General features: G+C 33.0%; 5 protein-coding genes and 1 non-coding gene across 11 annotated transcripts in view; 3 read left to right on the top strand and 3 right to left on the bottom strand.

Annotated features, from left to right (window-relative positions):
* Positions 1-16,435: 16,435 nt before the first annotated feature.
* On the top strand, positions 16,436-18,313 carry LOC107918060 (CBS domain-containing protein CBSX5). The gene is made up of 2 exons (XM_016847563.2): positions 16,436-16,986; positions 17,183-18,313. Exons 1-2 carry the CDS (start codon positions 16,613-16,615, stop codon positions 18,018-18,020), a joined length of 1,212 nt encoding a protein of 403 aa, XP_016703052.2. The 5' UTR covers positions 16,436-16,612; the 3' UTR covers positions 18,021-18,313.
* A 4,519-nt stretch (positions 18,314-22,832) lies between these two features.
* On the top strand, positions 22,833-27,398 carry LOC107917774 (MLO-like protein 14). Its single transcript, XM_016847083.2, has 16 exons — positions 22,833-23,422; positions 23,546-23,667; positions 23,773-23,830; positions 23,913-24,148; positions 24,223-24,339; positions 24,435-24,495; positions 24,632-24,726; positions 24,925-24,999; positions 25,107-25,192; positions 25,299-25,348; positions 25,601-25,641; positions 25,807-25,977; positions 26,092-26,127; positions 26,344-26,411; positions 26,497-26,557; positions 26,669-27,398. The coding sequence occupies exons 1-16, from the start codon at positions 23,413-23,415 to the stop codon at positions 26,963-26,965; spliced, it is 1,584 nt and encodes a 527-aa protein (XP_016702572.2). The 5' UTR covers positions 22,833-23,412; the 3' UTR covers positions 26,966-27,398.
* A 313-nt stretch (positions 27,399-27,711) lies between these two features.
* Positions 27,712-29,106, bottom strand: LOC107917773 (uncharacterized). Its single transcript, XR_005909247.1, has 4 exons — positions 28,930-29,106; positions 28,442-28,604; positions 28,223-28,300; positions 27,712-28,081 (listed from the first exon to the last, which is right to left on the bottom strand). It is a non-coding gene; the product is annotated as an uncharacterized protein (transcript).
* A 71-nt stretch (positions 29,107-29,177) lies between these two features.
* On the top strand, positions 29,178-35,402 carry LOC107917772 (putative nuclear RNA export factor SDE5). 4 transcript variants are annotated; one of them, XM_016847079.2, is made up of 14 exons: positions 29,178-29,271; positions 30,486-30,585; positions 30,767-30,943; positions 31,250-31,836; positions 32,424-32,449; positions 32,668-32,745; positions 32,991-33,061; positions 33,202-33,455; positions 33,726-33,820; positions 34,043-34,099; positions 34,344-34,411; positions 34,499-34,602; positions 34,684-34,754; positions 35,028-35,402. In XM_016847079.2, exons 3-14 carry the CDS (start codon positions 30,918-30,920, stop codon positions 35,166-35,168), a joined length of 1,578 nt encoding a protein of 525 aa, XP_016702568.2. In that variant the 5' UTR covers positions 29,178-29,271; positions 30,486-30,585; positions 30,767-30,917; the 3' UTR covers positions 35,169-35,402. The 4 variants fall into 4 exon arrangements, with proteins under 4 accessions (XP_016702568.2, XP_016702567.2, XP_016702564.2 ...); XM_016847078.2 differs by having other exon boundaries at positions 33,190-33,455; positions 34,505-34,602; XM_016847075.2 differs by having other exon boundaries at positions 33,190-33,455.
* A 109-nt stretch (positions 35,403-35,511) lies between these two features.
* LOC107917771 (choline transporter protein 1) lies at positions 35,512-40,231 on the bottom strand. The gene is made up of 10 exons (XM_016847073.2): positions 39,887-40,231; positions 38,603-38,961; positions 38,352-38,497; positions 38,010-38,193; positions 37,805-37,878; positions 37,602-37,715; positions 37,090-37,446; positions 36,580-36,840; positions 36,012-36,239; positions 35,512-35,861 (listed from the first exon to the last, which is right to left on the bottom strand). Exons 1-10 carry the CDS (start codon positions 40,069-40,071, stop codon positions 35,676-35,678), a joined length of 2,094 nt encoding a protein of 697 aa, XP_016702562.1. The 5' UTR covers positions 40,072-40,231; the 3' UTR covers positions 35,512-35,675.
* Positions 40,232-71,966: 31,735 nt separating this feature from the next.
* LOC107916768 (kinesin-like protein KIN-12E) overlaps positions 71,967-72,089 on the bottom strand; it is a 2,186-nt gene continuing 2,063 nt past the window's right edge. For all 3 annotated transcript variants that reach the window (XR_001689594.2, XM_016846137.2, XM_016846136.2), the window contains one exon: positions 71,967-72,089. This exon is cut by the window's right edge. The gene's annotated coding sequence lies outside the window, so the exon portion shown is untranslated.

Genomic DNA, 72,089 nt, shown 5'->3' with positions numbered 1-72,089 from the left:
GTATGATGTTGAATACTTAATTTTATAATCAACAAGTCGTTTACGTTTCTTATTTTATAAACTTCGTTCATTCATTTCAATTTCAAAATTTCTAACCAAATGGGTAGAAAAGTTATTTTTGTTTTTAACAAGAAAATGGATTATTAAATTAACAGGATGTAGCGGTGGTAGAAAATACAGACATATTATCTATCCTTAACTAGTGACGGATTAAAGAGGGAGCCCTATGGAATATTTGGGCGCCAACCGGGAAATCCTTCGTCATTCCAGCCAATAAGTGAGCAACAAAATTCATCTAGCTTGAGATCTGCTCAAAGATAACACTCCAATCTTGACTACATAACTTCTGAATTCTTAGAACCAAATCTCTATGTAAATACCTCTTGAATCGCCATTGATCCCTTTAATAGCAAGTACATAATCTATTTCAACAACGACATCTCTCCATTTAGCATCTTATGCCATAATAAAACCGTCATAAATTGCTCAAAGCTCTGTTTACTCCACACTACACTTGCCGATATTAATGGGTAGAAAAACTTTAATTGTTTATGTGACTCCTTGAATAATATTAAAGGTAAATAAAAGAATTAGTCACTCAATTACTAACGTATTTTTGTTTTAATCATTCAAGTTAAAAAAATTCTATTAGTCACTAATGTTACGGACATTTGATATTTTGGCCATTCCTCTGTTATATCATTAATGGAATGTTGACATAATCTTTTTTATTGACATATTAACAGATTTAACCTTCTAATATATTGTTAACAGTTTCTATCAATTTAGTGTTAATTTTGAAAAAAAAAATTTAACCCTCAACTTTAATCTTAATTCTTAAAAGTTCCAAATTAACAACTTAATTCTGTCAATTTAGAATTAGGACTAAATTGATAGAATGCATCAAATTGAAAGGATAATTTTTTATTGGGACATAAAACATTTATAATATTTTATACTTTGAATTTAAACAGTTTATATATATATATATATATATATATGCATAAAATAAAAAATTGATTGAGCTTGAAGATGAGTCATAATGAAGGTGGTGGAAGTAGTTGCCAAAAGTTCCAAAATAGTTTGTTTTTGATTAATTATTAATTAAGAACTGCCTTTTGGTTGTTTCAATTATGATAGTAATAATAATGTTTAGTTCGTCTATGCCTTTCATTATATATGAGAATAAAAAAAGTGTTCCATGATGAACACCCCCTCCTCCTCAAAATTTGTATTAATCATGTGGCTACATCATCAATTTCTTGGGTCAGATCTAAATCAACTTTTAAAATGGATTTGGATCTGTTGAGATTAAAAGAATTATAAACTGAATATCTAATTCATTGAAAGCATGTGAGATTTTGACTTACTTAGAAGTGATATGCTATCATCAACCACGCAACTTATCAATCCTCAACAAGATTTTAATGTGAAGCTGCTACTGAATTATTGCTATGTCGAATTAAATGTTTTGTCTTCGAAAAGGCTACATTATTTTACAGCTTTATAGTACATTGGGTAAATGATTCTGTCCTTTTTATATTATTAGTTTTTTAATAATTTTTTTAAAAGTATTTCATTGATTTAGGAATATTAATAATATTATTAATTTGATAAATAATATAAAAAACGAAAAATTAGTAATTCTTTCTTTTATAAAATTGGAGGTGCCTATAATTATGTAATTAAAGAATTAACTTTTTCTAAACAATATATTAAGCCAACTTGTTTATTAATTCAAATAAATTTGGTCAAAGAGTGGCAAATGTAGAACCGCGTGGATGCGTAAATGGGGTAAGAGAGCATGGACAAGGACGTCATTTTCCCAACCTCCACGTGGGGGACCCCACCACATCTTTATAGTCTTGTTGCATAGGGTCTTCCACATGGGGTATTCTTTATCTTTTAGGCTTCCGTTCCTTGTGGTAAAGCCAAATTTCAACAACTCTTTTCTGTTTCGGAGTTTTCAAATTTTGGATGTATATTTTTCTAAAAAATACTTATTACCCATAGTTTCCCTTTAATTTATATTTATGAGGATAAAGCATTACTCTTAATTAATGTTATTATTTAAATTTTAAAATAATATATATTATTATTTAAAATTTTTAATGAGAGGACATGTTAGGTTAATTTTGGAACCTTGAAGGTCTCATTCATTCACTACCGCTTTGTTGAAGTCCTATATTTGAGATAACTATTCATTTTCCTTCACCATTCAACAAATCCCATTTCCTCGAGCAATTTCTTCATAAAGGTCCAATCAACCTTGTCATATGTTTTTGCACTTCATTGCAGTACTTCCCTTATAACCCCAATTTCCTTTCTGGAGGGCATGAAAAGCTTCATGAGGAATGAAAATGTTGATTAAATTTGGTGGCCTATAACAAAAGCAAAATGGGTTAGGGAGATAATAAATGTTTGGATCGGTTTGCCTTATAAAAATGTTTTCAACAGCTTCCGGGTTAGGATTGCGAAATAAATTATGTTTTTTTATTAGAGTTCTTGAGAAAATTTACCGTAAAAAATATAATAAAGGCAAAAATAAAGTAGAAATAATTTTTGTTGATGGAAAGTGTCCATTTTATTGGACGAAAAATCAATGCTTATATAGGAAAAAATTTAAAAACCAATAACTAAAAATAAGCAAATAATTCTCTAAAAATCATCAATATATTGAAAATGATTAAAAATAGCTAAATTATTTTGACTGCAATAGTTGAGACAAATCTTCAATACTCTTCCTTACTTCAGTTGCTACAAATTCCAAGCATTTCTATGAGAGATTCAAATATGCTCCTAGGCAAAGCTTTGGTAAATATATCTTCTAATTGAATATCAGTCTTGCAATACTTTAATTCAACTAAACCTTCCTTTTGCGCATCTTTGAGAAAAAATAATTTGATATTGAAATGCTTGGTTTTCCCTTGAAAAGTAAGATTATTTGATATAGCAATAACTGTTTGATTATCTACAAATACTTCTTGGACTCATTTTTCTTTAAATTCAGACCAAGTAACAATTTTCTAAGCCATAAGGCTTGATTTGTAGCAGCTGTTGCTACAATACACTAACTTCAGCTGTAAATTGTGTTGCAATTTCTTGCTTTTTGGAACACTAAGAAAATACCCCTAAACCAAGATTATAGCAATAACGAGAAGTGTTATTCATATCATTTGGCGAACCAACCCAATCACTATCAGAATATCCTTGCAGCACGTACTTCTGATTTGCATATATAGAACTTGATTATGAAATTTAGTGTTCCTTTAACATATCCCAAACACCTTTTTAGCTGCTCTATAATGGGTGTTTGTTGCAAAATCAGTGAATCTAGATAGAAGACTTACAACATGTAAAATGTCAAATCTAGTAGTTTTAAGATACATGATAGAGCCAACCATCCTTATAAGAGTCTTATCAACTCTTTTAGCTTAATCACTCTTGCTCAACTTTTCCTTTTTACACATTGGAGTAGTTATTTCTTTGTAATTTTCCATTCTGAACTTTTTCAAAATCTCACTTGCATATTTCTTTTGACAAATGAACACTTCATTTTTTTTTCTTTTGCTTGATTTTCATTCCTAGAAAATGAACCATTTCTCCTAGGTCTATCATCTCGAAAGTATGTTGCATATCTCTTTTATAATTCTTAACAAATTCATCATTGCTTCCAGTAATTAAATAATAAATGATCTATGAAAAGCTATTTATATAGCAAGTGATGTGAATTGAAATATATGGTAAAAACCAACTATGTATGAATACTTGTAAAAGTTGAGCATAACATGAAATAATGTGGTAACATGCATAAAATAGAAATGGTGATATCTTGTAATTGCATATTTAGATAGTAGCATGATCGTATAATTTAATTTGAGCATTTCATGTATCATATGTTGTCTTTAAATGTTCGGATTATAGAAATTCCCTTGAGTTTTACTCAGCGTGCAGTTTGATTTTTCGTGTGCAGGATCGGTACCTTATTTAATCTCCGACTTAACATCCAACAATGATCTTGAGCTCAAGTGTGGTGATGTTTATTTTTGTAATGACATGTACCTAGGAAGTCTTTGGTTGATATTTGGTTCATGAATGTGATGTAAATTTGGGTTTTAAGTATAATGATGGTCATTGTATATAAGTATATGTTTATGGTTGAAGCCATATGTTTGATATGTTAGTTTGACACAAAGCTTTGAAATGTGTGTGTAGCTTAAAGCTTGATATCTTAGGTAGCTATATGTTAGGTTAATATGGGTGAATTTGGTATGCATGAAATCTTAATTTGGATGATGCTTTGTTAATGTGTTTTAAAGATATAAATGTGGTACCAATGAGGGTACATTGGTTAGGCACCTAAGATGGTTGTTTTAGCATGTTTTGAATGTGTTTAATCGTGTTTTGGATAGGTTAAATGATTGATATTTGAATTGCTTAATGCCCAAGCAAGTAAGAAATCGTAAACTTGAGTTTTAAGGTACATTTAGATGCGCACGGCTTGAGACACGGTCTGTCACACATAGGCATATGCCCTGAACGTGTGGAATAATTGCATAAGTATAATGTCACACACGGGTTGACACATGACGTAGGACATGGCCGTGTGACCCAAGTCAGAGAATTACACGGGTTGGGACACGGTCGTGTGTTTCAAGTCAGTGAGTTACACGGGCAAGGACACGACCGTGTGTTCCTTGTTTCTATCCTTTTAGATATTTCACCCTAGACTTCTAGAATTGTTTCAAATTAGCCCCTGCTAGTTCCAAAATTATTTTTAGGGATCTATAAACTCGTATTTAGGATTGTATGCTTAGTTTAACTGCGGTTTGAATGAAATAGTTTGCATTTTAATTATGATTGATTTAGTAGTAATGCTTATGACCCTAATTCGTTGACAGAGAGGGATTAGGGGTGTTACATTTTTGGTAAATAAAGACAAAAGAAAGGATTACATCAAAATCATACTAACCTATCCAATTTATGAACAAGATTCAATACCTGACCAATGGTTGCAAGAAATTGTAGGAACCCATCTCCTAACCAAGAGCCTATTTAGTCAAGGCATCTGCAACTTTATTATCTTCCCTGTAGACGTGTTGTAGCTTAATTTTCCAATGGTTTTGAATCAAACACTTAACATCGCGAGCCGCTGTAAATTAAGGAATATCTGACATATTCTACAACATTTGAATTGCCTCTGAGTTGTCCATTTCAAGAATCACCATCGTTGCTCCCATATGCCAAGCTTACAGGCATATCCCATCTTCCATCTTCCATTATCATCCCTGATGACGCATGGCCCAAATCCAATTACATCCTTGTACCAATCCACCTCCGGTAACATCTATCGAGTTTTCTTGCATTGTTGGACGAATCCACTATCAATACCCCTCGTATGATGTTGCACCTTCATCGCCCTCCTAGATAAACGACGACCTTGGTATATGATACCATTAACGTTCAGGTAGGTTCTATTAAAAAGAAAATTATTGCGATACTTCCACAAGCACTAGCAAACGGCTTCGAATGTGCTACTCCAATTACTTAAATAGTTCCCCCAACTCATAAATAGGAGGATAATGCACTTTAGTGCACTCGAACCTATGTTTTCCTGCATTGATAACAGTGCTCATACCAATTGAGCTAAGACTTGATCGGCACATCTATTTCTAATAAAAAAATAATAGCTTAATAGTTTTGATTAACTTTAGAGACAAATTAATTGCTTTCCTTGATATCAAATGTACCATTTCAATTTTTTTGAAAATTTATAGGAAGTGTACTGTTTATTTGAGTTGAGTTAATTTTATAAATTTAAAAAATATTAAATATATGAATATTTTTAGTTTTAATTATTTTAATATTATATCTGATAGTGGAAATAAAACATTTTAACTGCATCTTTTAAAAATTTAATTGAAAATTATCTAGCATATATCAAATATATCATATCATCAAGACACAATAATACATTATTAAATAAGTACATCAATTAATAAATTAAAATATAAATATAAATATTTTTATTGTAATTATTAAAATCAAACCCCACATCAAGGGGCATTAGTCCTAATAAAAAATAATAATAAAATGTTTTGATATTAGACCTAATGAATTTTAATCCTTTTGGAAGAGTTCTATTTTCAATACAACCTACCTTAGAAAAAGTGAAGAAAAAAATGCAAATATATAAAAATTTAATTATCTTGAAGAGATTTGTGTATGTCCCAATATTAGAGTACCTATTCATCCTAAGGTTACATCAATATCTTTGTCAATTAATACCAAACAAACAAAGGAAATTTGTAAAGAAACAAAAATATTTTCAAACGTTTCTCATGGGTTTTTTACTAAAATAATACAAAAAATAAAAAAAATACTAAAATAGTATAACTTTTTTTATTTACGAAAATGATACAAAAAAATAAAACAGTTAAAAAAAAGCTGAAATCTGGATGATGGGCCTGCCACAGGTGGCACCAAAGGTGCCTGTGGCAGAGGCGGCACCACTTCAATTATAATAAGCCAAATTCAGTCCAGCTGAAGGAGAAGAAGAAGAAGAAGAAGAAGAAGAAGAAGGTGGTGCCAAAAATAAAAAAGAAAAAGAGAGAAGAGAATATAGAAAGGAGAAAGAAAGAGAAGAAAAAAAAAGTATTTTTCTAAAAAGTAATGGATTATCTTATTATTATGTTTTTTTGTATAATTTTTATTGTTTTTTGTTGTTAGTTTAGTTATTATTGTTAGTTATGAAGATTAATAAAAACCCAAATTATTATTTTAGTTAGTATTATTATTGTTAGTTTTTAGGGTTTAGTTATTAATAATTATTGTTACTTAGTATTATTGTTAGTAAAAAACTAATATTATTATTATGGTTAGTTATTAGGATTAGTAAAAACCCTAATTATTATTTTAGTTAGTATGATTGTTAGTTTTTACATTATATTATTGTTAGTTATTATTTTTAGTAAAACCCTAATTATTATTGTTAGTTATTATTATTTTGAGTAAAAAACTATTATTATTATTGTGTTAGTTATTAGGATTAGTGGTTAAACGTTATTCATGTACAAAATGATAATTGAAATAGTATGAGTTTAGTATGAGTTTAAGAATGAAAAAATTGCATATTGAAACATTAAATTTTTTATTTAAGTATTTTATTTACTGTTCGAGATTGTTTTTTGAAATTTTGTTTATTTTTTGACAGATTGAATATTGAAGATGGATGATAAGTTTTTGTATGCGTTTATTTCAATAGAATCATCTTGACAACAATTGTTGGATGTATATTTGAATGTCGGCAACAAATAGCAATGAGATTTAATAAAATGTCTCGTTGGATGATATGAAGGGAAGGATTAATACAAAAATTGTTAGACGTTGTGGGAGAAGGATATAAAAAATTTTCTACAAGTTTTCAGTTTCGACAAATCCGATCAAATTCACCGAAATAAAATTTGTAGATGACAAAAACGTGGAGACAATGGTCGCTCTTTACTGTGGGAATGAGAGTGATAAAAATGCACCGATTCACTTATTTGCTGAGTTAGCCGGTATGGAGCAAAATGAAGATGTCAATGCATATGGTGAAGAACACAGAGCTCAAGAACCGTACATGGTGGCTCCAATATTGTACGTTGATAGTGAATCAACTATAGGTGGTATCGGTATCGATCTAAATATGACACCCGATATTGATGTGGTCGGTGATGATGGATACGATGGTAGCGATCATTGTGATGAAGAGGTCGATACTGACAGTGATCCCGATGTGGATAATGTACCTGATGATATTGACGATAAAGATGTGAATAACGATGGAAACATTAACGCTTCTTCGGTCGGGAACTAGATGCGATGTATTTTGATACACAATAATCCTGGGCCACACATGTCACTCATAGACCCTGACGCAGCGCATGTAACTGAGTTTCCGGAGTACCCTGAAATAGTTCCTGCTCACCGGCTGGCCGTAAATTTTGATAATGAGGAGTTATTCATAGGCCAGAGATTCGAAAGTAAAGAAGAGTGCATACATGCTATTAAACGGTATAGCATGAACTTATCAGTGGATTATAAAGTCGCAGTGTCTAAACCGACAATATATATTGGGAGTGCTGGAAGGCAGTGGAAGGCTGTAATTGGCGGGTACGAGCTGCATTCATTCAAAATTTGCAGATGTGGGAGATACGAAAATTTGTTGAGCCTCATACATGCACATCAACATGTATGAAAGAAGATCATCGAAAACTTGATTCGAAAATTATCTGTACGTGTATCATGCCAATGGTGAAGGACATGTCGACCATTAAAGTTTAGGTACTGATTGCCGAAATTCAAGAACGATTCCAGTATCGAGTATCATATTGAAAGGCGTGAATAGCTAAATAGATGGCAATAGAGCAATTGTATAGGGCTTATGATTCGTCGTATAACGAGCTACAAGGATGGATAGCTGCTATGCGGGAGTACGTACCAGGGACTGTGATTAAGTTACAGACAAGACCTTATTACGGCCTGGACGACCAATTACAACTGGAAAAAGGAATTTTCCATCAGATGTTCTAGACGTTTGATCCATGTGTGCGGGTATTTCCCTACTACAAGCCATTTGTGCAGGTGGATGGGACCTGGCTATATGGAAAATATACACAGATCCTACTTCTTGCGGTTGCTCAAGACAGCAATAGAAACGTGCTCCCGATAGCATTTGCCATCGTAGATAAGGAGAAATTAGAATATTGGGAATTCTTCCTTACTAACCGACGAAGGCATGTTATTAACAACGATAATATTTGTATCATCTCCGATAGAGGGAAAGGTTTAATTACAGCAATTAGGCGTTCCAGTGTGCCATGGAGATCCGTTTATTGCATCTGTCACATTGCGGCTAACTTCCATAAAGATTATAAGAATGCAGACTGGAAGAGACAATTAGTGGCAATGGGTAAATGATAACCTTATCTTTTCAATATAAGTTGTAATGTTTTATGTTATCGAGTTACTGAAACTTATCTTTTCTTAATACGTATACAGCGTACGAGTTAGAGCCACATATTTTCTGCCAAAGAATGATTCGACTTGAGAATGACATGGAGGGTCAAACAAACACATCTTTTTGACAATGGTTGGGTACAATGGAGCCGTGGCAATGAGCTCAAAGTTTTGACGAGGGTTTTTGTTGGTCAAATGACCACAAACTTAGTGGAGGGGGTTAACACTGTGTTGTTGAAAACACGACATCTTCCAATTGCATCTGTCTTCTCCACTACATTCTACAGGTTGGCTACCTTGATGCCAAGAATGTGTTAGCAACAAGTCGACCAGATAGAGGCGGGACACGTGTTTGTCAAAGATGTCAGGGATGTAATGGTTACAAACTGTTGGTTGGCGAGGTAGATGAATGTCAAAATATATTCATGACGTCTGGAAACGTTTCGAGTTATTGAGACCATCGGTCGTCGACCTAATATACCACCTAGGTCCTATGGAGTTGATATCCGGAATAGACGGTGAGATTATAGGAGGTTCGAAACACTTCATTATCCATGTGCGTATGTCGTGGCAGCATGTGCTAAAGTGAACCTTAATGTTAAACAATTTGTCGATGATGTGTACACGCTCGAGCGCACATTACATGTCTGGGAAAATGAGTTCCCCTTCTTGCCTAACCTGTCTACGTGGGAGGTGCCTTTGATGACTTTCGAGCTTGTCTCAGATAGTGGGCTACGCAGGAATCCAAGAGGTCATCCGCAATCATCCAGAATCCATAATAAAATAGACATTAGGGAGAAATTCGATGGTAAGCGTTGTGGATTATGCAGGTTAAGTAGTCATAATCGGAATAAATGCCCTCAGCGGAACTATCATGTTGGACAATCGTCAGGATCGGGTCGGAATTGAGCTTATGCTGTAAAATTGTTATGTGTAATATTGTAATGTTGCAATGTTGTTGTAACACCCCTTAACTTAAATTCAGCTTATGCTTATGCTTAAATTCAGCTTTAATATTATTTTAAAAAGTATAATTATTTATAGGTTTCCAAATTAAGTTATAAAAAGTATAATTCATTTGGAATAATTAAAATTATATCCAAAATGGAGCCAATTAATCTTAAATTCAGCTTTAATATAATGCAAAAATGGAAGAAAAGTTCCGTAGTAAGCATACATAAAATTAGAATAATTAAACATATAATAAAAGTACAAACTTTGTAATGTACAAAAAAGTGCAAGAAACCTTTAAAATTGATGGTTCGATGGTGTGGTCCTAGGGGTATACCTATGTGAAGGTCGATAGTCATGTTGTGGGTGATCGCGACGACCAACATCCTCATTAGGCGCAGGTGGGGGTGTGGTAAACATAGAGGAAAAATCATGTTGCTCGATTGCCATTGACGAACTTGAACCGGAAGGAGTCCCATAATACTGTGGATACGGGCCGGAAGTGCTGTACTGCGGTCGGTATAATCCAAAGATATCAAACTCGTAATGGTATTCGCTCCTTGACTAGCTCGGAAAATAGTCATTGCTTGCCAAATCTGGATTATAGCAATGTGAATCCCCATGTGAATGTGATTGATCGAGATTTGGCTCAGGCTCCAGCTCGGGCTCTGGTTCGGGACCATGATCTACTGCAGGCTCCGCTGGCTCGTATGCCCCAGGTCGTTGCATGTGCGGGGGACTACAGTCGATTGCCTTCCAAGTAGATATAGCTTTCTGCAACTAGAGTATCATTGTATGTACTCAAATGATGGTTGCAAATCGGAAGCCATAACCATCTAAGGTATTCGACCCATCCGATCGTTCCACAGCGTAACAAATTTCTGGTGCTTAACCCCCAATTCAATTGCGGTTTTCCTCTCTTGTTGATGCCGTGAACCACCCCCACATCGTATGGCGGATCCGGGATATATTGGACACAACCAAACTGTCGTAGCACTCGATCCCTATGGTACCACTCTACTACATTGAAATTTATAATTGGTGCGTTAGTGCACCACATTTGAGAATGAACGTAGGCAGATGAGGGTATCATAGCTGCAATTTTCGGTCTACGATATGACATCCATATAAACTGCATGATTAATAACATGGTTATAATTTAACTCGGTGTGAGTAAGATATAGAAAGTAACATGTCACGAATATTAGAATAGCTTATCCCTTCCTCGGCATGTTGTTCGATCATCAGTCGGTATATCGGGACAGTGTACGACCTCTTGATACCCGGATAAATACTCTATCTACAAAAAAAATATAGTATGACTGGTAACATCAGTCAATATAGTATCCTGACAATTAATGACAAGTTATATTTTATCACCTGTTAACTAGTGGATAAACATATGGTTGGTGAGTAACCGATGCCAAAAATGGCATCCGATAAAGCGCCCAGGACTGCAACAATGTAAGGCATCTGCCCATGTCTGCAACAGCAGGCTTTGTCGTCCTACAAAGCTCCCGATACAACACTGCCAGAATTGCGGAGCCCCAACTATACGAGCTAACATTGGTCAAATAAGCTAATAGAGGTAAGTACATGATATGAACCTTGTTGTTGTTTGAATCGGGCATCAGTACTCCCTCTATAATATGCATGATGTACGCTCGAGCAGCGCATATCAACTCTCCTTCAGTGGCATTAGCTGATTATTGTCCAAATTTGGCTTTCAGCCATGTAAATTTCAAACCCGTAAAATTTGACTCATCATCGTTAGGCGAGTCTCCTAGTAGCTGATAACATAGTGCAGCTGGCTCAGCAAATGTACTTACTCCCGTTACGGGACTTCCGTCGATTGGGAGCCCAAGTTGCAGTGCAACATCCTCTAAGGTCACTGTGCACTCCCCACACGAAAAATGAAAATTGTGGGTCTCCGGGCCCCACCGCTCCACTAGTGCAGATATTAAATCGTACCGCAAGTCCAACGTCCGGATCAATGCTACTAACCTGAATCCAGCTTGCTCTAAGTAGGGCCTCAATCGTTCATCCAGGGGATATCCTATACCATTCACCCAGCCCCTTAATACACGGTACGAGCCCTGATAGTGTTAAATTACAGAAAATAAATATTTGGATAACATGATTTATTTCTATATATTACATATATCATTTTTTAATAGAACCCGTGATTAACAAATAATAATATATTACCATATTATTAGCCGCATCAGATATGTGAGGATCATCGTTAATCAATCGAGCCATTGCGATGCCTGCAACTTCAAAACAAATTTAGTAAAAAACCCTTATTTCGACCATTTATTCATATTTTTTTCCCAGATTTTATTACTTTAAAAAATATATTATTTTCGTATTTTATTATTTTATATTATTTTAGTACATTATGTTTAAAATGTATTAATTTACTATGTTTTTTAAATAAATTTTAAAAAAACCCTTATTTTGGCCCTTTGTTCGTATTTTTTTCTTGGATTTTATTTCTTTCAATAAAAATATATTATTTTCGTATTTTATTATTTTACATTATTTTAGTACATTATGCTTGAAATGTATTAATTTACTGTAATTTTTTAATTAAATTTAGTAAAAAACCCTTATTTCAGCCATTTGTTCGTATTTTTTCCCCGGATTTTATTTCTTTCAAAAAATATATTATTTTCATATTTTATTATTTTACATTATTTTAGTATATTATGTTTGAAATGTATTAATTTAGTAAAAACTCTTATTTCAGCCATTTGTTCGTATTTTTTTCGGATTTTATTACTTTCAAATATATATATTATTTTCGTATTTTATTATTTTACATTATTTTAGTACATTATGTTTAAAATGTATTAATTTAGTGTATTTTTTATATAAATTTAGTAAAAAAACCTTTATTTTAAATAAATTGTTCGTATTTTTCTTATTTTTGGATTTTATTACTTTCAGTGAATATACTATTTCCATTTTTTATTTCTTTTCGTATTTTATGTTTTCTTAAACATGTTTTTTATTATTTTATTTTTAATGCTATTTTTGTAAAAAAATTCATTACAACATGCTAAATAAATTTCATTACTTATATATCTAATCAACATAGAATGTACATAACATGGGTTTTTTCATGCTAAATAAATTTTATAAAAAAATATATGCTAAATAAAATAATAAAACACATACAATGTACATAACATAGATTTTTTATACAAATAATACAAAAAAATTAAAATAAAACAAAAAAAAATACGTTTGCTTATTTTTTTTTCTTTCTTTCTTTTTCCTTCCCTCCCTCTTCTCCTTTCCTTTTCTTTCTTCTCCTTTCCTTTCCTTTCTTCTTCTTTCTTTTTCTTTCTTCTCCTTTCCTTTTCTTTCCTCTCCTTCAGCCAAATGGTCCCCCCCTAATATAAGAGGCTGGTGCCGCCTGTGGTAGGCCCTCCACCAGGGCCCCAACTTTTTTTTTTAACTTTTATGTTTTTTTAAAATTTTATACCATTTTCGTAAATAAAAAAAATACTATTTTGGTTATTTTTTATTTTTTTAGATTATTTTTGTAAAAAACCTTTTCTCATATAAAGAAATTGTACAATTCATTATTATTTTTTCCATCGCAAAAAAAATTAAAAAAAATTTCCGGCTACTACTAATTAATATGGTAACAAAAAACAATCAATTAATACACACAAATAAATAGGGATTTATGTGTTTCTGCCAAATAAATTTGAAGGGTCAATTTCACAATATTAATTTGCTAAGAAACAAATCAGACCATTGAAATTGCCATTTATCTAATTATAATAATAAAACATAGCAATAGTGTTGATTGAGTATTAGCTTGACTGGTATGAATATTATTGTTAATATAGGAGGACGTGGTTTTGAGTATGCTGAAGCGCATTATCCTCTTATTTATGAGTTGAGAATGAGTTATGAACATATTTATTGTATCAAAACCTATAATGAAATTGTTCAATTTCAAAACTCTTACGCTTTATTTTTTATTATTATTTATTTTTAAATTGAATCCATCTCACCTTTTATTTTTAGCCTGGAAAATGTATTTAGTTTGGCATAAAACAAAATTATAAAAAGAAAGATGAAACAAATTATTTAGAATTATTTATTGATAATTGGTTGCTGAATGAGTGATTTATTATGAAGAAAAGTTGAGGTTTCCACATGTTAAGTTTAGATACAAATTAGAGTAGGTATTATGTCAATTTATTAAGAAATAAAATCTGGAGAGTTCAATGATGAAATCCAACTAACCAAGATTACAAGTCATTAGTTTCTTTGCTACAAAAGATTGATATGATTGTATACAAAATTAATTTTTTTTTTTAAATCCCCAAAAGTCAACTTTTAATTATCTAGAAATATAATATGGTTTTTTTAAAATAATTAGATTTTTTAAATGTTTATTTAGTAATGAATTTGAAAATTTTAGAATAGTTTTGGATTTAGCATATCTATATTTTTATATTTTTTCAATTATATTTATCTATGATATACACATTTTTTTCTTACCATACACATAAAAATAAAATCTAAATCCAAAATTTCAAATCCATTTCCCCAAATGGAGCATTATACAAATCGTGAAGTACTAAAATTAAGCCCTTAACTTATATAGAAAGGTATTATGCACTTAAGTTCATTACTCGAACATGAAATCTTTAGAAGTTTGCCATAGTATCGAAATGAATTAGACTAATACTTTAGTCGAATATTGTCATTTTTTCAAATAAATTTTATATGTATAGTTACAAATAATACATGTTTGAATAGTTATAACTAAAGTCAACATAGTATAAAACACAATCGAATTGAAAATTAAACTCAAACATGATAGTACTTAAACTCAAGCTAAATTTTAAAGAAAACCCAACGTGGTACTGAACTTAAGACATCAAAATTCTCTAACTTCAATCTTTTCATTTCAACCAAACCAAAGTTATTTGAAAAAGAAGATTAGGATAGGCAAAATCTAAAAGGTACCCCTACCCTCACAATCTATCATTTACCTCAATACTCAACTCAATCCTAAAGATGTGTTTAAAATTTTCAGAATTTTTGAGGTTTTTAAAATTCTAAAAAAAGAATGGTTATTTGAATTTTCTTATAATCTTATTGCATTTAATACACAATGTAAAAAGTTAACTTTCAAAACCAGCAAGTGATTGGAAGAAGTGAAAGTGGATTTCTTTCCTACGTATTTGAACTAAGTTCAAGTCTTAGATTATACAGATCATAAAACAGATAAAAGATACCTATGCTTGTACAAGAAGAAGTTAAATTTCAAACTATCATTTCTATTTAATTCTAATATATATATTTTAATTTTTTTACAAATTTAAAATATTCATATTGTATTTTTATATTATTTATTTTTAGTTCTTCTTTTATAATTATTTTTTTAGCTCAAGATATTCCAATAATTTACCCTTTTCTAAAACAAATATTTATTGAAACAATGTAATTATAATTGATAGTATTTTAAAATATTAATATTTTAAAAATCTCTAAATTTCCCATCTAAATACATCCTAAATATTAAACTTTAAATCCTGAAATCTAAAATTTAAACATTAAATTGTAAACCTTAAATATTAAATCCTCGACTCAAACGCTAAAACTTAATACTAAACTTTATATTCTAAAATCTTAGCTTTAAATCTTTAAAAAAGAAAAAGAAACCCACTAACATAGTGTAATTGAATTATTAAAAATATTATATAGAGTAAATTTGAACAACTCAGTGTAATTGAATAGAAGTGTAATTATAGAGTAATAATTACATTCTCTTATAATTACAAGAAATTATATTCTCTAGGCATATTTAACTAACAAAATGTAATACAATTACACGTGTCATATTTGATAGCAGAAAATTACAATTATACAGTTGTATAATTTAAATTAAAAAAATAATAATTACTATAATATAACTTCTTACGAATATTTTTTTTTATAATTTGTTGATGCAAGCTTGTACATATTCATATGTGACTATGCTTCTAATATAAATTTTATAAAAAAAATTAACTGTTTGAAAATTATACGAGTGTTTGGAAAGTTATATTGTAATTACTTTAATTTTCAGCTTCTTAAAAATTGAAAATTAAAATTTAATGTTTCAATTACATTTAATGAGATCTATCAATTACAATGATTAATCAAACACGTCACAGCTATATAATTATGAGTAATTACATTTAAATCTAGTTATTTAATTATTTTGAAAAGAAAAAAAAATAATTTACATAAAAATACGAGAGAAAACATGGTGTTAGATTATAAAGTAAACCCAACTCTTTACTGTAAATATAAAACTATAAACTCAAGGCACCGATGGCTTGACCGAATTACAACTTGACAACTGATCTGTAATCTCAATTATTCACATTATAAGACAAGCTTAATGGACCCTACATTGTTTTTGCCCTTAATTTTGTACTTTATACCGTACCTCCCCTCTTGCCCTTCATTTTCCAAACAAATTCCAACCCCCCTCTCTTATATATACCCCCAACCTTCGCCGGTATCAGCATCCATCCTCAAGAAATCAAGAAACAAAATTCAGAAAAAAGAAAAAGAAAAAAAGAAAGAAGCCCTTTCTTTCTCTCTTTTGGTTACTCAATTTTCCGTAGTATTCTTTTGCATGGCAGTGAGGTTATTGTCACATGAGTTATCTGACTTGTGTCTTGGCAAGCCAGCGCTGAGGTCACTTTCAGTAACATCCACCATTGCTGAGGCTCTTGAGGTCTTGAAAACCTCGGATGATAACTTCGTTAGTGTGTGGAGTTGCGATCATAAGGCTAAAACCAGTTCAGGGTTTGAGTCGGCTGCTGGTTTTTGCGATAATTATGATGATGATGATTGTAGATGTGTAGGCAAAGTTTGTATGGTTGATGTGATTTGTTATCTTTGCAAAGATGAAAACTTGGTGTCACCTTCTGTTGCTTTGAAGGAGCCTGTTTCAGTGCTTTTGCCTAAGATTCCTGGCCTTGTTTTGCATGTGGAACCGTCTTGCAGGTACTGATAATTGACATGTTTGGATTCTTCTTGTTTCTGGATTTTCTTCACTTCTTTCAATGTTTATGGCTATATGGGTTTTTTTTTATTTTTTATTACGTTTTCCCAGTTTTTGTTTTATCTTTGGGACTGTCAATTGATGGAATCCAATTCATTTCAAGTGATTAATCATAATTATTTCTCTTTTTGTTTTCAGCTTGTTAAAAGCAATAGATCTTATACTTGAAGGAGCTCAAAACCTTGTGGTACCAATCAAAACCAAGCTCAGCAACAAGAGAAAACAGCACCAGAAGCCATCACCGACGGTCACTGTCCACAAAGGCCGTGAATTCTGCTGGTTAACTCAAGAAGATGTGATTAGATTCCTACTCAGCTCAATTGGCCTCTTTTCACCTGTCCCTACTTTCTCCATCGACACTCTTGGCATCATCAGCTCTGAAATCCTCACCATTGAGTACCACTCCCCTGCTTCTGCAGCCATAGGAGCCATTTCTCGATCCCTTGTGGACCAAACTTCAGTGGCTGTGGTTGACAGTGAAGGCTGTTTGATTGGAGAAATTTCTCCCTTCACCTTGGCCTGCTGCGACGAGACGGTGGCAGCAGCCGTCAAGACCTTGTCCTCCGGGGATCTAATGGCCTACATCGACTGCGGAGGTCCACTGGAAGACCTTGTTCGGGTCGTTTCATCAAGGTTGAAGGAGAGAAACTTGAATGGAATGCTTGAACATTTCAGTATGTCAATGTCATGTGGTGGATTCTCATCATCATCATCTGATGAAGAATCCATGGCAGCCTCACCATTGCCAAGGTCCGGAAGATATAGTAGGTCAATGAGTTATTCAGCCAGGATGGTGAGAACAGCTGAGGCAATTGTGTGCCATCCCAAGAGTTCATTAGTTGCAGTGATGATCCAAGCCATTTCTCATAGAGTTAACTATGTTTGGGTTATAGAAGATGATTGTCGTTTGGTCGGAATTGTCACATTTTCTGACATGTTAAAAGTTTTCAGGGAACATTTGGAAACCATAGCTTAACAAAAAATGATGAGAAAAGCTTTTGTTTAAAACTTTTGCTAATCCCTTAACTTAAAAGTTTGGCAAAAGATTTCACCTTTAATTTCATGAATCTGTTTAAAGATTCTTCTCATTATTTAATGTTTGAAAGGTAGTCCTATGAAATAAAAAACCAGAAAAGTTGAAAAAAGACGGCTCAAGATCTTGCCTGCTGTCATAAAAAAGCGTATATAAATGTATCAATGGACCCAAAGGGCCAATTCTTCATATTTTCTTACAACTTTACAGCTATAAAATAAATACCTTAAGGAGCAGCTCAAAAGTGATAAAATGGGGCCCAAATGTGAAGCTCTTCACCGTGTCTTCCAACTATTAGATAGACCAGAGTTATGAATGATCTTTCTTTCTAATCTGTGTCTGATAAATCCTGGTTAAAAAGAACAAAGAAAGAAGTGGAATTCAAACCTATTTATTGTCTCATGTTGTATAGTTTCCTGTTCTCTAAGCAGACAAAAGATTAGGTTAAATTAGGACTACAAAAATGGTGGGAAGAAAATGATAGTGTACCCATATCTTGTGAAATCTAGTCTCATCAATCTAGCTGGTGGGTTTTTTCTTTTTTTTGGAAGAACATATATTAATGTGATGAAAAGGATGGATAACCAAAATATCTACCCAAAGATCAAACCAACCCCTTCTAGCCTTTTTCTAGCGTTTGTTTTGGTTCATGCAAAGCCAATTTTGAGGTCACCGAAGTGGAATTTTATATTCAACCTGGTTTCATGCAAAGCTCATGGTATTTTTATAATAATTACTGATGGAAGGATATGAAGAACAGTTGGTATGTGCTTTGTTCTCTCGCTGGAAAACTGCTCACATTTTTACGTTGGCAGCACACCATTGACGCACGTTCCCGAGCTGGAAACAAGTATGATCCTATTGTCACACGTGTTTGAAGAGTTATTTCGTAGCTTTCTTTAAGGATGATTTGAGACTACGATCAAGGTCAAATTTGTCACCGGAATTCCACCATTTGTCGTGAACGCAGATTCCACGTACAATACTTTAGCTATAATGACTTATTTGATGTTCAATCTTTATAATTATTCAAATTTTAACTTCTTTTAATCTTGAACTTGTATTTTTTATTATCAAACCACTCCGGAGTAAAGTGACTATATTTGAGCAGTGGGTATCAATAACCAGAAAACTAGAGCAACGAAAGAGAAAGAGATGAATTGAATCCTTAAGACTTTCTTTAAACTGCGAAGTGGTTTTCCTAGACTTAGAATGAAAAGGGAAAATACATGCATAGAGTAAAGTGAAAGACGAAACGTTATGAAAATAAAAAATGAATCGAAGAAGGAAAATGAGAGGCGGCAGCAGGAAAATGAAACGTGAAGCGATAAAATTAAGGGTTTTCGGCTAGCAGTAGTTGGGCTTACTAATGAGCTATAAATTAGAAGTCCAAAATATAGTTGGGCTTATTAAAGTATTTTTAATTATAATTATTATTTTATATTATCAAACTGATTAAATCAAGATTGAATCGAGAATCGATTATCTGGCTGTTCAACCACTAATCCATTTTAAAAAATATTAGATATTTGGGCCAAAATATGAATGGGAGTTCCAAACGAAACGATTGCTATAGAAACAATGCATTCCTAACAATTCCAATCGAAATGTCCAAAGCCAATTAATACAAATGCATGACGATCAATGAATAAAAATGACACTTCATATAACAGCCTATTTTTAGTGAAATCCAAACAGTAATTTTGGGACCACAAATCCGAGGTCGGAAGAAAATTTATTTTAATATTATTTTATGGTCTATAGTATGATAGAAATATCGCATAAAAATTTCGTCAAGAAATTTTATTGTTTACATGTCTAATCTGATAAAAAAGATTAAATTGCATAAAGTGTAAAAATTGAATTCTAATAGCTAAAGGTATTAGATAGCTATAGAATTTTAAATTGAAGGTCCTTCTATAGTAAATAGACCATTTAGAGTAGTTAGTGGACAAGAATGATTATTCATCATTGGAACTTTAATAAATTATTAAGGTTAATTTTGGAAAAAGAAATGATAAATGATGATAAATAAATAAAATAATCTAATATCATCATCTTTTACCAAATAAAAGAAAAAAAAAGATGGAAACCCTAGCCATGGGAGCTTGAAGTTAGCAAGCTTATTTTTACTCATTTAGGTATGTATTTTTGTCCCGTTTTTAATAATTTTTATATTTTCAAGATCGTAATAGCTTAATCTAACTATCTCGGGGATTAATTTGCAAAACCGTTAAAGTATTAGGATTTTGCCATGGAAGAGTATGCTTGAATTTTGAGGTTTTATGATAGAAAATGAAAGGTTGTTGTTAGATAAACAACTTTTGTAAAGAGAATTTTGATGAAATTATCAATTAGGGACTAAATTGAAAAGATGATAAATTTATGGTAAAATTCTAAATTTTGTGAAAGCATACGGACGTGTGATTTGGCCGCCTGACGTAATTCAGTATACTCACACGGCTTAGCACACAGGCGTGTGGCTTGGTCGTGTGTCCCAAGTCAGTATATTCACACAGGCATGGACATGGGTTGGGACACGCCCGTGTGTCCCTATTATGAATGTCCGCCTGAAATATGGGAGGGTTCGGGTAAAAATATAGGCCCGAAATATGGGTTTGGGAAAAAAAGAGGCCCATTTAGAAAATGGGCCAGGCTTCGGGCACCACTTTTTTGGCCCGAGCTCGACCCGGCCCGGCCCGAATATAATAAATAAATAAATAATTTTTATTTTTAATTTTTAATTATTTTTAAAATACTTTTTTTATTTTTTTATTTTTAAAATAATTTTTTGGTGTTTATTAAAAAAAAGGGCCGGGCTCGGGCTTAGGAATTTTTCCCGTGCCGGGCCTAGAAAAAATTTCAAGTCCATATTTCGGACCGGGCTGGGCCTAGGATGCGGGCTGAAATTTTTTCTGGGCCTGACCCGAACCCGGCCCGGCCATGAGCACCTCTAGTCCACACGGTTTGAGACATGAGCGTGTTTCCTAATCGTGTGAGTCACACGGCCTGGCCATACGGCTGTGTGTCCCTTACAACTTTGAAAAATTTTAATATTTTCTGAAAAATTCTTTGAGTACCCGATTTAATCCCGATTTATTTCTAACGCGTATTTTGGGCCTCAAGGGCTCATATAAGGGACAATATGTATGATTTTGATTGATTTCTAATATAAATATAATATGATGTGAAATTTTGTCTATTTGTTCTGTAAACTTCGATAATGCTTTATAACCCTGTTCCGGCGACAGATTCGAGTTAAAGATGTTGAAGCTTTATGAAAGCATTGTCAAATGAATGTAGTTAACATCGCTCATGACATTGACTCAAGCTAGGCCACTTTATAATCTGCCTTTGGTCTAGATGGACAATTGTTATACCCTCATCCTAGACTTTTCTCGCTAGAACAATTAACAATTATAGAAATTTGACAACGCACAACCTTGCAATGACTTCACCGGAAGAGCTCAGCCTCATGGCCTTGCCTAAAACATTACACTCAGCGAGGTCACACAATTTAAATGTTGGCTTAAACATTATCCTAGGCTAACAGACGCCATCTTGGCACTGCAATTTGAGAGAGAACTCAATAACCGAGACCCACACCAAACCTCCATCCCTTATAAATACCCCTTAAAGAGACCTATTCCTTACCTTGCCAACAATCTGTTCCACATATTTAAACCTCTAAACTTGGTAATTTTCGCTCACTCACGATATGAACCATAATAATCAATCATCTCCAATTTGTGTTATAACCATCATTATATGGTTTATTAATAATGTATAAATTTAATATTAGACAATTGTATAAATTTATATAAGATGATAACATCAAATTATTAAAAAAATTATAAAAATTAAAATATACTTTATTAATAAAAATAATTCTACTTACTTGTACCTTTTAAAAAATAAAGTAAAAAATATTATTAAAACCTAAAAACTCTTCTTATATTTTGTTTTGCTTAGCGGCGGTGTCAACGCCACCTAGCGGTGTCAGCCTCTTAGGTGACTATCGTCCGCCTTTTTTCTCTCCAACCAACCATTTCTTTCTTTATTCTTCTCATCCAGTCCACATGGCTTCTCTATTTTCAGTTTGCAAATCTATTTTGTAAGTAGCTTTATTGTCTTCACAAGTTGTGATGGACCTAAAACTCCACTGGCCACCTGTAGTTTTTCTTAGAAAGTGAGTGGCTCTTCATTAGCTTCTTAATCTGTTTCTGTTTTAAGCGTATTTCAGAATAATAAATAATTTAACGAGTCGATTTGGACTCATGTTCTCTTAAGTTTTATATTTTATTTATTTATTTTTCTATTGTTTAATAAGTTTTCAGTTTTAAAAGTTTTTGTCTTCTCTTGTATCAAGTTTTTTTAGTTTTGCTTATGCATGTAACTTTTGTTTTACAAGTGGTTTTAGAGATGTTTATGTTGTCGTCCTCTCTAGTTTGGAGAATGCTTAATTTTTTCTTGGTGAATTTTGCTCGCTTTGGACCACCCGATGCTGATTTCCTTATCATATTAAGTGTTTGCAATCACTCTAATTACATTTTGTACTTGAGTTGTGACAAAGTTAATTGTTAATATGTCATGTTTTATTGATGCCGAGGCTAAAACTTTTGTTGTATTGATGAAAATTATATTTTATCATCTACAATGAGTGTTTATTATTTAATGAATTTACCTTTAAAAATAAATAAAGTAAAAAGAAACCATTGGAGAAAGGAGGTTGTAGAGGGAGGAAATGTTCCTACAAAAGTTGCAAAATTAAAGCTGAAAATTAGTTGTAAATGAAACTAATGTAAGCTACAAAATCACTGCAGAGAGAATGAAGAAAGCGAGATCTGTCTTCTTGTTGTTCCACGTGCATCAGCATTGTCATTTTCCACTCTTTCGTTAATTTGTTCTTTCCAAAACCTTTCTAAAAATTCCATTTTTACTTCCCAAGAAGCTAAGAGGCAATTTTTAATATATAAAAGTTTTTTTTTTTTGCTAGAAAGGAGATCTGATATAACTGTAAAATTAGGTTCTTCCAGATTCGGTTGCTTTGTCTGTTTCTTCCGTTAATTATCTATTTCATTCTTCCTTTTTTTTGTTTGGTCGTGCAAAAATTGGACATTTAATACACAAAGAGAATACAGACTCCAGACAGAGAAGAAGCTTTGAATATTTGAGAGGCCAAAAACTATTAAAAGTCTGTTAACTCTGTCTTTAAAGTTTTTGGCTTTCATGGTATCAGACTTTATTATCAGACTCAGAACTCAAACAAGCTTCCACCTTGATTGATGCTAAAACTTGGGTTTTTTCCCACAAGTTTGAAAGCAGGGAGAATAAAATGAACTTGGGTACAGTACATTCTTCTTGTTTTAATCTGAAATCTGAGAGGATTCAAAGTGTTGAAGATTTGGAAATATTTTCTCTCTTTGTTCTTGAGGTTAAACATCATAATTTGTTGATTTTTATGTTAGATGGGGAGAATGAGGAAGAAAGATCAGTGGCCATAACCCCAACATGGGCTCTTGCTGCTGTGTTGTCAGTCTTTATTGCAGTTTCTTTGATTGTGGAGCGCTCTATTCACCAACTAACCAACGTCAGTTTCCCTGTTTTCAGCTTTTTTCAATCATGTTTGTGTAGCTTTTGTTTACAAATAAATTCATCACACTCATCTTATGTACTTAATAAATTTTTGTTGCAGTGGTTAAGGAGAACTGATAAAAAATCTCTGCTTGCAGCTTTGGAGAAGATGAAAGAAGGTATGGTGTGAAAATGTTATTTCCTGATTATGATTTAGAGTGCCATTGTCATATTCACCATTAATTTTTTTTTTTCCTTCAGAGCTAATGATGCTCGGATTTATGTCGCTCCTTCTAACAGCAACCTCAAGGTCAATAGCTAATATTTGTATTCCATCAAAGTTCTATGATGATAGTTCCTTTGCACCATGCTCCTGGTCTGACATTGTTGAAGAAAATGAACATGATTCTTCCAAGGAACTTCAGCTTTCGATTGTTTCCGCTTCTCGCTCATTTCCGAGGATTTTGAAAGGCATGAATACCATTACCTGCAAAGAGGCATGTAACTAATCCATATTTGCCCTTTGCATGTTTCTCTACACCATCTTCCATTAAATTATTCTGTTCTATAGGATCATGAACCATTTGTTTCGTATGAAGCTCTCGAGGGGTTGCATCGCTTCATCTTTTTAATGGCAATCACACATATAGCTTACAGTTGCTTAACAATGTTACTTGCAATTGTGAAGGTTGGTCGTTTGTAAAGCAACTCTACTTCTTCTAAAAGCATTAACAGTTCTAAGTTGCTATTTTTTTTCTCACCTTTCGAATAACTATTTGGCAGATTCGTAGCTGGAGAGCATGGGAGAATGAAGCTCATAAGGACCAATTTGGTTTCTTAACTGGTAAATCCAAACAGTATATTTTCAGTAGGTTCAGATAATAGTTTGATGTTGTACAAAACATGTGATCAAAGTTATGCAGACGATGTTTCAAAAAATTTCAAGATACTATATGATGATCATGGTTTACTTGTTGCAGGACAAGATAGACAGTCGTTAATGGAAAGACAAATGGCTTTCATCGTAAACCACAGAGCGAACCCCTTGACGCAAAATCGAGTTGTTATCTGGGTGGTAGGTACAGAACATTTCTTCTTGCTGCTGAAGTTGTCATTCTTACTCTTTGAATAAGTAGTTCCTTCAACTATCTGCTTTTTTTTTTTCTCTTAATGTAAGATCTTTGAAGGGCATTAATTGCTTTAAACAACTTCACTTACACTTGAGAATGATGAATTTTTTTCTGTTATAGATTCTTTATTTTTCTACTTGCAGATATGTTTCTTTCGGCAATTTGGGTGTTCAGTCGTTCGTGCAGACTATTTGACGCTCCGCAAAGGGTTCATCGTGGTAATTTTTAATTTAAATGGTGAAAATCTCTTGATGCCAAACATTCACAATGGAACGATAACAGCTTATGAATGTTTATGCCTTTGGTTTTTCCCTATTTATGGCAGAATCACAACCTGATCCTGAAGTATGATTTTCATAGCTACATGGGTCGTTCTATGGAGGAAGAATTTCAAAAGATAGTTGGCGTTAGGCAAGTAATGTTTTCATAGAGAAGTTCTCTGATTATTTTCAGTCATATGATCAATGAAGCCTGTCATTGTTGGCTGCTAATGATCTGTTGGTTTAATTTCTTGCAGCTTTACGTTGTGGGGATTTGTTGTTATCTTCATACTATTCAATGTGAAAGGTATTGCACATTGCAAGATTGAGATCAAATCAATTATGTTTGTGCTGCTTGGCTGTACTTTTATCAAGAGTAATAGATTTCTTGCCCTTCAAGTTAGCCATTTTTGCTGCTTGTTTAAGGCACAAAGGATTATGTAGGAATGACTGTTCTCTTACTATTGCCTGTCTGAACTTTCGAATGGTGCGCGTTCGTATTATGGGCTGTTCTGCCAATTCACACTCACGATTCCTTGGCTATTTTCCCTTTTTACAGGCTCTAATCTTTACTTCTGGATAGCTATCATTCCCATTACTGTAAGTCTTTCGCCCTTTTTCTCGTCTGGTATTTGTTTTGGTTCCTTTGACTATAATCTTTATTGGTGCTTGCATACAATCCGGCAAATGAACGTTTGAAGGGCAAGCATAAGAGTTAATCTTTCATGTTATTCTGATATCGCATGTTTATAACTTCGTATGCAGTTTGTTCTTCTCGTGGGAGCAAAGTTGCAGAATGTCATGGCAACCTTGACACTGGAGAGTGCTGGGATAACGGGCTATTTTACTGGAACAAAGCTGACGCCTCGGGATGAACTTTTCTGGTTTAAGAAGCCAGAATGGTTGTTGTCCCTTATCCATTTCATTTTATTCCAGGTTTGTTGTTTAAAGCAATGCAGTCAATATACACATTTCAGACTCCATTTGCCTGCCTAGTTATTACACTTTCTTCTTCATCGAACTAATGTTTTTGTTGTCATTTCTCTGCAGAATGCATTCGAACTGGCTTCATTTTTCTGGGTCTGGGTACTTTCTCTTTCCCGACTGGACCGATATCTAATAATACTGTTGAGGCTGATAGAATGTCCCATTCTCCATTGATTTCTGTAATTTCACATAGTAAAAAGGCCTTCAAAATAGAACATGAAATCTAAACATAAGAATCAAAATCTGATATGATAGGTAAGGATATATAGGATAGGATCTTGGCACTGTAATTACAGTCTGTTGATATGTTTGCAGTGGGAGTTTGGCTATAATTCATGCTTAATCAGCAACCATACGCTTGTTTTCATACGAGTTATCATGGGGTATGAATATGTTTTTGCTAGTCTTCGTTTCATCGTAAAAATTTCATCTATTATCTATCCTTAAATTACTGTCCGTATCTTGTAGGTTTATTGCGCAGTTTATATGCAGCTACATCACTTTGCCACTCTATGCTCTGGTCACTCAGGTATTATAACTGTTCATTTACATCAAACTTCAGCCATGAGTTTTAACATTTTCCAGTGATTTAGCTGCTTCTTTTTTGTGCGTTTAATCCCAATAGCAACTCTCCTTTCAGATGGGAACAAACTTTAAGGCGGCCCTACTTCCGCAGGGGATAAGGAACACAATCCATGGATGGGGTAAGGAGGCAAGGAGGAGGAGAAGGAGAAGGCTAGCGCGTTTCACTGATAGGTCAACCATAGACACAGAAACATGCTCAATCATAATGACAGATACAAACACAATAACATCAGTCGAGGAAGATTACCACCATTTGATTGATACGCATGAACCCCGCAATAGTACATTCAATGACATAGAGTTGCAACCAGTAGCTAAGGTTAAATCCAGACGCACCATTGGCAGTTTCTAATGAAACTCTGAGTCGGTTTTGTACACCTCTTCTTAGACTGCCTACGACTGTTTCCCATTTGACTATCTCTAGATTTCAGAAGGATGACTTACAAAGATCATCTATGTGACTGTGTCTGTTATAAGAGAATGACACAATAGCACGGCAATTGTCTAATAATAACTGTAGGTATACGGAGAAGAGAACAACAAAGTGAAATATTAATAATATTTAGGCTTTGCATAACTGAATGCATGAGGAAATCATATGCAAAGTGCTTGAATTATATTCCTTATAAGCTCACGGTTTTCTTTGGATTCCCCTCTGGTTCATCCTCACCAAAGAAACGAGATTCATAGGTTCACAGATTCACAGATTCTAACATGTAGGTAGTAGCACGAATTGTAAACAAAGAAAAGGAGTTCATGAAGTTTATTACAATTGATTCTCCTAATTTGTGGTTGTTAATTGCATAAATATTATATGTGCATGAGCTTGCATTGTATTTTCTTACATTCCAAACATATGAAAATGGTAAATAGTAAATATATTAAACTCTCCTAGGAGGAAGACAACTTCATCCATGGGGGACTGCAGGACACAGTTCTGGCATTTACTAATGGTTTGAGGCTGTGGCTAAGAACGAGCTCAAATGAATACAGACAGTGAGATAGGATCATCTCAAAAGATACTGGTTTTTATTTTCATTGCCACATTACGAGTTTGTATTCTTTGAGAGTTTCTAACAATTCTATGCAATACCAAGATGCAAAAGATCAATAGCCCAACAAAGGGGGCAGATGATCATTTATTTTTCGTTCTCAAAGCGGAACATTCATCATCAGTCTTAGATATTCATCCATTGAAACTCAACAACAAACAAATTATTACCATTTACCATAGGTGAAAAAAAATCTTTGCAACCCACACATCACAAGACTTCCACACAAAAGGTAAGAACACAAGGAAGTGTTGGGGAAGCTCATTAGCAAGTTTGTTATAAGTAACCTATGAACATTTAAACATGTCAATGTTCAAACTCGCTCACCACTACCTTCTGATTCCATGGCCTTTAAACTTTCTGCCATCATTTGATCTCTGTTCTGTTTTGTCTTTCTACAGCAACCATATACAGGGCTACACAAGAACTAATTGCGAATTACCAGCAAGAACAAGGAAACAAGATGAAGTTTATAATTCAAGAGTGAAAATAATTCAACAAAAAAGTGATTCACCAATCATATAACTCTTTTCATGCAAAAGGTCAAGATGACATACCGACTGCACTTCCAATTGCACACCCCCAGAGAATCCTCATAGACCATTTATCTCCGATAACTCCTCGGGTTCCCATAGCTGCAAAAACCAATTAAACAAATTATCATAACATCAATCTAGATACAAAAAGAATCATTGTTGACAAGTCCAACAAACAGTGAAGATTCAGAATGTTAAATTCTTCACATAGTCTCTCTTTCTACCAAATTCATATGCTACCATTATGCAATCCAAGAAAATCAACAACTCCCTTATAAGCTCCTATTTGAGTGATGAGGCATCTGAAAATAGGCCTTTCTACATCAGTGTAAGTAGGGACGCCAATTATGATATACCTAGGCCCTTCATTTATCTTAAAGAACCCATTAAATCGGGTATAATCCTGAAAAAATTAAGAAGTTTAATATAATCGAATCCAACACACACCCGAATCCGAATGAACAAGGGTACGAGTAGCACGCTAATGCATTTGACACGAGGCCTTTTAATTGTCATTGTGCAATAAGATGGATGTTAAGTGACAAAGATTGTTAGCTTAGAAACCATTTAGTAAAATCAAACACTTTCAAGCTGCAGTTTCTATTAAGAAAATCAATCAGAACCTAAGTTCTAAAAACAATTGAAATAAACTAAAAAAAAAAGCTTCCAAAAACCAACCCCTGAAAAAAATGTCAATTACCATAAATAAAAAAGGGAAAAAAGATTACCTTTGAAGAAGCTAAGCTGAAAACTGAAAGCTTTTTCACACTTTTTTCTTGGTAAAGTCGTAGAATTTTTGCTTTTGGGTGTTTTAGGGTTTTACAGTGGCAAGCAGTAAGGAGAACTGGCTGAAAAAGGGGTTTAAAGCGAGTGTTGCCCATGCTCTTCAACATCGCGTGGAAAATCTTTACCTCTCATCCAAAAAAATGACAATTGGCAACGTTTGCATTTTTCTATGGATTTATTTATTTAATGACGTCAGTAATTATATAAATACGCCCTCAAAATTTTCCCATTTTTATTTGAAAAGAAAATAGCTTTACAAGAAAAGAGGCGAAATTTACTTTCAAGTAAGCCAATGCCTCTCTCAATCCCCCCCCCCCCTCATGCATTCACTTAGTCTTCAGTGTTAATCTCTTAATCTTTCATTATGACTTAAAATGTTGATAAAGTAACTGCTTTACCTCAATGATCAACCTAATTTCCTCTTTGTTTCCTGTTATTGTTAGTTTTGAGTTTTGATTATATGTTTTGTTTCTGAGAAACCGGTGGACAATGAATAGCCAATAAAAAGGTGACCTTTTTGTTTTTGTTTTTGTTCATTTGAGTGTGGATTTGTTGGTCATTCCTATTTGTTGTCTATTCTTCTGTTTGGTTATTGAGAAAGTGGAAAGAAAACATAAAAGAGAAAGAAAAGTAATCTCATTGCTTTCTTTTTTTGTGTTGTACTGTTTTTATCAGTATTCTGTAAAATAAAGATGTTTTATTATCAAATAAAGCACATTTCTTTTTTAAAATTACCATAGCTTTTAATTTTACATGTAAAAGACTTGCTGTTTAGTTGAGAAATTAGAGGTAAAGGTATAAAATTGTAGAACACATCATAATGAAACTTACAGATATGGCTAAGTTTGGCATTTTCATTTGCCATTGCAATTAAACATGGTTTGGCATTGCTTTTAGTTCCCTGTTCAGAGCTTACAATCACAATCACATTTGCCACTGGAAATAATGTTCCGAAACCATTGTTGGTTATTTCTTGATTACTAGTCGGTTGATATTTGAATGTTCTCATTTGAATCTCTCTTGATAGGGACATAGATCAATCAGTCATCAAGAAAACTGTTTTTATCAGTATTCTGTAAAATAAAGATGTTTTATTATCAAATAAAGCACATTTCTTTTTTAAAATTACCATAGCTTTTAATTTTACATGTAAAAGACTTGCTGTTTAGTTGAGAAATTAGAGGTAAAGGTATAAAATTGTAGAACACATCATAATGAAACTTACAGATATGGCTAAGTTTGGCATTTTCATTTGCCATTGCAATTAAACATGGTTTGGCATTGCTTTTAGTTCCCTGTTCAGAGCTTACAATCACAATCACATTTGCCACTGGAAATAATGTTCCGAAACCATTGTTGGTTATTTCTTGATTACTAGTCGGTTGATATTTGAATGTTCTCATTTGAATCTCTCTTGATAGGGACATAGATCAATCAGTCATCAAGAAAATTGTTATGCTGTTGATATAATTTGTAACATAGTTACCTGATTTGCTAGGCTGTCTTTCAAACTGCACCCTCGGTCATGGGTCCCTGATTGTTGTTCTTATGTGATGCGGAATGTGAATTGAGATGAACTGCCGTTTCGACCTCATAAGGTAAAAGTTGTATGTTATTGCAATTAAACATGGTTTGGCATTTGCTTTTAGTTCCCTGTTCAGAGCTTACAATTACAATCATATTTGCCACTGGAAATAATGTTCCGAAATCATTGTTGGTTATTTCTTGATTACTAGTTGGTTGATATTTGAATGTTTTCATTTGAATCTCTCTTGATAGGGACAAAGATCAATCAGTCATCAAGAAAATTGTTATGCTGTTGATATAATTTGTAGCATAGTTACCTGATTTGCTAGACTGTCTTTCAAACTGCACCCATGGTCATGGGTCCCCGATTGTTGTTCTTATGTGATGCGGAATGTGAACTGAGATGAACTGCCGTTTCGACCTCATAAGGTAAAAGTTGTATGTTATATCAATTCTTTTTAATGATTTCAATACAATAGAACAAATTTGGCAGTAAAGGAAAGAAATAGTTGGTTCAAAACCTGAAAAGGAATTGCAAATCTGGCATGGATATCATCGCTTTTATTAGTTTTCGGTTTTCGGCTAAATTAGCCATTTTTTGCTTTTTTTTTGAGTATTTATTTCTCAACCATTTAACATGATTTGTTTATAATACACCATTGTATTTGTCTTCCTTCAATATCCTGTGTGTTTATCAAGACTTTTATATTGTTTTTCCTTTTCCCCTGTTTTCAGAATGAAAGGAGTTTCAATCTCTTCAAATCCCAATGAAGCGGCACTCAAAGAGCTGCTTGATGCCTTTGGTTCAAAGTTTTCTCTTGAGGACATAGCTACTGCTTATTACGAGGCAAAAGGGAATGTCAGCATTACTGCCGATATTCTTTATGCAAGAAATAATGGAAGGACTTCGAAAGAAGCAGTTGATACTTATGAAAATAAGTCTGCTGGTGCAAATACAACATCCGTGAAATTGTTGTCTGGATGGGAAAGTGAAACTGCAGCGTCTCCAAAATATACATCTTCCAATCTCAACAGTGAAGCATTAAAGTCAAAAAGAGGTTCTGTATCAATGGGCAGTGTTTCCAGTCTGATAGGGAAAAACTATGTTAAACCAAGGCCATCAAGAATGGACTCCCCCGATACTACCAAACCAGTGAAAATTGATTCAAAGGAATTCCCGGCATCTTTGATATGGAATGAAGAAGCTCCATCATGCAGGACAACTAGGAACAACACCACAAATGGTGATCTTGAGAAATTTCTGTTTGAGATGCTAGGAGATGGATTTCAACTCGACAAGTCCGTAATTCAAGAAGTACTTGGTAAATCTACTACCTTCCTTTAGTCCTTGAGTTGTTTACTTCTCTTATAGTGCAAATTGCTATCTTATCTTTAACTGGAGGCATAAGTTTAAGTGTGACCATATCGGACTTTATTAAGACTTTGCTATCTTATCATTGCTTTGACATTTTAAGTGGATTGAATGTAGGCAGATGACAGTATCTGAATTAAATTTCTTCAGTCCCAAGTTTTTTTTATCTCATCATCATTTATGTGATACTAAGTTTTTGTTATTTGGCATGAGTTTTCTTCTTCATTCTTTATATGTTTATATATCAGTGGTTTGTTCCTTTTATTACATTGATTGTGGAGTTTATCCTAGGCCTTTTCTACCTCTTTTGGTTTCTTTATCTTTGCTATCTCTTGATCCCTGGTCTTGACTTTTTTAGTTTTCCTCCTTGGAACTGGTAATTTTTGAAGCTTCAAAAATAAAGAAGTCAATTTATGATAAAATTTTCTCTTTAGTTAGATACATGAGATTGTAACTACTATATACTTTGTTTTTGTTTATTGTCGCTACCATTTGAGTTCATAATATGTTTAATCCTGCCATTCATTTGATTTGCAGATTGTTGTGGATTTGATGTGGACAAGGTGAAGTGCTTATACCCTTTGAGTTCTGCATTTTCTTTTTTATCCCAAGAGACCAGAATTTGTGACTCTCAATGTCTTTTGAAGAAAGAAAAGAACATTCACTGTTTACCTTATTCAGCCTATATGTTGCATTCATTTTAATTTCTTGTTGTTGATATATAACTAATTTGTCATCCTAACCTTGGTCGATGATATTAATTTGCTTATTGATTATATAGAGCATGGACAAACTGCTTGACATGTCAGCTTCAACTCTAGAGAAATCTGATGATGTTATTGGTATAGCTGCTGAAAAGGTGAGGCCAAGTTTAGCCCATTTCAATACCTAATTCTTTTATGGTATCTAGTAGAAATTAATATCAACTTCTGAAATTCAGAAGATTCTTGCTGGTTCTTTTTACAATCGAATTGCACAAATGTTTATATTTCAGGTTTTGTGTGTGTCACGTATCATATTAAGCCCTCCAGTTTAGAGGAATTATTACCTGTTGGCAAGTTACATGTTTTTGAGCTCATCCTTTCACTATAATTCTTTCTACAGATCACAGGGAATTGTCTGGACCAAACCTTTTTAATCCGAGAAAAAATGCAATCCAAAGAATTTTCTCAAAGGTGTGTTTTTCCAGTTTCATTTTGTTTTGTTGAATTGTTGGATTTCATAATTTTCTGAACCAAAGATGTTCATTGGGAAGTTGCCATAAGTTGTTTCTTATTTTTAATTGGGCCACTATTATTCTTAGCACCCTTTGCAGTGAAGAAGCTGCACCTATGATAAGAAATTCTAAAAGATCTCCAAGAGGAAACCAAGATAAAGCCGCGCTGGGGAAAGAAATCTTGCAAGCCTTGTTCACTGTCCCTGAAAGATCTGGGGAAGAAACAAAAGGAAATAATGCAGTTAGGGAGGTAAGGAGATCAATGGCACTTGGTGAATTGGTGACCGAACCTCTCAAGGACACAGACATCAGTTTTCCAACTGTAGTAGAAATGCTGAAAGTTCCGAAAGATGGTAAAGAGTTCTATCTATGCTTTTTGTATTGCGATAGAATAGTTACTTTTTTGGCTGCATGATATTCATATAAATACACCTGAGGGGAAATTCATTATACCTTAACAGCCTACAGCTACTCTTATACTTTAAGATGATATGTGATATCACATCAATCCATAGAAACCTCGGAGCCTAATTTTTATATAGTATGATTTTACGTCATCTCTGTTATTCCTATGACAACTTTTTCGATTAGCATAACCTTTTTGTGCTTGGTTTCTTCTGCAGTGGAAGATTGGCCTGATGACAATGAGATTACTTATGATTCCTTACGTCAAGCTGTGAAGGAGTATTGGGTGACTATGAAAGAATACTATAAATCTGTAAGTTGTTTAATCTGCAAAAGTTTTGGAAGATAGACTCTTATGAATATTTTTCTACAAACTTTTGATAGAACTAAGTTTAGTAAAGCAAGTCTGAGGCCATCTCATAAGTTTTGGAAGTTCTTAATCTTTTGCAAAATCCGAAGAAGTGCTAATGCTTCTATTGGATGATTTTTAAATTGGAATGTGTGATTAGTGCTAACAATCTTGGTTAACTTCCAGGCTGCTGAAGCATATACTAGCGGTGATAAGGCAAGAGCAACCGAACTCATGGAGCTAGTATGATTCTGATCTTTGCCTCTCTTTAGAATTTTCTTTTTCTAATATCAGTCTTTTACACTCTCTCAACTGAAAAAAAAAGTGGTTTAATAAGATTAAAACTATGCATGTCTGAAATACAAACTCCTTTCAGATAATTGAGCCAACTCCGCCTAGTATCCAACTGAAAAAGCTTTTAGAGTAGTATTATATTCTTCAGTAGATGTAATTCTTGATAAATTTATTTCTTTTGGTGAATGTCTAGGGTCGCTTTTTTAACAAAAGGGCCCGAGAGGCAGATGAAAAATCGTCTGCAAAGATGCTTGAATCCAGGTTGGTGCATGCTGAAGTTCCTTTTTCTATTCCCTAATATCGCTGTCTGTTGCTTCAGATAATTGCATCACAAGTTTTTGAATTCAGTTGCAGTGATGAAGAAATTATGTCTCTTGACTTGCGTGACTTCGAACCAAAGGAAGCTCTTAGTCTTCTCCGAACCCACTTATTATCTATTTCTGGCATCCCTAGTAGGTTACCACTCTTCTATTCTTTAGTCTTTGTATTTTACAAGTAAACTGCCATAACTTCTTATTTACTCATCTTGCCAGCTTTTAAGTATCTAAGGATTATAGTGGGAACCATTGAAGAAGATACTAAAAAGGGAGCTCGAAGACGACTGGTATGATTGTTTATTTTTAAAAGAAAATTTTTATTTATTGAAGTTTAAAGATATTTAGATACAAAACACCATTAAAAAGTTCACCTAAGGTAAAATCACCAACTCCGCATGAGCTTGAACCCAAAACAAACATCCCAAGCGTTATGCGCTTGAAGTTCAAACTTCTGTTTGATCTCATTGATATTGCAAATGAGCTTTGATTTATCACTATTTTGTGTATACATATTTACATTATGAGTTAAGAAACTAGCACCGAAAAATATTCTTTTGCAGATAATGAGACAGCTGGAGAAGGAATCCATTAAATGGACGGAGGAAGAGAATGGCCGGATAATATTGATTCAAGTTGATATAATCAACCCGAAGAACCTGAGTTTCGCAAAGAAGAATCAGACAAATCTGGGATCCTCCTAAACAAAAAGTTCAAATCATTTCAAGCTTTTAGCAACACAGGGCAAAACTACAGCAGTAACCAATGAAGAAGATCGAACACCTGAAGAAACATAAAGACAAACTTGCCATTGGTTTTTTTTGTTTTCATTTAAATTCCAAATAAAATTGACAATTTTTGAACTTTTATACTGTTCTTGTTCCTTTTGTCGTGAGCATGATGCTGATAGAAACTGGGTTGTCTGCTTCCTCAGAAAATAGCAATGTTTTCATGTTAATTCAAGGTGATTCTTCACGGGCTTACTATTTTAACACCTCTTCCACGTAACAAAACTAAACAATGATGTATCCACTGTCCAATTGTTGGTTTTCCACAAATATAACTACATATATTTCTCACACAAAAACTTCCTTGTAGTCATGGCCGTTAAATATATACAAGGATTGATATGAAAATGGGAACGAGAATGTAGGAACACCATATTATAATAAGGATTCAAGAATTCTGTGAGAAAATTATAGTCCATAAGATCATTGAGTAAGTCTCTGCATGTCATTTTGTTCATTGAGAGTTTCCATGAGAAGGAGAGGTGCAAATTGGGCCGTCCCTTCGTGCTCCTCTGAGTCCTGGCAGAAGGAAAGTATTAGGGTATCAATCGACATCTCCACCACGGCAAAGAAAAGAGTTGCAACTACATAACCAAGAGTCCAGCAAACCTGACAAAAATAATACATAATGTAAGCAGCAATTCTCATCATTAATGATTAGAGAGCTTAACATGTTTGCTAGCTTGTGGTGCACGCATGTATAAAAGTCAATCTCTCACCTACAAAACGAATTACAATAAGAAAGAATAGATAACATACCAGGACAGGAAGCAATGGGGAGGATAATTTGTTATGACCAGAACTATACTTGTGGGTATCCAACACAAGGAAACCAAAGACAGCGCTCGAGAGGCTGACAAACAACTTTCCAAGAAATAGGATAACATCTCCAATCACATTCACCCTCACTAATCTAAGGATATTATTCATGATCAATTCTGTTGCAATTGCAGAAGATCTACAGAAGCTTTTCCCTGTTATTGCGATCTACAAAAATAATAAATTAATATTTAAGATAAAATTCGGAATCGGCAGACAACAAAAAAAAAATGTACCAACAGCAACCAGATGATACGTCCTATTAGAAAGTCTTCAATGTGTTAAAAAGAAAAACGAGAGCGTGACATTTGCAGTTAAGAACAAAAGTGTACGGATGATAGATCCTTCTACTATGTAAGTTAATGTTGGAGCATAGCCAAGATCCTTTGTTGCTCCGACTATTTATTTTTCTTAAAAGTACCCATTTCCATACAAAGAAAAATCTACAAGCTTTTGGATAGTATACGAACATTTTTAGTTTTTCTCGAAACTCATTGTAGAAGATTACCATTATATAAGCATTTCGATTCACTGATTTGATTGTCCACTCAACACAGCTTAAGCATCCCTGTGAAGTATGATATACCATCTTTCCAAACCAGCTATCAGGTGTAGTTTCAGTAACTTTTAGTTTCCGACGAAATGACTCAAGAATGAAACGAATTGATTCCACGAAGGATACAATCAACGAGCCAAGGGCCACAGATCCAAGGCTGTATCTTATAAGCCGCTTCATAGAGTCAAAAACAGGAAGAACTGGAACCTCCGACTGCAAGAGCGAACCACAAAAATAATCAGTGAAAGAATAAATTTCTTCAAAAGGAAAGAAAAAAGGAGAGAAATTCTTAATGTAATGTGCAAACTTAGAAACATATTCTTTATATCACAACTAAATTACTAACAAATAGATACAAAGTAATTGATATGTTACTTCGAAATATGGCAAAAATTAGTTGTTTGGTTCCCCATGGAAACAGCATGTACACCTCACAAACTATGCTGTGATTTAGTAGCTTACCGATGTTTCACCACGTGTCCAATAGTAAGAGGCAACAGAACCCGCAATCACCGTGGAAGAACACGCGATAAAAAACTTTGTAACCCAGTAACAACCAAACAGGTGGAAGAAGATGGCAACAGCAATATGAGGGGTGTAACGGATGCTATAACCACAACAATGATCACAGTTCACCTTTTCCGACAGAAGATCGTAAGCACAGCAGTTGGTATTACAATTATTCTGGACGACCTGACCCGAACTGAACAGATGGAGGGCAGCTGATATCCAGACCATGTAAAAAATTGCTAGAATTGAATATGGTATGACTGGAAAAATTATCAGTGCTTGGACTTCACCTATGACCTTTGCAGCAACCTGTGTACAGTTGGAAATATAATACCACTTTTTAGCTCCTTTGATTTTTTTATGAAAATAAAATTAAAAATGGAAGTCTTAAATGGCAATTCTAAGCAGCACTAGCTGATGCTAAAGCAAATCATCTTAAGTGATTGAATCATTTGCATACTTGCCTTTAGCACTGATGTTCCCATTAGGATACGGCGAACAATTGCTATTGATGTTAGGATGGAAAGAACCATAACGAATGTCATAAGAATCGCAGCAGCACGTAGATGGTTTAGTTCCTGAAAGAAACAAAAGTTTAGCATGTAACAAAAACCAATATATCCATTATAATAAAAGCATTCTGATCAAGACAAAAGCAATAACCCACCCGTCCAAAAACATGCATGTATGGATCATGATCACCAATGATAGGGGAGATGGCATCATTCCCAATCCATCCAGCTAAAACCAAGAAGAAAAAGACAAATTTAGCATCATATTGAAAATAGCAGTTATCCTTCCATTTGAGATACATACACGAAATATATGGCATACAGTGAAGAAGACAAAGAGGTAAGAGATATATTTCGAACCTTTTAAGTAGTAAAACACTGTAACCGTTATTATGAGAATGTTAAAGAAGGCAACCGTGATCCAAGGCATTGCAGCAACAAAATAGCGAATCATTAACAGCCATACAACTGAAAGAAATAGTGGCAATAGCCCACCACAAACTATCAATACAGGCCATGCCTTTCCGATATCAGCCATGTAACGCTGCAAAGTCATGAGATTAACTTTAAGTTCTGGACATGTATATTAATATTTCACAAAGCTGAAAATGACACTTTCTAAAAGGCATGAAGTTGATATAGGCAACATAATTAAGAGACATCCCATATAAGCAAAATTGTATTGCAGGAAAGGCGCTCAACCTTTAAGACAGATGACCGAGAATTGATAAAACTGTGAATGGATTTATCTACTACGATATCTTCTTTAATATCCACTCCACCCATCTGTTTCCAGTGCCGCAAAGATGCATTTGAAGCACGAGCAATATATTGGCAACTCCAGTAAACTGAAAAAGCATACATAATAATTCATGAGATGGTAAAAGAAAATGTACACATGCTTTGGGAAAATAAATATTAAACTATAAAACAAGTAGTTCCAGTTTATCTACCATTCACAGTTGGAAATATAACTGGGTAACATGGACCCTGAAGTTGGAGAGAAGCATTTTTCATTCCCGGGGTAAGAATTTCATAATAATCGTAATTTCTATCGATCCAGTCATCCATTGAGAGGTGGATATCCCCCTCTGGATAATCACAGACCCAACTTAGTGAATCTTCTAATGGAGTAGGGCAATCCAGCAAGCATATACTCCGAGCATTAGACAATTTGAATTGGCTATCCTTCACACCACTTTGATAAACCTGATTTGGATTCAACCAATACTTGAGTTCCAGCTGATGAAGGCCAGGATGAGCATGCTTGTCACCACATACATTCCCTTTGTAGTCCAGCCCGTATGTAAGCCTGATATTGCCATCCAACATAGAAAAGTAGAATGAAAACAAAGTAAGAAAGCAGAGCAGGTAAAACTGAATTAAGCTACAATACATAAAGGCAAACAGCAACATTTTGATTGATGCCCCGAAGAAATGGAAAGAGCTGATTTTTATTAGTTTATGATTGGCACCAGGCAAGCATAACCTCTATAAGAACTAAGATAGCATTAATACCCACCCAAGGGAAGTTGTAGTAATCTAGAAAGGCCATTACATACTAGGAATACCAATGACACTACCGCAGTTATCGTCACTCCAAACAAAAGCTATAAACATACAACTAGAATCAGTGACCGGTAGTAAAGATCTACGATGCAGTCAAAAACCATTCATACAAAATTCAAGTCTAGTTTTTACTTGTGCCTGGCTTCAAAAGTCATCATATTTCACAAAATCCCAGTCCCTTAAAATCTTAGTGGAAATTGGGAATAATTCCAATAGTAAGACAATCAGCCAACCCTGCTTCTAGCAAATGAAAACACTTCATATTTTGTTCTGACTTCTAATCTAATTGGGAAAGCAAATCCCAACCATGTGCCAGGCAGCCAGCCATTTTTCTATTATTTTCCCCAATTTTCTTGGCAACCAAATAACATAAGAAACAAGGAAAAAAAAACGAAATGAAAATGCAGTAATTTTTACAAAGTAACAACAACTACAATATGATAACAAGTGAAAATACAATAAGCAAGATATGTTGCTTAACAATAAATAAATAGATAAAGAGACTCATTGGAGCTATTACTGTAAATAAATAAAAAAACATACCATAAAAGGATCCCAAAACAAACGATCCGTACCAAAACAAAAGGTACCCATTTTGGGATTCAACAAGAACTAAAAGTGTGTAAAGCTTAATAAAAGGAAACCAAAAGACAAAAGAAGTTAAATACCTTAATGGGTTTCCTTGGTTAAATCCAAAGCTAGAGTTAACGATCATAGCAACCCAAAATGCTATAAAAATGACAAGAAATGCAACATCTCTACATTTCCTGTTGTGTCTAATGATCCCTCCATCTTCTGTAGTTCCATCACTCAATGGATACCTTTCTAGTACAGCCCCCAAAGGACCCCTCATTCTTTTCTTCTTAGAATTTAAACAACAGTTCCAGAGAGACTGAGAGAAAGAGAAAAGGGAGGGCTTTTGGGGGGAACTGGAGTGGAGTAGAAGCTTAGAAAGTGTTAAAGTAGGAGGAGAACAAAGGGTTTTAGATTTAGAATAAAGGTTGTGTCTTTTTGGGTTTTCATTTTTTACATTTAAGACAACGATCTATCTTGAGAAATCTGTGTCAGGTTGGCTTAGATTTTGGACGGTTCTGTTTGGTGTTGGCTTAGCTTGGCTTGGAAAGCGATTGTTTAGCTTACTGTAATCAACATGTTTGATTAATAATTTATTTTTTAAGATTACATATAAAAAGAAAACCTCTTACAATTCTTTTTACTGAAGCAAAAATCCAAATTCTATGAGATTGTCTAGAGTCAATACAAGCTATATAGGGTAGTTTTGCAAAGGTCTCGAATTTCACATTAGCTAAGATTTAGGAGAATTCAACATTCATTTGTAAAAATTGTGCATTGGTCACTCATCATGATTTTAGATAAGAAAACAAAAATTTAAACATATCTTTAAATAATTTTTTGTAATGTTTTTTTTACAAAATAAATCCAATTTATATTTATATCTAAAAACCTTAATAAACACTATTATGTAATACAAGTAATCTTCTCTATAACAATTTATTTGTTAGTAAATTTTTTAATAAGTGATTTAAATCATATTTAAATATTAATTAGTGAGATTTAGATCGGATTTTTAATAAAATTTATAAAATATAATTTCATTTATTAAAGATTATTTTTTATTCGCTGAATAAAACCAATTTTATTAAAATTTAAGGGAAAAATTATTATAGAAAATTAATTTGGTAAATAATGTATAAATGAAAAGCTATCATAAAGAATAAAAGTAAAACATAAAAAATCAATTTTACAACAAATTTAATTATTATAATGAAATTATACTAAATTTTGTTACACGCATATTATAGGTGAAAAAATATAATTAAAATTATGATTATAAAAATAATCAGCAATTGAAACATTAATAAAACGATAAAGTTTTTATGAATAAAATTTAGAATAAAAATATAGTGCCTAAAAGTTTATAAAAAATTGATGTCATATAATAATAATGATTAAAAAACCAAAGCAGAAAGAGTGAAGTTTGTAAGATGAGCCGTTTAGCAGCCAAATAGCAGAGACAGCAGTCAATCATAAAACAGGGCATTATGTTTTATATAATATTTTTAATGCTACAAAATATCTTTTGCGCCGCTTATATTGAAAATGATATTAATATCAGTGCCCTGTTTCCTTTTTTGTCTTACGCTAAACCCTATTCTCCAAAACCGTTGATCTTCTTGAAAAAAGTGTTTTTGGTTGACCATTTCAAGATCCCACGGTGGGGATTTAAATAATATGATGTAAGCATTGATCGGATTCTTACCCGACAGTCGCAACTATTGATCCATTACAAGCAAAGAAACTTAGCATTGCATAGTGCTTCGTAGACTTGTACATGGCCGGGTGGGGTTGTGTCATAACGCCTAACAAATGGATATAAATTTTTGTTTTAAATTTAATTTGGATAAAAATACTAAAATTAGATTCAGTTTGTTGGTATTAATTTTTTTTATTTTTTATTAAAAATTTAAAAATATAATATATCAAAAATATTAACAACATTCAAATAAATATTTCTTAACAAATTGAAAATAAATTTTAAAAAAAGTTTTTATACTTAAATAATACTGATACAACTTAACAAGCAAATGCCTCCAAAATAGTAGTAAAATTAACAATAAAACAATAGTTATACAATAACAACAAAATAGTAACAATACAAAAGACAACAAAATAATAGGTGTCGAAACCATTTGTTTTGAAAACAGGGTCAACTTGGATTTTAAAAATGAAAACGAAAATGTGAGTCGCCATCAATCCTTTTTGATAAGGTGTGATCGGGTAACCTCGAAAAGTGGTTATTTTTAATAAACAATTTGATTTTATTAAAACAACGAGTTTGGTCTACAAAATCCAAAAAAATGGGTTCGGGAGTCGATTACGTACGAGGAAGGGTTAACACTTAGCACACTCGTAGCGTCCAAAATTGGTACCTAGTTGATTAATTGATGTTTTAATGTCGAGAGTCGAAAACTTGAAAAGAGTTTAAAATACTATCCCTCTTTGTGTTAAAATTTCTTAAACAAATCAAAATGTAAGTTAAATACTCTTCTATCTCAAGATAACAAAATGTCACGTCTAGTAAGTTAGGATACAACACCTCGAATCCTCGAGAATAAGCTTTTCTTTTATTTTTTTCTATTTCAAGACTCACGTATTTTAATTTTAAAAGGATATTCGGTCATTTAGGTTCAATGAGAAAAAATCGAAACCCAGTAAGTTAGGGCACGACTTCTCGCATTTCCAAATACACGAAATATTGCCTTATTTTAAAACTTTTATTTTTGTGTGTTTGGGTAAAAATTAATGTAATATTTTAAATAATGTGTGAAAAATGGGTTACTTTGATGGAGTGACAATTTACAATATGGTGAGATAATTTTCGAACAACATATTACACAAATGAATTACCATGGCATAGAAATATGAGTAAACGGAATAATACACATATTGGAAATAATTACACAACACATTGAATACAAATATTAATGATCAAAGCAAATAAAACGAAACAATATATAAATCAATTTAAAGAAGATCATAGCTCAAAAAGAATGATTTATAAAGATACTTCAAAATAAATAACAAACGATCCAAATAACAGAATATAAAAAAAACTAAAATTAAACAATAACGAATACAATTAAAAATAAATAATATATAAAAATAGTTTTAAAATATCTAGTACATAAATTTTGAAAGATATACATATATAAGTTATAATAAATAATATATAAAAATTTAGATAAATTTAATGTGAAACAATTTCAAATAGAATATAAATAAAAATAAAAATGATAAAAGCGCATTTTTTTTGATAAATAAATAAATTAAATGACTGAGGATGAAATTGAAATGGGATTAAAAATTTGGGGTTTAAATTGCAAATACAAAAAAAGGCTACAAGGGATTGAAATAAAGCGTGCGCCGGGAATTAGGGACCGATTGGGAAATATTCCCCACCTTAATGCGCATCGTTTCAGAGCGGACCAAAATGAAACATGCAGAAAATTCGTGGAGCCAAAATGTAAAATAAACAAAGGCTGGATTGCAATATACCGTAGAAGCGGAGGGGCTGAACATGCCATTAGCCCCTCCTAACAAAACACGCGGATCCTCAGCGCCGCTTGGTCGGGTCTTCGAGTCAGACGCAAAACGGCGTCGTTTTGGCCACTGATACTAAGGCTCAAAATGGCGCCGTATTATTCCTAATATAAATTCTAAAAGCAAAAACAAAAATCAGTTTTACCCCTATTTAAAAAAAATCCAGAGAGATATCAAACTCTCTCTCTCTCGCAGCCCTCAAATTCGGCTAGTAAGGCCGTCGCTTGCGCCGCCGTGACTCCGCCGTAAGTGGTGGTCGGAGCAACACGGAGATCGCGTTTTTGGCCCGTTTTTAAAACGCTTGAAGGTCTAGCCTTCTGGACTTTAAGATCGAAAGAAGGAGAAGCCCCCATGCCCCTCTCCCGTCCCGATTTCAGCGACCGAAATGGCTCCGGTAACTGGCTTTGTAGGCGACTCTAAGAATTCTCTTTCCTTTTTTATATTTATTAATAGTTTTTTTTTAAAAATGGATTCAATAAATAATAAAATAAATAAATAGATCGAAAAAGAACGCAGAAGACAACAACTTTTTGTTTTTCTTTTATTTTCAATGTTTGTAAAAGTGCCAGAAGAAGATTACAGAGATCAAGTTTAGGCTTTTATAGCCGAACTAAAGCTAACCGCTATGATTTCCTTTGTCATTTTATTTTTTTTCTTTTCTATTTGCTGCATTCTTTTGTTTTTTCTCTTGTTGTCTTTTCTTGCAAGAGGTCTGACGAGCGTGGAGGGCCAACGACAGGCGAGCAGCGGCGGTGGCATGCGGCGGCTGCAGAAGACCCTAGGTGCAGCGCCTAGGGTTTGACCCTTTTTTTGATTTGGTGTTTTTGGGCTAGGGTTAGGTTGTTTTTTATTTGGGCCATAGGGAATTTGGGCCTGCACTGTAATGGACTGTTGTTTTATTTGTTTTGGGTCTTATGAGCCATTAGTTTCGGCTGTTTATTATTTTGTTTATGTTTGTGTGGGCTCGAGCAAAATTTGGTTATTACAATAGGAAAACAACAACAAAACAGTGAAGAAACAATAATTTTTTTTATAAATTCGAGCCGAGCTCGAGCCGAAAAAACTTGAGACCTGACCCGTCTTCTAAATAGATCTTATTTTTCTACTCAAACCAATTTTTTGAACCTACATTTTTACTTAAACCTTCCGCACGAAAGGTGTAACGATTTGGGCACTATTTTAGAGAGAGGTTCGGTGAAATAGATATGTTTGTGAAGATGTGGACTACTTGCACCTAAACAGAAAGATCCAATGAAGCTTCATTGTTCCCTGAGATTAGCTTTAGGGTTTTCCTACACAGTTTAGGTGAAAGGCGAAGAAGATATCTTTCCAGGGGTCCAAGCCATCAGTGAGATACTACTCTAAAATAGCTAGAATTCTAACCTTATATCAAGACCTATAGACTTATTTTTCGAACTGCCTTCGAATTGAACCGGTTCATGGACAAGTCTTAGACTAGTTCGGCAATTCAGAATATAAGCCGCATCTATTGAAGCAAATATTAGGTTTGACAAGCTAACAATGACACTTTCAATGTGAACCAAGCTCTCCCAATCTATAATCTCAAGGTACTTGAGATTCAGGGCATCTACAGTAAACTCATAATCATACCCAATTGTTTCCAATTATTTGGCACGTGTCCCTGCTCCTCGTTCCTCGTCGACATTGACTGCTCTTCCTTCTGCCTCTTTTATTAAAGGTAATTGTGATGTCTCTTCTATGTGGTCAATCAGCCATCCTCAACTTCTAACAAACGCAAACACATAAAACTTTTGTATTGACTTCTGATCTAATTCAGAGCGCAATTTCCAGTTATGCGCCGCTCATTTCTCTTATTGTCACTCAATTTGCTTAACAACCTTATCGCGGGGGAAATCAAAATTTCTTTTAGGAATCGAAATTAAATTATAATATTTATGATAGTAAAATATAATTTTATCATTTTAATAATTTATATTTTAATAATTTTTAAAAAATTAAATTAAAATTTTATTATTTTTTAAAATTAAAGTGTAATTTTATTTTTACTAATTTAAATTTTAAAAAATTTAAATGAAAAAATTTTCATTTTAAAAGAGGTATTTACGCCACTGAACTCGATAACATAAACAAGAAAACCCTGCCTAACAAAACAATAAGATACCCCATTTATTTTAAGAGATGAAACAACACATATCATTAAAAGAATTTGATTCAGCCAAAATTAATAATATGACGAAGGAAATAATAATAATAATAATAATAATAATAATAATAATTTTATTTAAAAATTAATTATAATCATTATTTTTTTCTCTTTTAAACCCTAAAATCTAATTAAACCCTAAATTCAAGAGAAGAAAATTATATTAATTATTTTAGTTAATAGTTAATTATATTTAAATAAAGTTATTAATATTTATTTATTAATAAATTTATTATTTTTTTCTTCTTTAATTGATTTTCTTGATAATACTTAAAATTGAGTTTTTAAAATCATCATAGCATCCCAAAATGTAATAGAAATGATAAGAAATACAACATCTTTTGTTATACTTACACTTCATGAGCCTAACGACACTTAGTGAACTTACTTTGTCACTCTACAATCTTGTTGGATCTCGCCTAACCCCTTATGAGTTGAGGCTAATAGCGAAGATTAGATCCCATCAACCAAGACCTTGAAATATCTACCTCAAGGTCTCATAGTAAGGCAAGCTCATGTCAAGGGAACACACCTTGACAAAGGCAACTTGTCTGATGTTGTACATTGCACTTACTAATTATCCTAATAGGGTAACTTGTACTCAAGGGAGAGGAACATCAATAGGACAAATGAACCCGGATGGTACGAAATCAATAACCATAAGACACGTGTAACCTTGGGAAGGGGCCAACAACACCCTATATGAGGTCCCCAAGGCCTAAGAACCGACCAAGGCACTTACTATACTCTCTCCCTTTCTCCCTCTTGACTTATACTGTCTCTTTCTTCCTCTCTATCACCATACTTGATCGTCTATGACTCTCTACCCACTAAGTAAATCATCCTCTATTCCACTTTGTATCAATATCTTTATATTTCTCCCTCATTTCTTTCTTAGAATTAGGCTTAGTTTAGCCTTGCTTTTAAGCACTTTTTGGGAAAAAAAATAATTTTGAGGAAAAGCTACAATTTTTTACTTATGCTTTTGGCTAAAAAAATATTTTTATAAAGCATTTTTTTTTCCAAAAACACTTTTAAAAAGTTTAAAAGCATCTTGTTTAACAATGCTTTTAAAAGTATTTTTTTGTCTCAAAAATATTTTTTAGAAGTAATGCTAAGAGTTTTAAAAGAGAATTTTTGGAGAAAGAGGAAAAGGAGAGCTTTTTTGGTCGGAGAGTAGAGTAGAAGCTTAGCAAGTGTTGACGTAGGAGAACAAAGGGTTTAAATTTTAGAATAAAGTTCTAATGTAATTTTGGAGGATGTTGGCTTGCTTGGAAAGTAATTATTTAGCTTAATGGAATGCACATGTTTGATTAACAATCATTCACACTGCAAAATCCAAATTCTCCTTTCTTCCAAACTCCAAACTAAATTACATTTTAAAATATTGATGAACACCACTATGTAATATAAGCATTTTATATGGACTTTTTAGTACGAAAGTTTCATCCTTTTTAGTACCAAAGTTTAGCTCCAGTTGGGTCAGATTAGGAAACAAAGGAAAAGCTTCATCCTTACGCAATGCCTGTAAAGAGAATCACACATTGATACTAGCAATAAACCCATTCATTAATCATATTGATGGAGCAAATTCTTACCCTAAAGTCGCAATAATGGGTCCATTTCAAGTGAAGGAACTTAGCATTGCAAAGTGCTTCCACCATTTGGAATAAGGCAGTTCCATAGTAACTTCGACTAAGCTAATAAACACACTTTCAAAGTGAATCACGCTCTCCCAATCTATAATCTCAAGGTACCCAAGATTCGGGGCATTTATAGTAAGATCGTATTTGGATCGTAATTTGCTCATCTTGTCGAACTGCACTTTTATGTTTAAAGTCTTCAATGTGGGTAAATGAACAATGAAATTTCTGGCATTATCTTTGAAAGTTCTTTTAACAATCAACTCCTCCAACACAGTACAACCTTGAAGAAGCTTCGAAACAGATTTGTTATTCGCGTAAGTAACCGACCTGAGATGCAAAACCTTGAGACTCGGCAAACGAACTGACCTGTAATTACGAACACGATGAAGATTCCTTGGCTGAGTTTCAGAACATATAAATTCTCGGCCGAGAATAAACAAGTCGGCAGTTCGAAGAAATCGGATCTCCATTTTGCGAAAATCGAGATGTCCACTTCCCGAACCACGCGCGGGAGGATTACACCGTTGATCATAGTGTTGAGAAATAAAAGGTCGAGATCGATGTTGCAGGTGAGGCGAAACTTGTGTAGAGAAGCCGCCTTGTTGAGCATCAAAGCTTTGAAAGCCAAATGCCCGAAGGATGTTCGACATTTTTTGTCGGTACAGTAACTGGGTGTTTGCCGGAAGTCGAGAACAGGGACCAGAATCTAAAGAGAACGGCATCGCTTGGCGAGAATAGATGTTGAAACGGTGAACTTCGTGGGGAGAAAAGATAAGACGTGTTGAAAAATACAGTCGGGTAATTGGTTGATGTTTGAGCATCCCGTTGGTCATTTGCTGCTCGGTTGAGTTGGTGAGTTCCACATTGTTGAACAACAAGCATTGAATGAAGGAGATTATCAGTAGAGTGGGAATAAAAGTGATGGGCAAAAACCTAAGACGATAAATGTAATATAAAAGGTTGGGTTTTTCGAACGAAAGTTAGTTGATACAAAGCCCTAAAATTACACATTAAAATTGAATTCATGTATAGAAGTTATGTCCAACAAAGTTTTTTTTTTTTTATTTTTTTTCGTGAAAGATAAAATTACAAAACAATTAAACTAAATCATCAAAGAAGATCCTCCAATAGTTTTAAATCTAGTCTTCTCTTATAAACTGTAATGACCCAAAATTCACAGGCACCGGAAAAGTGAGTTATAGGGCCTCCGTCTCAGTAAACTGAGTTCGTAAATAATTATTAGGAGTAATCATGAGCCTAGTTGAGTGTTTAATTAGGTTCAAATTGGGTGAATTTAGCTTAGTTAATAGATATTAGGAAAAAGGACTAAATTGAATGAGGTGTGAAAGTTTAATTATAGATTAAAAGAAGATAAGGGGGACTAAATATGCAATTAAGCCTATTCTAATGAATGGGACGCAAAGGATTTTTATGATTGTTTAATTATAAGATATATTATTGTTGTTATTATATTATTATATTATAAATTAAGTTATTAAATTATTATATTATGAAATAAATTAAGAAAAGACAATTGTAAGGTAAAAATAAAATATAAGTGTATTAATTTAAATGAGTACATTTGTATTATTTATATATAGTTAGTAAAAAATATATTTTATTATTTATTATTAATTAGTAAAAGATTTTTATATGATAAATAAATTGAAATTATGACAAGTGGATGGTGATGATAAAATACAAATGTAAAATATGTGTGTACATTTGTAATATTTATATTTGTTATTATTATAATAATTATTATTGTTATTATTATTTAATTGATATTATATTATTAGATTAATGAACAAATTAATAAGTTGACAATTGTATGGTGATAGTAAAGTACAAGTGTAATAAATCATATGCATACAATTGTAAAATACATATTTATTTACTTAATATTTAAGAAATAATAATTATTATTAAGTTAATATAATAATATAATAATTATCATTGTTATTATTTTTAATTGATATTATATTATTAGATTAATGAACAAATTAATAAGTTGACAAATGTATGGTGATAGTAAAGTACAAGTGTAATAAATCATATACATATAATTGTAAAATACATATTTATTTACTTAATATTTAATAAAAAATAATTATTAGACTAAAGTAAAATAAAAGCATAAAAAGAAACAGAAAGAAATAGAAAGAAACAGAATAGAAACGAAACAGGGAGAAAAAAGAAAGAAAAGAAGGGAAAGAAGAAAAGAGAGAAAAGGGAGAAATAAGGTTTTTAAAGCTTGGGGTTTAATTTGGTAAGTTAATTTAGTCCCTTTCCTTATAATTTTGATGTTTTTGGAGTCCTAGAGTTGAATATTATTGAATTTAAGTTGAAATTTTGAAAATTAGTAGATTTTTTGAGTAGGGTTCATGTTGAATAAATGATTGAATTAGGGGTTTATTTGATAGAATTATTGATTAGAATTGATTAAAGGATTAAATTGTAAACTAGGCTATAAGTTTTGTGTTGTAGGGACTAAATTAAAAGAAATTCGAAATTATGAAATTATGATGAAAGTTTGATAGTTAAATTTAAGTTTAGATGGAATTTGGATAGGAATAAAATATAAATTGTAATGGAAAATAGATGAATTTAGTTAGGACTAAAATTGGAATTTAAGTGAAAGTTAAATAGAAATTTAGTATTTAATGTAAATTAGTGATATATTAATGATTGTAAATTATTTTAATTTTCGTAGCTAACAAAGAACCCAAGACATCGGCACCGAAAGGAAAGGAAAAAGTTACAGAGAAGTAATCACGAAATTCGGCTTTGTATTACTATAATTCAAGTTATTCATTATAAAATATTAATTTTAAATTTATTTAATTTATGGTAAGTAAATATTGAGGTAAGTAACTTTATTGAATTGAATTTAGAAAATTGAATTGAATGAGAAATATGTGTTAGAATTGAATTGAATTTTGATTAGTAAATGAAAAACTGAATTTGATATTGAAAGTAATTTTTGAAATGAAAGTGAGTTTGAATGGAGAATTGGAAACCCTAATAACTAGTCGGGCTGAGTCAGATATAGTTGGCATGCCAAAGGATTGGAAGAGTTCAGGGATACTTCGACCTCGAGTCGATGAGACACTGGGTGTCACTATTTTACTTCGGATAGATTCGATGAGATACTGGGTATCACTTTACTTCGGCTAGGCCGATGAGACACTGGGTGTCAACTTTGCTTCAAACTATCCGATAAGGCACTGGGTGCCAATCTGGTGTGTTTGGTTGGATCCGTGTATCCGCGAAAGTCCGAGTCTGTTAATAGGGGTAATTAATTGAAAAGTTAAATTGAACGAAATGAATCAGTTGAGCCATTGAAAAGAAACGTGATTGTGGAATATAATTTGAAAATGTGAATTGAATATGAAAATGCGAATAGAAAGCATGAACTAAATGTTCATGAGATAAATAATGGCTCAATGTGATAGTATATGATATTAACTAATGAAAGCCAAATTGAATTGTAGATATTGAGAAAAGAAAGTTAAATATGAATTAGTTTGGTAAAATTTTAAAGTTAAAAGATTTAATTTACTTGGTTATTATATTATAATTTAAATTATAGTAATACCACTGAGAATGATATACTCAGCGTACGGTTGTTTCCGTGCGCATGTTAGTAGAAATTAAGGTTCTGACTCAGCATACAGAGCGATCTCGACTCCAGTACAAAATTTGGTGATGTAATCTTTCTTTTGGTAAAGTGGCATGTACTTAGGTGTTATATTGGTCACTTGAAAGTGTCTTATGCTTTTTGTTGGAAATGATACTAAAATAATATTTTGATACTTGGTGTAATGAAATGGAAATAAAATTATCATACCATATTTGATATATTTAGTAATAAGTTGAAATAGAATGAATGAACTTTATTAATTTAAACAATATATGCAAATATTTATTCAGTAAATTACTAAGTTGATGTTTAAGATATGTTTAGGTGTATTTGAATATATAATTGTCTGGATTGTGATATTGGTTTTGAATTGGTTGCGGTTTGAAATTGCACGGAAGATTAAATATTTATAAAGGGGTTATATTGAGTTTTTTTTTTAGAAAAAAAAATGAAGTCAATTAGTAATAAAAATATTTATATGAAATTATGATTATATTATAATAAGTTTGTTATTTCTTCAAGAATTATTTGTAGATTGTCTGATATGTTCAGTAATGCCTCATAACCCTGTTTTGGCGATAGTTTAGGGTTATATTGAGTTTTTTTTATTAAAAAAATAAAGTCAATTTGTAACATCCCTTAACCTTACACTGTTGCCAGAACAGGGTTACGAGGCATTATCGGACATATCAGACAATCTACAAAGAATTCTTGAACAAATAACAAACTTATTATAATATAATCATAATTTCATATAAATATTTTTATTACTAATTGACTTCATTTTTTTTCTAAAATGAAATTCAATATAACCCCTTTATAAATATTTAACCTTCCCTGCAATTTCAAACCGCAACCAATTCAAAACCAATATCATAATCCATACAATTTTGTATTTTAGAAACACCAAAATATATCTTAAGTATCAACTTAGTAATTTACTAAATAAATATTTGCATATATTGTTTAAACTAATAAACTTCATTCATTCTATTTCAACTTGTTACCAAATATACCAAATATGTTATGATAATTCTATTTCCATTTCATTACACTAGGTATGAAAATATCATTTTAGTATTATTTTCAACCAAAAGCATAAGACACTTTCAAGTGACCAATATAACACCTAAGTACATGCCACTTTACCAAAAGAAAGATTACATCACCAAATTTTGCACTGGAGTCGGGATTGCTCTGGATGCTGAGCTGGAACCTTAATTTCTACTAACCTGCGCACGATAACAACCGTGCGCTGAGTATATCATACTCAGTGGTATTACTATAATTCAAATTATAATATAATAATCAAGTAAATTTAATCATTTAACTTTAAAAAAGTTTTCCAAACTAATTCATTTTTAACTTTCATTTCTCAATATCTACAATTCAATTTGGCTTTCATTAGTTAATATCTTATACTATCACATTGAGCCATTATTTATCTCATGAACATTTACTTCATGCTTTCTATTCACATTTTCAAATTATATTCCACAATCACGTTTCTTTTCAATGGCTCAACTGATTCATTTCGTTCGATTTAACTTTTCAATTAATTACCCCTATTAACAGATTCGGACTTTCGCGGATACACGGATCCAACCAAACACACCAGATTGGCACCCAATGCCTCATCGGATAGTTTGAAGCAAAGTTGACACCCAGTGTCACATCGGCCTAGCCGAAGTAAAGTGATACCCAGTATCTCATCGAATCTATCCGAAGTAAAATAGTGACACCCAGTGTCTCATCGACTCGAGGTCGAAGTATCCCTGAACTCTTCCAATCCTTTGGCATGACAACTATATCTGACTCAGCCCGAATAGTTAATAGGGTTTTCAATTCTCCATTCAAACTCACTTTCATTTCAAAATTTACTTTCAATATCAAATTCACTTTTTCATTTACTAATCAAAATTCAATTCAATTCTAACACATATTTCTCATTCAATTCAATTTTCTAAATTCAATTCAATAAAGTTACTTACCTCAATATTTACTTACCATAAATTAAATAAATTTAAAATTTATATTTAATAATGAATAACTTGAATTATAGTAATACAAACCCGAATTTCGCGATTACTCCTCGATAACTTTTTCCTTTCCTTTCGGTGCCGATGTCTCGGGTTCTTTGTTAGCTACGAAAATTAAAATAATTTACAATCATTAATATATCACTAATTTACATTAAATACTAAATTTCTATTTAACATTCACTTAAATTCCAATTTTAGTCCTAACTAAATTCATCTATTTTCCATTACAATTTCTATCTTATTCCTACCCAAATTCCATATAAACTTAAATTTAACTATCAAATTTTCATCATAATTTCATAATTTCGAATTTCTTTCAATTTAGTCCCTACAACACAAAACTTATAGCCTAGTTTACAATTTAATCATTTAATCAATTCTAATCAATAATTCTATCAAATAAACCCCTAATTCAATCATTTATTCAACATGAACCCTACTAAAAAATCTACTAATTTTCAAAATTTCAACTTAAATTCAATAATATTCAACTCTAGGACTCCAAAAACATCAAAATTATAAGAAAATGGACTAAATTGACTTATCAAATTAAATCCAAAGCTTTAAAAACCCTATTTCTCCTTTTTCTTTCTTTTCTTCTTTCCTTTCTTGTCTTTCTTTTTCTCCGTGTTTCGTTTCTATTCTGTTTCTTTCTATTTCTTTTTGTTTCTTTTTGTTCTTTTATTTTACTTTAGTTTAATAATTATTATTTCTTAAATATTAAGTAAATAAATATGTATTTTACAATTGTATGTATATGATTTATTACACTTGTATTTTACTATCACCATACATTTGTCAACTTATTAATTTGTTCATTAATCTAATAATATAATATCAATTAAATAATAATAACAATAATTATTATTATTATAATAAATATCTATTTAATAACAAATATAAATATTACAAATGTACACATATATTTTACATTTGTATTTTATCATCACCATCCACATGTCATAATTTCAATTTATTTATCATATAAAAATATTTTACTAATTAATAATAAATAATAAAATATCTTTTTTACTAACTATATATAAATAATACAAATGTACTCATTTAAATTAATACACTTGTATTTTATTTTTACCTTACACTTGTCTTTTCTTAATTTATTTCCTAATATAATAATATAATCAATTTAATTTATAATATAATAATATAATAATATAATAACAATAATAACAATAATAATATATTTTATAATTAAACAATCATAAAAATCCTTTGCCGTCCCATTCATTAGAATAGGCTTAATTGCCTATTTAGTCCCCCTTATCTAGAGGTGATCATGGGTTGAGCTACTCGGCCCGGCCCGACGGCCCGCCCGAAAAATGGGAGGGTTTGGGTAAAAATATAGACCAAAAATATGAGTTTAGGCAAAAAAATGAGGCTCGTTTAGAAAACGGGTCGGGCCTCGGGTAAAACTTTTTTGGCCAGGGCCCGGCCCGAATTATATATTAAATATATATTTTTTTATTTTTAATCAAATATATATTTTATATATATTAAATATATATTTAATATGGGCTGGGCCGGGCTCGAGCTTAGCAATTTTATTTTCGGCTAAGCTTGGACAAATTTTTAGGTCCATATTTCGAGCTGGGCTGAGCCCGAGCCTAGAAAATGGGTTTAAAATTTTGTTTGGGCCCGGCCCGGCCCATGATCACCTCTTACCTTATCTTCTTTTAATCTATAATTAGACTTTCACACCTCATTTAATTCAGTCCTTTTTCCTAATTTCTATTAACTAAGCTAAATTCACCCAATTTGAACCTAATTAAACACTCAACTAGACTCATGATTACTCCTAATAATTATTTACGAACTCAGTTTACTAAGACGGAAGCCCTATAACTCACTTTTCTGGTGCCTGTAAATTTTGGTTCATTACACATTTAGTAATAAAAATATTTATATTAAATTATGATTATATTATAGTAAGTTTGTTATTTGTTCAAGAATTATTCGTAGATTGTCTGATATATCCGGTAATGCCTCGTTACCCTGTTTCGGTGACGGTTTAGGGTTAAGAGGTGTTATATTTTGTTGGTATCAGAGCTATTAGGTTTAGTCGATTCTCGGCCTAAATCGGGTTTGGAAATTGAGTCTAGAAGTACATGCCACTGTCGGGTCAAAATTGAGTCAGGATTTTTGGATGCTGACCTATTTGTTTGTTTCTATTTTATAGATTAAAGATGTCAGATAAAAGAAAGGAAATGTATACTGGAGATGAAGAATCATACGGGTTAGATGAAACCAAGTCGGTAACACCTAGCATAAACCCTGTAAGAAATCAACCTCCTAGAGTAGAAAGAAGAAATGATAGAGATGATTTTGATAGATTATGAGTAATTACCAATGCCTTACAAAGAGTAGCGGAAATTACTCCTACTACGACTTCAGTACCAATTCAAAGACGAGCCCCGATAAGAGAATTAAGGAAATATGGTGCCCCTGAATTTATGGGTCTGAAAGAAGTGGATCCATCAACAGCTGAAAATTGGATGGAGTCGACCAAAAGAATTTTACAGCAAGAAATGTATCCCTCGAGAGTGCTTGATTTGTGTCGTTTCTCTATTACAAGAGGAAGCCTACCAATGGTGGGAATCAGTGGTTCGACATCTACCGAAAGATCAGATAACATGAGATCTATTTCAGAAGGAGTTTCAAAAGAAATATGTTGGGGAGATGTATATTGAAGACAAGAAACAAGAGTTTTTAATGCTACAACAGGGTGACATGTCAGTAATAGATTATGAGAGAGAATTCTCGAGACTCAGCAGATACGCCTCAAAATTTATACCAACTGAAGCAGATAGTTGTAAAAGATTCTTATGGGGATTGCGTGATGAGATTAAGGTACAGTTGGTATCTCACTGTATTACTGAGTTCGTAGATTGAATTGAGCAAACCAAAATGGTAGAGCAAGTGTTGGCCTCGACAAAAAGACTGAAAATGTCAGACTAACCAGGAAAAGTGCGGGAACTATCAGCTTAAATCCTCAGCCAAAAAGATCAAAGGAATCTCAAGGTAGATGAAGACCCAATTATAGATCAGATAAATGTGGTAAAAGTAGAGGGAAACAGATGACAGTATCTACTGGTAGCGTGAGAGGTCCATCTCAAGAAATAGTAATTCTAGATTGTCAACACTGTGGGAAGAAACATAGAGGGGAATGTTGGAAATTGACTAGGGGCTGCTTCCAATGTGGTTCTACAGATCATTTCATTAGAGATTGTCCGAAAATTGATAGTGTTGCACCAGTAACATCACAAATATCAATATTTATAGTTAGAGGCAGAGGTTCTGGTAGAGGTGGTTCAGCTTCTAGAGGAGAGGTGGTGCTAAGAAAAGCAGTGACATTGTTACTCAGCAATCCGAGGCCAGAGTACCAGTCAGAGCTTATGTCATCAGAACCCGAGAAGAGGGCGATGCTCACGATGTAGTAATACGTATATTTTTACTGTATTCTGAGCCTATTCATACTTTGATTGATCCCGGCTCTTCACATTCCTATATTAATTTAAAATTAGTTGATCCGGGAAAATTAAAATCAGAAATGTCTAGAGTGTTTATAGAGGTGTCGAGTCCGTTGGGGCAAACATTATTAGTGAATCAAGTTTGTCCGAGATGCCTGTTAATTATATAGAATAAAACTTTTCCTGTTGACCTATTGATGATGCCATTTGGGGATTTTGATATATTACTGGGGATGAATTGGATATCTGAGCATGTAGTGATTTTGAACTGCTGTAAAAAGAGATTCAGCATTCAGACAGAAGGTGGAGATCGGATTGAAGTAAATCGTATCCGTACTAGTGGGCTGACACGTATTATTTCATCAATAAAGGCTAATAAATTACTGCAGTAGGGTTGTTCAACATATTTGGCATATATTATTAATTCAGATTCAATTGAAAGCCAGTGCAGTAAAATTTAGACAGTATGTGAGTTTCCTGATGTATTTCCCAAAGAATTACTGGGTTTACTACCAGGTAGAGAAGTTAAGTTTGTTATAGAGGTTTATCCGGGCACTACTCCTATATCTATACCTCCGTATCGGATGTCACCTACAGAGTTAAAGGAGCTGAAAATACAGTTGCAAGACTTGTTAGACCGTGGCTTTATTCAACCGAGCATATCACTGTAGGGAGCTCCGATATTATTCATTAAGAAGAAAGATGGATCAATGCGATTATGTATTAATTATCGGTAGTTGAAAAAGGTAATAATAAAAAATAAGTATCCATTGCCTCGCATCGACGATTTGTTTGATCAATTGAAGGGAGTCTAAGTATTTTTGAAAATTGACTTGAGATTTGGATATTATCAGCTGAAAGTAAAAGAAAGTGATGTGCTAAAGACTGCATTTCGTACTCGGTATGGTCATTATGAATTTTTGGTGATGCCGTTCGGGTTAACTAACGCCCCAGTTGCTTTTATGGATTTAATGAACCATATTTTCCAGCCATATTTGGATCAGTTTGTGGTAGTTTTCATTGATGATATACTGGTCTATTCGACGTCAGAGTCAGAACATGATCATCATCTCAATATTGTGCTACAGATTCTACGAGAGAAGAAACTATATGGAAAGCTCAGCAAATGCGAGTTTTGGTTATCAGAAGTTGTATTTTTTGGACATGTGGTATCGGCAGATGGAATCAGAGTTGATCCGAAGAAGATTGAAGCAATTGTTCAGTGGAAAGCACTGAAGAATGTATTTGAGGTACGCAGTTTTCTTGGTTTAGCCGGGTATTACAGAAGATTTGTGAATGGATTTTTGAAGATAGCTTTGTCGATGACCAAGTTACTACAGAAGAATGTTTCTTTTATCTGGGATGATCAGTGCCAGAGAAGTTTTGAAACATTAAAGCAAATGTTAGTCGAGGCACCAGTTCTGACATTATCAGAATCAGGTAAGGATTTTGTAGTATACAGTGATGCTTCTTTGAATGGTCTGGGCTGTGTTTTGATGCAGGACAGGAAGGTAATAGCCTATGCATCTCGACAATTGAAACCACACGAGCGTAACTATCTGACTCATGATTTAGAGCTAGTAGCTATAATTTTTGCATTAAAGATTTGGAAACATTATCTTTATGGTGAAAAATTTTATATATATACATATCAAAAAAGTCTCAAATACCTTCTGTCGCAAAAAGGAATTGAATTTGAGATAGAGACGGTGGATCGAGTTTCTAAAAGGTTATGATTGCGTCATAAATTATCATCCGGGAAAGGCAAACGTGGTAGCAGATGCACTAAGTAGAAAAGCTACAATAGAATTAAGAGCAATGTTTGCACAGCTCAGTATCAGTGATGATGTGAGTCTTTTCGCCAAATTGAGAGTAAAGTCAGTAATGTTTGATCAGATCAGATCAGCATAGTTGGAAAATTATAGGTTGTTAAAAAAGAGAGAGATGGTACAGAATTGCCTGACAGAAAATTTTAGTGTTGATGATTATGATTATTTGAGATTCTAAAATCGAATATGCATTCCAACTACTTTTGAGCTTAAAAAGTTAATTCTTCGAGAAGCACACGATAGCTCTTTCGTATTGCACCCTAGTGGAACGAAAATGTATTGGAATTTACGAGAACTATACTGGTGGCCAGGAATAAAAAGAGATATAGTCGAGTATGTTGGTAAATGTTTGACATGTCAGCGGGTAAAAACGAAACATCAGGTACCGATAAGTCTACTTCAACCTATTAGTATTCCGGAGTGGAAATGGAATTGTATCACAATGGATTTTGTTGTTGTAAGCAAGTAAGAAGAATGCCATTTGGGTGATAGTTGATAGACTTACCAAGTCAACACATTTCATATCGGTCAAAACCGATTGGTCATTGTAGAAACTAGCTGAAGTATATATCCGAGAAATTGTGAAACTGCATGGTATTCTGATATCGATAATCTCAGATCAGGATCCTCGATTTACATCGAGATTTTGGAGGCAATTACATGAGTCATTGGATACACGGCTTAGTTTCAGTACTGCATTTCATCCGCAAACTGACAGGCAGTTAGAGCGGGTAATTCAGATACTAGAAGATATGCTTCGGGCTTGTGTCATCGATTTTGAATCTAGTTGGGAACGTTATATGCCATTAGCTGAATTTGTGTATAATAATAGTTTCCAATCAAGTATTGAAATGGCCCTGTATGAAGTATTATATGGTCGAAAATGTAGATCACCAGTGTTTTGGACAGAATTGAATGAAAGAAAAGTGATTGCACCGGAATTAATTCAAGAAACTGAGGAAATAGTTAAGAAGATTCAAGAAAGATTAAAGGCAGCCTTTGATAAGCAGAAATCATTTGCTGATTTAAAATGTCGAGACATTGAATATTCAGTTGGAGACAAAGTATTTCTTAAAGTCTCTCCTTAAAAGAAAGTATTGAGATTTGGTCGAAAAAGAAAGTTGAGTCCTCGTTATATAGGGCTATATGAGATTGTAGAAAGAATCAAACTGGCCGCTTATCAGTTAGCTTTACCTCCAAAACTACAGAAAATTCATGATGTTTTTCATGTTTCGATGTTGCTGAGATATAGATCGGATCCTTCTCATGTTATTCCTACTGAAGACATTGAAATTTAATCTGATTTAACTTATGAAGAAGAGTCGATTCAGATATTAGTTCGAGAAGTGAAAGAATTAAGACATAAACGGGTTCCTCTAGTAAAAATGCTATGGAGAAATCATAATGTAGAGGAAGCAACTTGGGAACTGGAGGAAACTATGAGAGCACAATATCCTTATCTCTTCTTAGGTAAATTTCGATGACGAAATTTATTAAACAGGGAGAAATGTAATGACCAGAAATTCACAAGCACCGGAAAAGTGAGTTATAGGGCCTCCGTCTTAGTAAACCGAGTTCGTAAATAATTATTAGGAGTAATCATGAGTCTAGTTGAGTGTTTAATTAGGTTCAAATTGGGTGAATTTAGCTTAGTTAATAGATATTAGGAAAAAGGACTGAATTGAATGAGGTGTGAAAGTCTAATTATAGATTAAAAGAAGATAAGGGGGACTAAATAGGCAATTAAGCCTATTCTAATGAATGAGACGGCAAAGCATAAAAATCTTTGATTTTTATTATTGTTTAATTATAAAATATATTATTATTGTTATTATATTATTATATTATAAGTTAAATTGATTATATTATCATATTATGAAATAAATTAAGAAAAGACAAGTGTAAGGTAAAAATAAAATACAAGTATATTTGTAACACTCCTTACCCGAGACCGTTGCTGGTGTAATGACCCAAATTCAAAGTTATCGGAATAGTGGTTTCGTAACCACAAATCCGATTTAAAGATAAATTTATTTTAATATTTTTGCATGAATATTGATATGATAGGAACATCGTATAAAAATATCAATAGAAAAATTTTACCGATTTAGTGGTTAGTTAGAAAAAGAAATTATTGAACAAATTGGGTAAAAATAAGGTATCGAGACTTTGATCTCATAAAACCGAGTCAAAAATAATTTTATAAATAATTATGAAATATTAGTAATATGATATAAAAATTTCGTTAGAAAATTTTAATGTTTGGATAGTCAATTACGTAAAAAGGACTAATTGAAAAGGTGTAAAAGTTACTAGAATGATTAAATAGCTCAATTGTTAAATGAGGAGGGACATAAATTGCAAATCATCCCAAAAGAAGATATTTTGCGCGGCATACGTTGAGAAAACTCAGGAGAATTGAAGAATTAAGGGTAAAATTGGAATATTGCAAAAATTGCTTTAAAAGTTAGGACTAAAGTGGAATATCTAGAATTCTCTTCATATTTTCTGCATTCTCATCAGCCAAAAACGTCCCAAGAGTTTCTTCAAGCTGTTTTTTCATAATTTTTGCACCAAGTGAGTTAATGCTTGCCTTTTTCTTGTAATCTTTGTGTTTCTAAGACTTTTACAACTAGGTCCTATTACTAAATTCATTAGCTTTTGATTTTATGAATGAAATGGAAAGTTTCTATGAATATGTGCTGGAAGTTTATGATGAAATAGGATGAAAGTGAAGCTTTAATTTGTTTATGAGATGATTTTATTAGGTGATTTCAATAGAAATTGATTTGTAGGACCTAATTGTGAAAAAGTTTGGAATTAAAGTCTAATGCTAAAATTATGATTTCCAAAGGTTATAAAGTAGTTTAAAGTGATGGAATAATGTGTTAATTTAGGAAAAATCAGCTCAATTGAGAGGTTAATTGAGCAAGGATGAAATTATCATTTATTGAAAGTTTAGGAAAAAATGGTAATTAACCTCATGCACTAAAACAGTTTGGACAGCAGCAGTAGATTAACTTTGAAAAATCACCAAAAATTGTAGAAATTGAATTATAGGATGAATAAAATATTAAATTAAAGCTTATTGAGTCTAGTTTCTTATAAAAGAAATGGTGTAAGCAATGGAAATGTAAATCATGAGATATAATAGGTTTTGTGAGACAAGGTCAGAATGAATTCAGGTTCCCCTGTTCTGACTTTGGAAAAATCATTAAAAATTTAAAAAAATTATTATGAGTTATAATTTATATGGTTAGAATCCTTAATGAGTCTATTTTCAGAAGAAACAAACGGAAACATCATCCGAATTCTGTATAATGAGATAATTAATTTTTAGTGAAGAGGGGTCGGAACTGTCAATAAGTGAAACAAGGGAAACTTTAAAGAATAAACTGTACTTATTGGCTATTCAAAAAATTCTAAAAATTTTATGGTAAGAAGATAATCGAGTCTAGTTTCAAATTAACGGATCTTAATTTGGAGTTCCGTAGCTCAAGATATAAATAATTTAGTGACTGTGAATCAGTAAGACAACTTTGAATGCACTATAAATAATAATGGAATTTTAGACAATGTTACATGTGAACATGAAATGTATTAGATTAATGATTAAATTTATTTATTTAGATCCTGAAAATTCAAATACGAAGCTAGATCGAAGAAAAGAAAAAGTTCGGGATTAGTAGGTTTTTATTTACGAACAAGTATCGAGGTAAGTTCGTGTAACTTGAATTATATTCTTAAATGCTTGAAATGTTTGTTATTGTTGTGAATATGAGTTGTATGTTTATTGTATGATAATTGATGAAGTATTGATATACTTGATGAAAAGAGGAAATAAATCCCGGTTGAATGAAAGGAAAATTCGATAGATCTCTGAAAAGGAATTGACGGTAAAAAGGATCTAGCCCGAACGGGTGATCTTATCCTAATATAGCCCTCCCGAAGAATATGTGGAAAATGGATTTAGCCCGGACGGGTAATCCAAATTAGGTTCTGAATTTAGCCTGGACTGGTAATTCAGATCCAAGCTCATTAGAGTAATTGTCATTGCAGGGGATTTAGCCTGGACTGGTAATCTCGCTGTAAGGATGAGGTTCGTGGGAGTGTGCTCTCTGAAATGGAAATGTGTGCACATGAATATGAATTGACGGACCCAAAATTGTACACTAAAGTGTACCTCTGAAAATCCATCGAAATTTCAAGTAGTTCAACGGGGTAAATATGGAAAAATAACAAGGAAATGGAAATCATGTTATTGATGAGCTCATCAATCATGGTATAAATTATTGATACGTGGAAATTATTGGACTAATTTGAATGTTGAGTTTGTGCATGATAGGGGAATAATGTATGGAATGGGTGTATGAATGTTTATTACATTGTATGGAAAATATTAGGTAAGTATAATTCTTGTTACATGAGCTTCCTAAGCACAAAGTGCTTATCCTGTTTCTTTTCCCCCTGTTTTGTAGTGTTAAAAGCTCGGAGGTCGGATTTGGTCGGAGACGCATCACACTATCAACCTCAAGATCTCGGTACATAAAGAAACTTATTTCTGAAATCAATGGCATGTATAAGCTAGTAAAGTAGATGTTAATGTGGAATGAATGTATGGTTAGCCATTGGTATGGCTAACAAATTTTGGTTTTGGCATGTGATGAGATTATCTTATGAATACAATAAATCTATCTTGAAAATATGTTGAAATGGATTGGTTGTGTTGGCTTGGTCTTGGTTTAAAATTTGCAGGGAGGATTAGATATTTATAAAGGGGTTATATTGAGTTTTAAAAAAAATCAGTAAAATCTGGTAATACCTCGTATCCTATTCCGGTGACGGATACGGGTAAGGGGTGTTACATTTGTTGGTATCAGAGCTACGGTTTAGCCGGTTCTCGGACCGACGTAGCAAATATGAGATTAGCTATACATGCCATTTAAATTATCATTGATAGTGTGATATCTCTTGACCATTTGAAATGTGATTTTCTTATACTAAATGTCTGCCGACCGAGCTCAACCCGAGGAAGCCGGAAGTCATGCTTCGGCTTCAGAACAAAGAGAAGTTGAGGTTACTAGTTGTAGAAGGTTCGAGACAAGGGACCAAAGTGAAGAGGCTAAAATGGCCTTCTATCAAATGATGAGTTAATGGTTTGCTCAGTATATAAGAACTAACCCTGTAGTGCAGCAAGCTCAAGCTCCTCCTCCTCCTCCACCAGTTTCCGAGATTTTGCAGGGTATAGGTACTGAATCTATCAGAAAAAGGAAAGCTCCGATTGATAAAATCAGAAAATATGAGGCAGAAGAATTTAGAGCTGCAATCGATGATGATCCCGAACGGGCTGAGTTTTGGTTAGAGAATACTATTCGGGTTTTGAAGGAATTATCTTGCACACCAGAAGAGTGTTTGAAATGCGCCATCTCACTGCTAAAAGACACAGCTTATCATTGGTGGAATACTAAAGCTTCAGTGGTTCCGAAAGAAGAGATTACGTGGGAGTTCTTTCAGAACAAATTTAAAAAGAAATATATCAGTCAGAGGTTCCTCGATCAGAAGAGAAAAGAATTTCTTGAGCTGAAATAGAGTAACAGATCAGTATCTGAGTATGAAAGAGAATTTGTCCGATTGAGTAAATATGCTCAGGAATGGGTACAATCAGAAGCTGAAATGTGCAAACGATTTGAAGAAGGGTTGAATGAAGAAATTAAGCTACTGATCGAAATTCTTGAAATCCGAGAGTTTGCTACTATTGTAGAGTGAGCTTATAAAGCAGAAGAATTGAGCAAAGAAAAGAAACAAGCTGAAAGAGAAGCTCGGGTTTTCAGTAAAAGATCGATGGAAAAATCCCAGTTTTCTGCTTCAAAGAAATTGAAGAAATACCAGGATCGTTCTACCTCAGCCACTGGGTATTCGGGTAGAGAGCGAGGTTTTCAACGTACTAATCCAAGACCTTCCACTCCATCAGTGACCAGTGTTGGCAGTGTTGGTACCCATAAGCCGAGATGTCAGTACTGTAATAAAACTCATTTTGGTGAATGCCGATTAAAGAGCGGGGCTTGTTACCGATGTGGTTCTTTCGATCATTTCCTCAGAGATTGTCCCGAAAGGGGTGAAAAAGAAGTTGAACAGACATTGAAGCTGAGTAATCTAGTTTCGAGGGGTAGACCATCTCGACCATCTGGTAATGTCACTGGTAGCCGAGGAGCTACGAAAGATACTGCAGACAGGCCTGAGGCACGAGCACCTACTAGGACATATGCCATCCGTGTTAGAGAAGAGGCCTCAACACCCGATGTTATTACTGGTACATTTTCTTTAGTTGATACTGATATTACTGCATTGATTGATCCTGGTTCTACGCATTCATATATATGTGTTAAACTTGCACTTGTTAAAAATTTATCTGTTGAACATACTGAATTTGTGGTTAAAGTCTCAAACCCCTTGGGCCAGTCTGTGTTAGTGGATAAAATTTGTAAAAATTGTCCACTGATGGTAAGAGGTTATTGTTTCTCGGCTAACTTCATGTTACTCCCTTTTGATGAGTTTGATGTGATATTGGGTATGGATTGGCTAACTCAGCATGATGCAGTAGTAAACTGTAGACAGAAATATATTGTGCTGAAGTGTCAGAATGGAGAATTACTTCAGGTTAAATCTGATCAGACAGAAGAATTATCTAATGTGATTTCAGTGATGACAGCTCAGAGGTGTGTCAGAAAAGTGTATGATGCTTATTTGGCGTATGTGTTAGACACTAAGGTATCTGAGTCAAAGATACAGGCAGTGCCAGTTGTATGTGAATTTTCTGATGTGTTTCCAGAAGAATTACCGGGGTTGCCACCAGAAAGAGAAGTGGAATTTTCTATAAATCTGATTCCGGGAACTACTCCAATCTCCATAGCTCCGTATCGTATGGCTCCTGCAAAATTAAAAGAGTTAAAGACACAGTTGCAAGAACTTGTTGACAGGGGTTTTGTTCGACCAAGTCATTCACATTGGGGTGCTCTGGTCCTATTTGTGAAAAAGAAGGACGGGTCCTTAAGATTGTGTATTGATTACCGACAACTCAACAAAATCACTATAAAGAATAAGTACCCATTGCCTCAGATTGATGATCTGTTTGACCAGTTGAAGGGTGCCACTGTATTTTCAAAGATTGATCTCCGATCGGGCTACTATCAGTTACGGGTAAAGGAGTCAGATGTACCGAAGACAACTTTCAGAACCAGGTATGGGCATTATGATTTTCTTGTTATGCCGTTTGGGCTGACTAATGCACCTGCAGTATTTATGGACTTGATGAATCAGATATTCGGACCGTACTTAGACAGGTTCGTGGTAATTTTTATTGATGATATCTTGGTCTATTCCCGAGATGAAAATGAACATGCAGAACATTTGAGAATTGTGTTGCAAATTCTACGAGAAAAGAAGCTATATGCTAAATTCAGTAAATGTGAATTTTGGCTTCGAGAAGTGACTTTTCTTAGACATATTGTATCCGCGGAAGGCATCAGGGTAGATCCAAGTAAAATCTCAGCTATTGTCAATTGGAGTCCACCAAAAAATGTATCTGAAGTTAGAAGTTTCTTGGGTTTAGCTGGTTATTATCGGAGATTTGTACAGGGGTTCTCTATGATAGCTTCTCCGATGACCCGTTTATTATAGAAAGATGTTAAATTCGAGTGGACTGATGAATGCCAACAGAGTTTCGACCGATTGAAAGATTTGTTGACGAAAGCACCTGTGTTGGTACAACCTGAATCGGGTAAAGAATTTATTATTTATAGTGATGCATCATTAAATGATTTAGGTTGTGTCTTGATGCAAGAAGGTAAAGTTATAGCCTATGCTTCGAGACAACTTAAGCCACATGAAAGAAATTACCTGATGCACGATCTTGAATTAGCTACTATTGTATTTGCATTAAAAATATGGTGGCATTACTTGTATGGTGAGAAATGTCATATTTATACTGATCATAAAAGTCTAAAATATCTGATGACACAGAAAGATTTGAATTAGAGACAGCGTAGGTGGCTTGAATTGATAAAAGACTATGATTTGGTTATTGATTACCATCCGGGTAAGGCTAATGTTGTAGCTGATGCTCTGAGCCGAAAATCTCTGTTTGCTTTGCGAGCTATGAATGCCCAATTGTCTTTGGTTGATGATGGTTCAGTCGTAGCTGAGTTGAGAGTTAAACCGACATTTCTACAACAAATATATGAAGCTCAGAAAAATTATGAGAAGCTACAGGCTAAACGGGTACAATGTGAGTCAGGTAATGATTCAGAATTTCAGATTGGGACTGATGGTTGTTTGTTATTCAGAGGCAGAGTATGTGTACCGAAAAATTTAGAACTTGTACAGAAGATTTTACACGAGGCACACAGTGATATTATGTCTGTACATCCGGGAGGTAATAAAATGTATAATGATTTGAAAAAGATGTACTGGTGGCCAGGTATGAAACGTGATATCTTTGAGTTTGTATCAAGATGTCTGAAATGTCAACAGGTCAAAGTTGAACGTCAGGTACCTTCGGGGTTACTTCAGCCAATCACTATACCGGAATGGAAGTGGGAAAGAATTACTATGGATTTTGTGTCCGGATTACCATTGTCTCCGAAGAAGAAAGATGTCATTTGGGTGATCGTTGATCGATTAACAAAATCAGTACATTTTATCCCGGTACATATGGATTATTCTCTAGATAAATTGGCTGAACTGTATATATCTGAGATTGTCAGGCTACATGGAGTGCCAATCTCTATTATATCAGATAGAGATCCTCGATTTACATCTCGTTTCTGGGACAAATTGCAAGAAGCCTTGGGTACTTAGTTGTATTTCAGCACTGCATTTCATCCTTAGACAGATGACCAATCTGAGCGTGTAATTCAGGTACTGGAAGATATGCTCCGATGTTGTATATTAGAGTTTGAAGGTAATTGGGAGAAGTATCTACCTTTGATTGAATTTGCTTACAATAACAGTTATCAGTCTAGTATTAAAATGGCTCCGTATGAAGCTTTGTATGGTAGAAAATGTAGAACACCGTTATATTAGACCGAGCTCAGTGAAAAGAAGATACATGGGGTTGATTTGATCCGGGAAACAGAAGAAAAAGTCAAGGTGATTCGAGATAGTCTAAAAGCAACTTCCGATCGTCAGAAGTCATATGCTGATCTTAAACGAAAAGAGATTGAATTTCAGGTGGGTGATAAGGTATTCTTAAAAGTGTGTCCTTGGAAGAAAGTTCTCCGGTTCGGTAGAAAGGGTAAATTGAGTCCAAGATTTATCGGGCCATATGAAATCATAGAAAGAATTGGACTGGTTGCTTATCGATTGGCATTACCACTGGAACTCGATAGAATTCATAATGTTTTTCATGTGTCTATGCTACGACGGTATCGATCAGATCCTTCACATGTTATTTCTCCGACAAAAGTGGAGATTCAGCCGTATATGACTTACAATGAAGAACCGGTCAAGATATTGGCACGGGAAACAAAGGAGCTTAGAAATAAAAAGATAAATTTGGTGAAAGTATTATGGCAAAAGCACGGGATTGAGGAAGTGACATGGGAACCGGAGGAGGCAATGAGGAAACAATACCCGAACCTCTTTACTGGTAAGATTTTCGAGGACGAAAATCCTTAAAGGGGGAGAGTTGTAATGGCCCAAATTCAAAGTTATTGGAATAGTGGTTTCGTAACTACAAATCTGATTTAAAGATAAATTTATTTTAATATTTTTGCATGAATATTAATATGATAGGAAAATCATATGAAAATATCGATAGAAAAATTTTACCGATTTAGTGGTTAGTTAGAAAAAGAAATTATTGAAGAAATTGGGTAAAAATAAGGTATCGAGACTTTGATCCCGTAGAATCGAGTCAAAAATAATTTTATAAATAATTATGAAATATTAGTAATATGGTATAAAAATTTCGTTTGAAAAGTTTAATGTTTGGATAGTCAATTACGTAAAAAGGACTAAATTGAAAAGGTGTAAAAGTTACTAGAAGGATTAAATAGCTCAATTGTTAAATGAGGAGGGACATAAATTGCAAATCATCCCAAAAGAAGATATTTTGCGCGGCATACGTTGAGAAAAATTAGGAGAATTGAAGAATTAAGGGTAAAATTGGAATATTGCAAAAATTACTTTAAAAGTTAGGACTAAAGTGGAATATCTAGAATTCTCTTCATATTTTCTGCATTTTCATCAGCCAAAAACGTCCCAAGGGTTTCTTCAAGCTGGTTGTTCATAATTTTTGCACCAAGTGAGTTAATGCTTGCCTTTTTCTTGTAATCTTTGTGTTTCTAATACTTTTACAACTAGGTCCTATTACTAAATTCATTAGCTTTTGATTTTATGAATGAAATGGAAAGTTGCTATGAATATGTGCTGGAATTTTATGATGAAATAGGATGAAAGTGAAGCTTTAATTTGTTTATGAGATGATTTTATTAGGTGATTTCAGTAGAAATTGATTTGTAGGACCTAATTGTGAAAAAGTTTGGAATTAAAGTCTAATGCTAAAATTATGATTTCCAAAGGTTACAAAGTAGTTTAAAGTGATGGAATAATGTGTTAATTTAAGAAAAATCAGCTCAATTGAGAGGTTAATTGAGTAAGGATGAAATTATCATTTATTGAAAGTTTAGGGAAAAATGGTAATTAACCTCATGCACTAAAACAGTTTGGACAACAGCAGTAGGTTAACTTTGAAAAATCACCAAAAATTGTAGAAATTGAATTATAGGATGAATAAAATATTAAATTAAATCTTATTGAGTCTAGTTTCTTATAAAAGAAATGGGGTAAGCAATGGAATTGTAAATCATGAGATATAATAGGTTTTGTGAGACAAGGTCAGAATGAATTCTGGTTCCCCTGTTCTGACTTTGGAAAAATAATTAAAAATTATAAAAAAATGATTATGAGTTATACTTTATATGGTTAGAATCCTTAATGAGTCTATTTTCAGAAGAAACAAACGGAAACATCATCCGAATTCTTTACAATGAGATAATTAATTTTTAGTGAAGAGGGTCGGAACTGTCAATAAGTGAAACAGGGAAAACTTTAAAGAATAAAATATACTTATTGGCTAGGAAAAAAATTATGAAAATTTTATGGTAAGAATATAATCGAGTCTAGTTTTAGGGAAAATTAACAGATCTTAATTTGGAGTTCCGTAGCTCAAGATATAAATAATTTAGTGACTGTGAATCAGTAAGACAGCTTTGAATGCACTATAAATAATAATGGAATTTTAGAGAATGTTACATGTGAACATGAAATGTATTAGATTAATGATTAAATTTATTTATTTAGATCCGGAAAATTCAAATACGAAGCTAGATCGAGGAAAAGAAAAAGTTCGGGATTAGTAGATTTTTATTTACGAACAAGTATCGAGGTAAGTTCGTGTAACTTGAATTATATTCTTAAATGCTTGAAATGTTTGTTATTGTTGTGAATATGAGTTGTATGTTTATTGTATGATAATTGATGAAGTATTTATATACTTGATGAAAAGAGTAAATAAATCCCGGTTGAATGAAAGGAAAATTCGATAGATCTCTGAAAAGGAATTGACGGTAAAAAGGATCTAGCCCGGACGGGTGATCCTATCCTGATATAGCCCTCCCAAAGAATATGTGGAAAATGGATTTAGCCCGGACGGGTAATCCGAATTAGGGTCTAAATTTAGCCTGGACTGATAATTCAGATCCAAGCTCATTAGAGTAATTGTCATTGCAGGGGATTTAGCCTGGACTGGTAATCCCGACAATACTCTGTGAGTTTATATTACAGGGGATTTAGCCTGGACTGGTAATCCCGCTGTAAGGATGAGGGTCGCGGGAGTGTGCTCTCTGAAATGGAAATGTGCACACATGAATATGAATTGACGGACCCAAAATTGTACACTAAAGTGTACCTCTGAAAATCCATCGAAATTTCAAGTAGTTCAACGGGGTAAATATGGAAAAATAACAAGGAAATGGAAATCATGTTATTGATGAGCTCATCAATCATGGTATAAATTATTGATACATGGAAATTATTGGACTAATTTGAATGTTAAGTTTGTGCATAATAGGGGAATAATGTATGGAATGGGTGTATGAATGTTTATTACATTGTATGGAAAATATTAGGTAAGTATAATTCTTGTTACATGAGCTTACTAAGCACAAAGTGCTTATCCTGTTTCTTTTTCCCCTGTTTTGTAGTGTTAAGAGCTCGGAGGTCGGATTTGGTCGGAGATGCATCACACTATCAACCTCAAGATCTCGGTACATAAAGAAACTTATTTCTAAAATCAATGGCATGTATAAGCTAGTAAAGTAGATGTTAATGTGGAATGAATGTATGGTTAGCCATTGGTATGGCTAACAAATTTTGGTTTTGGCATGTGATGAGATTATCTTATGAATACAATAAATCTATCTTGAAAATATGTTGAAATGGATTGGTTGTGTTGGCTTGGTCTCGGTTTAAAATTTGCAGGGAGGATTAGATATTTATAAAGGGGTTATATTGAGTTTTAAAAAAAATCAGTAAAATCTGTTAATACCTCGTATCCTATTCCGGTGACGGATACGGGTAAGGGGTGTTACAGCTGGAGTCGAGCATGAGGCGTTATCTAACTTAACTTACTAGTTTGGAGCATAAAAAATTGCTTTTAGAATTAATTTCACTATTCACAACAAAACTGTCCACCTGCGCGACTGTCACTAATTTAATTATAACTCGAGTTACGAAACTCAAAATTTAAATCCGTAAATTTTCCTTGAAACTAGACTCATATAGCTTCTTACCATAAAATTTTCAGAAATTTTGGTTTAACCAATTAGTACAGTTTATTCATTAAAGACTCTCCGATTTCACTGTCCAACGATTCTGACCACTACTCACTAAAAATCAATTATCTCAGTGTACAGACTTCATATGGTGTTTCTGTTTGATTCTATAGAAAATAGGCTCACTAAGGGCCAGTTCTTTATTGCTTTTGAGAAGTGCTTTTGAGAAGTGCTTTTGAGAAGTGCTTTTGAGAAGTGCTTTTGAGAAATTTGAGTGTTTGGCATTGCTGTCAAAAAGTGTTTTTGAAGAATAAAATGTCCATTTTAGACATGAGATTATAAAGTAACAAATATGTATTTAAATAATGTTCAAATTAGTTAATATTATGATATTTTAGCAAAAATATAAAAAAATAATTTATTATAACTTATTGTTAATATTTTAATATATAATTTTAATTTTAAATATTTCTAAGTAATTAATAATAATTATTTATAAAATTTAATTAGAATATATAAACTATATTTAAATATTTGAATATAAAAAATAAATATTTATAATTAGATATTGACAAGATTGTATTATTATAAAACTTATTTTTTATTTTTAATTAATGCTTTTAACACATTTGTATTATTTTATTTTAAAATGTATTTGAATACTGATGCTTCACAGTATTATTATAAAAATTTAATTAATGCTTCACAGTGTGAATACTGATGCTTTTCTTGCACTGATGCTTTTTCATTTATGATAAAGATCGACACCCGTTCTAAGTTGGACAATGTGTAAACAAAAAGCATGCAAGCATTGGTAATCAAGAGCATGCAAGCATTAAAAGAAATAAGAATATAACCAATAATTAAACAAGTCATCGTGCGAAAGTTGATACCTAGTGTAGCCTCTAGAACAATAAATACAATTGAACCTATAATCCAATTAAACTCAATGACAAAACATTAATGAATATGTAGAAGATTTCATTAAATAATACTTATTATCAAAGTGATTACTCATTTGCAGTATCCTAGTCTATTTCATTTTGCTCATACAGTTTTAAAATTGAAAGAACATTCTATTAT

The sequence above is a fragment of the Gossypium hirsutum genome, chromosome D01 (assembly GCF_007990345.1).
Source record: "Gossypium hirsutum isolate 1008001.06 chromosome D01, Gossypium_hirsutum_v2.1, whole genome shotgun sequence".
NCBI lineage: Eukaryota > Viridiplantae > Streptophyta > Magnoliopsida > Malvales > Malvaceae > Gossypium > Gossypium hirsutum.
Note: the sequence above shows the minus strand (reverse complement) of the source record. Positions and strands in the feature narration are given on the sequence as shown.

Bases quoted from the DNA above. Each gene is read 5' to 3' on its own strand.
- LOC107917771 (XM_016847073.2), bottom strand. From the start codon at position 40,071: ATGAGGGGTCCTTTGGGGGCTGTACTAGAAAGGTATCCATTGAGTGAT. The intron at 38,498-38,602 runs GTAGATAAACTG...ATGCTTTTTCAG, and splicing joins TATATTTCCAACTGTGAATG to TTTACTGGAGTTGCCAATAT. The intron at 35,862-36,011 runs GTATGTTATCTA...TATTTTTGTCAG, and splicing joins CCCCATTGCTTCCTGTCCTG to GTTTGCTGGACTCTTGGTTA.
- LOC107917772 (XM_016847075.2), top strand. From the start codon at position 30,918: ATGAACTGCCGTTTCGACCTCATAAG. The intron at 31,837-32,423 runs GTAAATCTACTA...TTTGATTTGCAG, and splicing joins CGTAATTCAAGAAGTACTTG to ATTGTTGTGGATTTGATGTG. The intron at 32,450-32,667 runs GTGAAGTGCTTA...TTGATTATATAG, and splicing joins GTGGATTTGATGTGGACAAG to AGCATGGACAAACTGCTTGA.
- LOC107917774 (XM_016847083.2), top strand. The intron at 24,340-24,434 runs GTTGGTCGTTTG...ACTATTTGGCAG, and splicing joins TGTTACTTGCAATTGTGAAG to ATTCGTAGCTGGAGAGCATG. The intron at 26,128-26,343 runs GTACTTTCTCTT...ATATGTTTGCAG, and splicing joins CTTCATTTTTCTGGGTCTGG to TGGGAGTTTGGCTATAATTC.
- LOC107918060 (XM_016847563.2), top strand. From the start codon at position 16,613: ATGGCAGTGAGGTTATTGTCACATGAGTTATCTGACTTGTGTCTTGGC. The intron at 16,987-17,182 runs GTACTGATAATT...TTTTGTTTTCAG, and splicing joins CATGTGGAACCGTCTTGCAG to CTTGTTAAAAGCAATAGATC.